At 35.0% G+C, this 72089-nt stretch overlaps 1 protein-coding gene across 1 annotated transcript; it reads right to left on the minus strand.

Moving 5' to 3' along the window:
* Positions 1 to 23187: 23187 nt before the first annotated feature.
* LOC110816297 (aspartyl protease family protein At5g10770-like) lies at positions 23188 to 26912 on the minus strand. Its single transcript, XM_022044433.2, has 3 exons — positions 26685 to 26912; positions 24533 to 24943; positions 23188 to 24130 (listed from the first exon to the last, which is right to left on the minus strand). Exons 1-3 carry the CDS (start codon positions 26896 to 26898, stop codon positions 23307 to 23309), a joined length of 1449 nt encoding a protein of 482 aa, XP_021900125.2. The 5' UTR covers positions 26899 to 26912; the 3' UTR covers positions 23188 to 23306.
* Positions 26913 to 72089: the final 45177 nt, after the last annotated feature.

Raw genomic sequence — 72089 nt, forward strand, 5'->3', positions numbered from 1 at the left:
GTCTACAAAAAAGTTAACACAAGATACTAAATGTTGTTCATTTTTTTTCACAAAGTTATTATGTTATTTAAGACCTTTTAACTTGGAGAGAACTTGGAGTGGGGGAGATTAGAAATGGATATTATCAGCTTAAATGGTCCAAAAAACCAAAAATTTCAACTCAAAAGTATTTTGGAGTTGTGGCTGGTACTGCACCAAGACACAATCAAGAAGAAAAATACTTTGATATTTGGCATTACAGACTCGAATATCCATATCAATCCAAGTCAATTGTTAACTCAAATGTATTGAACTTTAAAAATTATAAACTTTGTTATATTTGTACTTTAAAAAAATGCATAGACTTTGTTTTCCTGATAGTAATAGTAAGGCAAATGGTTATTTTGATTTGGTATAATGTGACATTTAAGGGCCTTATAGTGAAACTTCTTATGATGGATATCGATATTTTTAACTATTTTGATGATTATAGTTGATGCACGTGGCTTTATATGATGAAAAGCAAGGCTGACACTAGCCTACACAAAATAGTTTTATATACTTATTGAAACTCAATTTCACATAAAAGTCAAGATCATTAGAAGTGATAATGGTAAGGAGTTTGAGATGAGGAAAATCTTCGATGGAAAGGGGATTATGCACTATAAAACTTATATAGAGGCTGCTAAAAAAATAGAAGGGTGAAGAAGAAGCACCAACAAATTCTCAATACTGTAAGAGCTTTAGAATTCTATAGCAAATTTGACATCAGGTATTGGAGTGAGTTTGTGCTTACTGCCACTTGTCTTATTAACAAAATCATTCTACAACAATAGGAAATAAAACACCATTTGAGGAATTGTACGGGGAAGAAACTAGAAAACAATCACTTAAAGGTATTCGAATATCTCACATTTGAATCTACATTAATAGGTAATATTCATAAATTTAATGCTAGAGTCAAGATACACATTTTTATAAGATACTCATTTGGGGTCAAAGGGTACAAATTACTTTATGGAGAAACTGGTAAGATCATTACAGCTAGAAATATGATGTTTCATTAAAAAAAAATTCTCTTGTAAGGGCAGAAAATGCAAAAGGAATGTTTCTGTTAATGTCCCATACATTGTCCTACCCATTTAAAACTTCAGAGAATGTGATATTCGAAGAGAGCAGGAATTGAGTTTGAAAGCAGGAGAACCTAGTAAAATAGGAGAAAACAATTTCAAAGGAAGAGGTAAGCCATGAAATACAAGAATTAGATGAAGAGAGATCATGACTGAAGATCCACCTAAAAGAAAATCAACCTGTGTCCAAAAACCACCTAACTACCCAAAAGATTATATTTGTGAATAGACCAAAGATAAAAAAAGTGGAGAGGAAATGTTAAACTCAGAGGCTTGAGGAAATGGAGCCATACTAATCTCAAGAACTGTAGGATATGTAAGACTTAAGGGGGCATACAAGAAATATATGTTGAGTGTAGCATCTTAAACCTAACCCAAAATATACGAAGAAACCAATAGAAACATTAATTAAAGAAATGCTATGAAAAGTGAACTGCATGTGCTTAAAGAGAATAAAATGTGGAAGGTCGTTAATTTACCCAAGCGAAATAAAGCTGTTGGATACAAATGGGTAAATAAAGTAAAATTCAAGACAGATGGATTAGTGGAGAGATACAAGGTCAGGCTTGTAGTAAAGGGCTATATGCAGAGGGAAGGTCTCAACTATCACGAGATATTCTCCCTAATAGCAAAGATAGTTTCAATGCCAATACTTTTAGCCTTAGCTATGATAAAAAGATGACATATCCAACAATTAGATGTCAACAATGTTTTTCTACATGAAGACCTAGATGAAAAAGTTTGCATGGAGTTGCCACCCGGATATCCAAAGAAAAAGGAAGGAAAGGTTTCCATACTTATGAAGACCTTGCGTGGGCTCAAGCAGTCATCTGGATAATGGTATACCAAATTTTTAAAATTTTTCATTATACAAAGATTTAATCAGTACAAACCTGACTATAGTCTCTTCGCAAAGAACAATGATAAGAATTTTATAGCCCTGTTACTTTATGGAGCATCTACTTGCACATTTTTATACTAAAAATACGTAAAATACTTGAAAGCTACATAGGTTAATGAATCCATAATATCCATTTACTTTAATCCTTAGTAGTCGTATTTCAAATCTTTCCTTTTATCTATCACTTTATGTATCCACTCAGATAGAGTCTCCCCCCTTATATTGCTTTAATTTCATTATGGAGCATATAATCTTAATTCTGGTAGAGTTCCGACTTTATTTATAATATTTTCATCTTTTTAACGGTTTATAATGTCATTTTGTTCGTGAGCCTTCTTCCTCTTCTCTTACTCTTTCTTTGCTTTCACAAATTTAGCAGAGTTTTCCTAAAGTTTTTATCTAAAAATCTCATAATACTCGCACAAAAATCACACTTGGTCTCCTTCTTCCCTCACCTATATGTTTCTCACTATTTTTCTCTCATCCACCATGTTTTTTCCTCCATTCTCCCATCTCCTGTTTATAGGGATGGGGAGTCATGAGAGAAAGGTTATCACCATTCTGCTATACCACTTCATTTAAAAATTGTCACCTTTCATCATGTCAGTTCATCTAAAAATTGTCACATTTCATTATGTCACTTCATCTAAAAGGTTACCACTCTTTATATTTTACTTCATATAAAAGTTACCGTTTTTCATTGTACCACTACATCTAAAAGGTTCCCACCTATTTTCATGCCTCTTCATGCTTATTTTAGCTTCTTTATTCTTATGCATCCTTTTTTCGTTTGACTCTAAACTATATTCTTAACTTTATTATATATTTATAAACATATATAAAAGCTAAATTAAATATATTAAAAATAAAAAATTAAGTCGAGGGTATTTTCGAGCTATCACAGTTTGGGTTTGAACCCTGTGATTCACCACTTCGGTCTTACGTGGCTCCCTCTAGTCTATTCCCTTAAAGGTATTATGTTCTGACGTATTTCGCATGCGAGGCCAGATCTAATTATCTCCTTCTTCCATTCTACTAGCTGAAGTGTCAGCTTATTTCTAAATTGTGCTTCCGCAATAAGTATGAACTTGTTCTTTCATTTTAGTTCATCTCTTGTGAATATTTATTCTATTTTGTACCCAATTATCCACAAAATTTGTTCCTTGATTCTCTTACTCTGTGACATGATATATACAAATCAAAACTCTTGATTCATATATATATATATATATATTCAAGACTTTTACGTCCATTTTCCTTGTTTTAGGTTGTAAATATCCTCGGCTGTTACAATCTGAACTTAGTTAAAGGATCTCTCATGAGATCAGTTAAAAGAATTTCATTTGAATCATTTACATACACATCAAAATTATTACTAGTTTCCATAATAAAAATATAATTTTTTAAAAAAATTAAAAGAAATTTTAGAAATTATAGACTGTATGTTGATAGAAAGAAGTACATATAATAATTTTTTTAATATATATACATTTTCTTCATATCATTTTTCAAGAAAACATTCTCTAATAAACATTATTTAAAGCTGATACGAAAAAATATCCTAACTAAAACAACATCTTAATATTGTGGGAAAATAATCTGACTAAAAAGACAACAAAATCTTTAAAAATAAAATTTTAAAATTTATTCAAAATGAATAGAATTCTATTGCACTTATGTCACAATGGATTAACTTTGCAAAATTATAATTAAAATTAAACTTCCAAAAATTTTCATTGATTTGGGTATTAACTTTAACATTTATGTTAAATGTTAGGTGAGATATGTAAAAAGATTTGATGCAAAAGTTATTTTTTATTGAATTCAACACATTTTAAGAAAAAGAAAAAATATCATAAAGTTAGAGGTAAATACCATTTGAAGATGATGCAGTCATAACATGATTGAGAGACCATTTGAAAAAATTCTCTAATTCACTTCATCTTTCTATTTAACTATTATCCACAAGAATTTTGTAACTTTAGTTGATGGAAGACTCCTTGAAATGAGAATTTGTGCTCCTTGTATAGATGAGTTGAGAGGCTAAAATGCATTTAAGATAATTGAATGTATTGATAACTGTTTTCATTATTATAGTTTAATACTTATAAAATACAATAATTCTATAATTTATTTTATGGTTATCCAATCCATTAAGATACATTTTGCTTTATAACGGTTATCTATTATTTTGGGTGTCCTTTAAGTTGGCTTTAACCTTTATGAGTGGATGAGAAAAACTAAAATATTAGTTTAGTGGGTCATCCACTTAATTACTAGAATTAACAAGATATTCATAGAGAACCCCATGCTTCTTCCTTCATCAAGTTTCTATATATAGCCACATCTTTTGGGGTACTCCCCCTGTGGCTTATTAGTTGAATAAAAAAATATACAATTCACTATCATTTTCCAGGCTTTGCTTAATTTTTAACTTAATTAAAAAATAAGCTCACTATAATTAGTTATGTAACAATGTCATTTAAAGGAACCCCTAAAATAATGTTGTTTTGATAAAAAGAATATAGGACGACCACGGTTTAATCCTTAGATCAAACAGTTCTATTTTCTGCTCACCTGTATATAAATATGTATATCCTTTACCAAGCTATGAACTAATGAGAGGGAAACTAATCAGTGAGGAAATAAAGAGGGAGTGGGAAACAATAGAAGAGGCTGCAGTAATGGCGAGCAAGGGGAGCTCCTTTGTTGTTGCCACTGGGAGTTCGTTCCATTCGATTACAAAGGAAAGGGGAGAAATTGCCATGAACAACTCTTCATATCAAGACCCAGGGTAAGAGTAGTTTATACTCTAAATCCTTATATCTAAGCTAATATATTTGATTTAGATTCATTGTTTGCTATAGATTTGTAACAACTATTGATTGTTGTGAATATTGTTGATGGATCATGCGATGAATAAGCAAAACTTGAAAGGGTTGAGTGTTATGTGATGTGATAGCGACTGGAATTAAAAGTGAAATGCAATTAGGGTTTTAAGAGGTTGAAGGTGATGGAAGGGGTTTTTGATGTTGGGTCGGGTCGGGTCTAGTCAGTGTAACCAATTGGGTTTTAGATCCAATTCCATGGTGATCTTACATCAAACTCGAGCCCAATAAACCCTTTGATGGGTCTGTTAATAGAAAAAATATAATATGATAATAATAATAATAAGGAAGACATAATGTGGGCTAATAGAGTTGGGCTTCTGGTCCATATAAAAAAATAAAATACTTGGGTAATCTGTAAAAAAATAATAATAAATTTAAAATAAAATAAATATTATAATAAGTAAATAAAGCAAAATGAAAATTAAAAAAAAAGGACTTGTAAACAGTAACTAAATGTGCTTAGATTTATTGGGCCTCCGATCCACTTGAAATGGGTATCAAAAATTGAAACTATATATATATATTATAAATATATATGTGGGACTAATTAAAACTCTTATTCCTGACACTCCTTATTCCTTCTAAGTAAATTTTTGAGTAAGAATGAGAATGCCTTAAGGAATACAACAAGTCACTAGTGATATAATGATAAACCAAGTATACAATTTCCTTGTATGTAAAAGAAACAAGAAAGATAATGCAATATACCAGAATAGGCCTCCAAAGTGAACATCATCACGATAGCACAACAAAAGTGTGGAGGACCCAAAACTCGCCACACATGAAAGATTTCCCTTTAAACCAACAAGAAGAAGTTAATGATGTGATAAGCACATGACCTATATCTTAAGACCATACTTAAACATGGTCACTTTAAAATTTTAGAAACTCAAGGTGCACCTGCAAGAGTTAGAACCAGGCATAACCACTCAAAAGCAAAGAAAATGGTAAGTGAACCTTTTTCCAAAGGAACTCCTAATGATTGTTGACAATGACTATGGATTTTATAATTCATTACATACATTCTTAATGACTTAAAGAAAAAGGGCATATCAAATATTAAGGTATTTTAGAATTAAAATCATTTAACATTTGATAGATTTAGATGAAATATGATTCAGCTATAAATCATTTACTCACATATTGAATCAACAGAATAAAAGAGAGAAAGGTCTTGAGAACCTTAATATTGTACCAAAGGGACAAATAATATCCGAAAATTTGAAAACTAGTCACACCTACTTAAATTATATACTCACCTACCCTAAGGGGATTTGACCTAAGGTTAAACATCATGTTGATAAATTTTCATATTTAATTACAAATAAACCACACATAGTTTAGAATTTTAATCCTTTAAGGACAATGTGTTTGTTGGTGTATTTAGATAGTACAGAGAGAACATATTCCACTTAATCATGTACAAATTTTAGAAAGTTAGGAAGTAAACAAAAAAACTTTGAGCACATGAATTTTAGGAGACTCTAAATCTATCATGATACCGAGGCTGCATAGATAATTGAATTGCCACGCTAGTTTGAGAATAGAGGGTTTGACATATGTTATTCAAAGATTGGAAACGTATCATAGCATTGAGGTTACTTAGGTAGTTAAGAATTTATTCTTGAGATGAATTTATGATATGCTATATAAGATTCGTGAGAAATTCTTAGGGTGGTGATTAAACTAGAACTAATGTTCTTAATCCATGTCAAATAGAAATAACAATCACACACAATGTAATGGGGATACATTAGGCTTTGATCCATTTTGAGGAAAAAATACTCCTAGATGATAATTAAAGATTTTATTAAAGACCCTAGAAGGTATATTCCAAATAATCACATATTAATTTTCAGAAGTAGAAAAATAATATTTTAAATGAGATATATGAAATTTGGGGGGTTGTAAAAATGTCAAGTCATTGAGATAAAATTAATATGTGATTTATGTTGTTGAGAGATTCTTAGAACAATGGATAAACTAGAAATGATGTTCTCAAATCATATGAGATAGCAATGAAAATTGCATACAATGCAATTGGGAGACATTGGGTTTTAATGGATTTTAATAATCGACATAGTCCAAGATGATAATCCTTTTGTTAGCTCAAATGTTTTTTTCAAAAACCTAAAGTGAGATGCCAACAAATGCTAAGTAGTAAAATATCTGGAATTGAGAGACGTATTCCTAATAATTGCACCTTACTTACAGAAAATTAAAAAGAAATTATTACGAACAAAAGAGATCTCATCAGTGATAATATTGTAACCAAACCATTAGGTTAAAGAGGAAACTTAGAAACAGATAAGTATATTTATGAATCACCTCATCACTGCAAATTTGGAGGACAAAACTTTTATTAAGGGACATAGTTGTAACGACCCAATTTGCGTAAATTAGAATTTGAATGCGAATTCATATTTTAGAGAGCTTATTTATCCATTAAGGGTATTTTCAGAAGTAAACAGGGACCCAAATGGCTAAAATTACAGGATTTAGGACCATTCTATAATTTTTTAAAACTAGCCTATCTACTTCAAAATGTTGTCATTTTGGGAACGGACGCTAGAGATAGAGAAGTTCACAACGATGATGTTTAAAAGAACCCCTAAGACAAAGTCGTTTTCATAAAAAAAAAATCGGACGGCCACAGTTTAATCCCTAGATCCAACGGTTCTCCTTCTGCTCACTTGTATATAAATATGTATATCCTTTACCAAGCCGGAAACTGACGAGAGGCAAACTGATCAGTGAGGAAAGAAAGAGAGAGTGGGAAACAAGAGGAGAGGATGCAATAATGGCGAGCACGGGGAGCTCCTGCGTTGTTGCCACTGAGAGTTCATTCCGTTCGATTATAGAAGAAAAGAAGAAAATTGCCATGAACGACTCTTCATATCAAGAGTCGGGGTAAGAGTAGTTTATACTTTAAATCCCTATATTTAAGCTAATATATTTTATTTAGATTCATTACTTGTTATAAATTTGTAACAACTATTGATTGTTGTGAATATTATTGATGGATTATGCGATGAATGAGAAAAACTTGAAAGGGTTGAGTGTTATGTGATGTAGATGGTGGTTGGGATTAAAAGTGAAGTGCAGTTAGAGTTTTAAGAGGTTGAAGATGATGGAAGGGGTTTTTGATGTTGGGTCGGGTCTGGTTGATGTAACCCATTGGGTTTTAGATCCAATTCAATTGTGATCTTATATTAAATCCGAGCCCAATAAACCATTTGATGGATCTATTAGTAAAAAATATAATATGATAATAATAATAATAATAATAAGAAAAACATAATATGGTCTAAGAGAGTCGGGCTTTGGGTCCACATAAAAAAATAAAATACAATAAAATACTTGGGTTATTTGTAAAAAATACTAATAATAAATTTAAAATAAAATAAATATTATAATAAGTAAATAAAGCGGAATGAAAATTAAAAAAAAAAAAAAAAAAGACTTGTAAATAGTACCTTAAATGTGCTTAGATTTATTGGGCCTCCGATCCACTTGAAATGGGTATCAAAAATTGAAACTATATACATATTACAAGTATATCTGTGGGTCGAGCCCACAAGAAGGGCTGTAAGGGATACTTAAACACTGATTGAGCCTTTTAAAAGGGTTAGAAAGGAATGTTTGGGCCAATTAAAAAAATAAATAGAGATGATGTATAAATTAAAATAAATTAAAACATAAATAAAATAGAAGAATTGAAAATTTGACCAAATGGGCTTCTGGTTCTATTGGAAGGGAGGAATAGTTTATTGGACTTCTAGCCTAGAAACAGATAAAGTAGATTAAAGCTAATAATTATTTAGGTCCAAAGGACATCCGTACAGATCACCTACCCATCTTAGTGAATAAATAATAATGGGCTGTGTAAACAAAACTAATTATCAGGGATCAAAAGTCTTGAGAATTAGTTAAGTTAATTTAAGAAAATGTTTATTAAATTCATGAAAAGGTAAATATATCTATATGGTAACAATTATAGTAACAAAAGTTATGACATTAAAAATATAAAATAATTAAAGTGCATTAAGAATTAGTGATTAAGAAACAAGAATGAAATATTTATGTAGTGATAGAATGGGTATGAATAATTTAAGATTAATAGCAAATATTATCATGAGGAAATATCAAAGTGTTGGGCGAGTATAAATTAGGGAGTGAATGAATGATTTCATGAAGTGAATAATTGGGTGTAATTATGTGATCAAAATTTTTAGGTCTGTTTTTGACAAATTAAATTATCTTGGGAGTTGATGAGTTTGATGATTTGTGAATGAATAAATTAGATATTTGGAAATAAAGAAATAGGATACCCACAAAAATTAAATGAAAAATAGTTATGTAAAAGGTTTAAAATTATAATCTATAATAAAAACCGTGTTAGGGAATACATAAGGTAAATAGTAAGGATTTCTTATCAGAGTAACGTGAGTAAATGTGCATCTCAAGATTGGTATAAAATAATTACAAACTCTATCTCATGGACCATTTTATTGCTTTGTAACTATGACTTGTGTCTTTGGGGGATGATGTGAATTGTAATTATGGTTGTGATCATGACTTGTGTCCTTGGAGGATTATATAAAGGGCAATTATGGCTGTGATCATGACTTTTGTACATGGGAGACGATGTGAATCATATTTATGACATGTGAATTTGTAACTATGACATGGTCCATGTTGATAGTGAGTCATCATTTTCTCCGGTCATTGTGACTAAATGCTATCATATAAAACAATACAGATTTACGCAAGTGTATTGGTTGTGTTTGGCGAATGATGAAAGTTTACTGTTATATGAATATATATTTAAAGAAGCGTATACTATATGTGACTATGTATTTAAAGAAGGGTATTCTGTATGTGAATATAGGTTTAAGAAAGGATATTCTAGGTATGGACACGTGTAATTAATGTAATTATGATATTGTGTTTATGAGATTTGAAAATGAATCAAAAGAAATTGCAAGCCATCCACTTATGGACATCTTTTGAATGAAGTAAGGCATATTAGAAGTGAAAACATGTGACTAGTTACTTGACATAATTGTAGTTCGAGTGTAGAAATTAGATGGATGTGGAGGGTTTGGTAAGTGTGGAGTGAAGATAATGAGTCGAATCAATATATTATCTCCGGTTTTTGGATTTGAGTCTTAAATTGTTCTTACTGAATATGTAGTAGTTCACTCCCTTTTATCATTTATAGGATAAGAAAACCAAGGGCAAGTTCAAGGTCAAATGAAGACTTGGAAGTATCCTTTCTAAGATTTCGGTAAATTGTTTTGTATAATCGATATAATATTTATTGTAGAAATGTTATTAAAAATTTTGTTAGCCTTATGATTTCTAACTCTTTCTTCTTCTTTTTAATTATTAAATAATAATTTATTTATTTAATATCTTCAATAATTATTGATTATAAAATATTAAAACTACCGCAATGAATGATATTATTTGAAGGACCATATAATCTTAAGTATGTATCTTTTTTTTAAAGGTAAGATATTTAGGAAATTGTATTTATTGATTTAATTAATGATTATAAATAATTGCAAAGTTAAGATCCTAAAAATATTTGAGGTACTCTAAATTGACATATTAGATATTCATATGAATGGGCACTCTTGACTCAACTTCATTAAGAGTTGTCACCGTCCACATGAGGCCATGCAAATTGTCCATTTTCTCGTTATATAGATAGACACACACAGACATATACATTACACATGTTAATAGCTCATTTCAATCTTTTCAGTCCTCGAAGATTTTAAAACATGTTAAAAATGTAATGTTAAAAAGTAGAGAACCTATAATTATTAATCTTCACATATAAATACTTAAAAGATAAACTGAGTTATAAGTGGACTCATAATTATGTAAACAAGTGACAATAGGATTTAAGGTAACTTGCTTTCTAATTTAAAAAATGAATGCTACCACACATATATAGAATTTAATAAATAGTGCATTAATATGCAAAAATTATCCAACTCATTGACTTTTTATTAAGGAAGCAGTGGGCATTAATTGCTATTTATGAACTTGTTACAAATTTATTTGGCACCCACAGAATTTCAGCCCTTGATTTGATTGTCTCATTTTTCAACTTTTATTTTTTTAAGAAAAAAAGCTTATAATTTGTAATCTAAAACTCACCCACCAATAATATTCTTTTTTTTTTTTACTGAAAACATAGTCATAAGATTTTACAATTTTACTAACTTTTCACTCAACTATAATTATTTTCTCTTATTCTTGATCTTGGAAACTCCCAATAGAACTTGATTATATCACAAAAAATACGTTTATTTTTCACATTCAAATCTTAAATTCAAAGCCAATTTGATTGAAGATTATCTTCCTCATTAGGTGGAGCACATCATATCCTTTCTCTCCCAACATCGTATATAAAGCCTTTATATGTAATACCCAATTTTAATTTAATGTGAATTAAATTAATTTATGCAATTTTTTAATTTTTTTAATTTTAATTTAGTATTAAAATAAAAGAAATTTAATGGAGGATGAAATTGAAAACGATTTTGAAAAAAATAGGTAAAATTTTGGATTCTAGAGGTATTTTTAAAAGAAAAATTAAAAAACAGAAGTCAAAATACAATTTAGAAATTGTGCCACGTAGGATGCACGGTCAGCAACCCCGGTGAACCGGAACGCGCCGCGTGGCAACGGATGCTGACGTAGTGCCATGCGGGCGATCTGCGTGCCTGCGATCGAACAGCCCAGATCCGTTCTCGCGTGCACGGACGACCTGGATGCGTTCTCTTCCCAAACGCGATCGGACGGTCAGATTTAAACACGATTGGACGGTCTAGATTAGATCGCGATGAACGGTCCAGATTCACTCCCTATTTAATCGTGATCGGATGGTGCAGATCAAACGCGATGGACAATACAGATTAAATGGAGACGAATATAAATAACCCTCTTCACACCAAACCCTAGCCGCTAGACACCATCGCTGGAGAAGAAGACCCAGCCGCCGTACCGAAGCTACTTTTGACCGCCAAAAAATGTAAATTTTTTTTTTGCTCGGAATTCAATTTTAAGTACCCTCATGGCTAAATCGGAATAAAAAGACGGGTTGATTGGCCGAAAATCGCAGGTAAAGTCTAGCAGTGCCGCAGTGGGAAATTTCACAAAACACCTCCGATGAAGACCTTCTCGATTCCCGTTCGACGTAAATTTTCCACCATTGTGATCACCGTTTCCTTCTCTACAAGTTGACCAGAGCAAAACACTCAACTGCAATGTGGACCGGATGAGCCACTGCACCTGATAGTCTCACCGCCGATGAGTTTCAATTTTTTATATTTTTTCGACCAACCGAGAACCCTTAACGTGTTTTTTCGCAGAGGTTGATGCAAAATAAGCCGAATTTGGCCGAAAATGGCCAAAAATAGCCGACCCAATGCAGACTGCTGCCGCCTGTGGAGGCGCCGTCACCAGAGCACAGTAGAGCCGCCATACAAAAATCCTAAAATTGACAAAAATTGGGTTCTGAGACTAATTTTGGGTTTTTTAGGATATTTGTAGGTACTTACAGCGCGTTTTACCTAAGAAAAATTTATAGAACCCAGAGGCCGTCGGTAGACGCATTCAACAGTTTAGCCTTTCAGGTTATTAATGGAGGCAAAACTGAAAATTATTTTCTGTCGATTTATTTTACAGTTTGGATGTATAATAATATATGATTTATCGATTTTATGGTTTGAATGCATGTATTGCTGTCTTACGTGACTACTATTAAATTGAGAAACTGAGATATGAATACATTCCCTGATGCATGTTTGTTTGTTTATGTGATTGCGGTTGAATTAAAAAACGGAGACTAAAGAAAAACAAAAAATTGTGTGATTAAGTAAATGGATAAAACAACAACCTTACTAGATATTTTGGAAGATGGTGGACGGAGCAGGTACAATAAAGAACCTTACCATGAACGTTGTCTCATACCGGACGGGGTATGAGGACGGCCCTTTAATTGAGAATGTTGAAGGAAAGGATTCACGCATAGTGGGGACATCCCTATGAACCCCCATGGATACCAATACGCCAATAAAAGGGAAGGTTGTTATTTGATTTATTGAATATGGATTTATAATGTGTGCCTGTTACCAATTGCATATGGAATCATGATGAGTGCTATGCTATTATCTGTATAGGTTGTTTTTATAACTCTCGATGTGGTAAGTGGATGGTAAATGGTTTTATTATTAATAAATGTATTTGTTTAATTAAGTGCTCTATTAGTTATTTGTTTTTCTACTAACCTTCATTTTTGTGTCGGTGAGTAGCGTGATATTCTTACTAGGCTAGTGTAGCTCATTCCTTATTTAACTATTTCAGATCAAGAGGAATAGGATTCAGAGCCCGATCCACAAGAGGGTTGTGAGTAGGATACAAGTTTTATTTTTATTTTTGTTTATTTCCTTAATTTTGTTGTATTTCTTTCAAAAGATTAATTCCCGTAGTACTATTTGAGACTTTAAGTTTATGTGTAAGGAATATAAACCTTAACTATTTATTTCACTTCCGCACTAAATTCATAATTTATTTCCTTTGAAATTTCTGGCATCATTACATTATATTACTGCATGTTTCCAATATTTCTCATCATATAAATACTTAAATTGGAACAACATAAATGTTAGAAGAAGAAGAAGTAAATTGACAAATCAAATATTTGATCCTTGTAGTTAAGCGAATTTTTTTTTCTTCTTTTTTTCTTTTTTAATGTCGTAATCTTTTCAAATTCTCGATAGATAGACAATATGATCAAAGCAATAAAGAGTAACAAAAGAAATGATCCGCTATTTTAACAACTTATAATTAATAATAACATAGAGTTTAATCAAACAAAATAAAGCCCATATCTTCATCAAATTCCTCAGTTGACTCTTCCTTCTTCCCTTCCTCCTTAGTCCTTGGCAGCAACAACAACAAACTTGTTAGGATCCTTTAGGTGCTCTTTCACATGTTCAGCATGAGGGAAAGAGTAGCCAGCGGCGAAGGAAATAGCCAACACGTTCTTGTAGGCGTTGATAAACTTCTCAACAAGATCATTCTCAGCCAGATTCTTGTCAGCATTGATAAAAGTCTCAACAAGTTCATCTTCAGTCAGATCTAGTGCCTTTGGACAGATTCAAGATTCACATTGCATCCAATCTAAATCGCTTGTAGGGTCGAGTGTGTGCGTAGTGCTGCCACGAGACCTAGAGATTTTCCATTGGACTCGAGCTTCATCCCATTCGAGTATCCTCATCATATTTGGATTATATTCGATATGTGATAAATCTAAAATCGCTGAATCATTTACAGACACGTCAAAATTGTCATTGGTTTCCATAGATTAATATTTAAATTTAAGGAAGAATAAAAGAAATTTGAGAAATTATGGACTAGGTGTTGATAGTGAGAAATATATACAATCGTTTTTCAACATGTACGTATTTTCTTGATATCTTTTTTTTAAAATAGAAAAAAAAATCCCCAATAAACATTATTTAGAGCTCATACGTAAAGGTATACAAAGCAATACAAAATCTTAATATTGTTGGGAAATAATCAAACTTAAAAGGCAACAAAACCTTTAAACATATAATTTTAAGATTTTGTTCATTAAAAATGAGTAGATTTCTTCATGTTTTTTTTTTCTTCTAAAAGAAGAAAATAATCTCTAATAAACATTATTTAGAACTGATATTATTTTCTATTTTTAATTCTCTTATAAATTACAAGTTATCATACTTATCGTCATTTTTATTATATTACATTTTATACATGATTTTATGTCACGAATCACATCCCGTCTTATAGGATAATGACGAGAGCATACTTTCTTAAATCATATAAACTCGAATAAAGTAAGATAACTTAACTTCATTAATAATAAAAAAGTTGCAGAAATATTACATCTCTTAAATATAAAACATAAACATATATACGAGACTCTAAATTTTCTTACTTATCATTACTAAACAAAAATACGAAACAATAACATTAGTATTAGAGCCTTGGCTTCAGAGATTTCCTCCATATCACCACTCACTCTGCAACGGTATCTTCAGTATCTTGAGGGTGATGGAGGTGGTGAAATAAAATATACCAATAAGTAATATTATGAAATCACAACATAATACATGCAATATATAATTTATATATACACAACAGAACATATATTATATAATCTTTCCAACGAATCAAAAGACGAAGGCACAAATCAAAAAATAGATTTATGTTGTATACTTCATCACTATTATAACAAATTCATGTTGTATACTTCGTCATTATTATGGAGGATCAATCAGTTATCATATATTATGCGAAGACACAGATACTTATCACTGGTTCCCCATGTACCCGAACACGGAACGATATATATGAGTACCTTGAAACATTGCTACCCCCCGAACACAGAACAATTAGGGTATGCATATCAGATTGTTTTTTCATACACCCGAACACGGAACGATTATGTACGGCCAAATTGAAGCCTAGCATAATGCAGATGCTTTCAGAATAACTTCTTTTCATAATGAGTGATGCACACATATCAAAATTACATTTCAAAAATAAAAGGCGAAATAACACTTATATCGAAGTAAAACTTTAATAAATACTTATTTAACAAATACGGAAGATAAATTAAATATGTGCACATTTTTATACTGATAATATGTAAAATATCTTAAAACTATGTAGGCTATGAATCCATAATATCCACTTACATTAGGTCTTTAGTAGTTATAATCTTAATTCCGACAGAGTTCTGACTTTATTTATGACTTTTTCTTCTAAAAAATTCAGCAAAGTTTTGGGATGATTTTTGGTCACTTCCTTAACTCAAAAACTAATCCCAAAAATCAAAGAGAAACTGAACTTCAAAACTTAAGAAAAAGCTTACCTTTCTAGCAGTTTATAACTTTCTTTTAATCGTGATCCTTATTCTTCTTCTCTTCCTCTTTCTCTACTCTAATAAATTTACAAGAGTTTCCTCAAAGTTTTTATCTAAAACCTTAAAATATTCTCAAATATCTCCCATTTTGTACTCCCTCTTCTTCCTTCACCTTTATGCTTTTTACTATTTTTCTCTCATTCAAAATATCTCTTCCTCCCTTCTCCTATCCCTTATTTTTAGGAGTGGGGAGCCACGAGAGAAAGGTTGCCACCATTCTGTCATACTATTTCATCTAAAAATTGTCACCTTTTATCATGTCACTTACTTAAAAGGTTAACACTCTTCACATGTTGTTTTATCTAAAAGACTTTTTCACATACCACTTCATCTAAAAGTGGCCACTTTCTGTGATGTCACTTCATTTAAAAGTTACTATTTTTCACATGTCACTTCATCGAAAAGTTGTTATTTTTTATTATATTATTTTATCTAATAGTTACCACTTTTCATTATACTACCTCATTTAAAAGGTTCTCACTTTTTTCTATACTTCTTCATGCTTATTCTAGCTCTTCATCCTTATCCATCATTTTTCTGTTTGACTCTAAACTATGTCATTAACCTTATTATATATTTTTAAACATATTTAAAACTAAATTAAATATATCAAATATAAGAAATTAACTTGGATTTATTTTCAAGCTATCACATTCTCCCCCCTTAAGAAGAAATTTGGTCCTCCAAATTGAACTCAGCAATAGTCATAAACAGATGTGGCTATTAGGCCTTCATTTCCTCTTCTAGCTCTCATGTGGCTTCTTCAGTCGAATAGTGCTGCCATAATACCTTTACTAAGGAGATTACCTTGGACCGTAATATCCTTTCTTTGCAATCCACTATCTGTATAGGAAGCTCAATGTATGATAGGTTATCCTGAAGTACAAGGGGTTCATATCAGATTATGCAATGGATCTGGACATTGACACATGGAAGACATTGTGTATGTTGGCTAACTTAGGTGATAATGTTAAACAGTAGGCGACAGCTCCCACTCTATCCAATATCTCAAAAGGTCCAATAAATTAAGGATTGAGTTTTTCTTTCTTCCCAAATCTCATAATCCCTTTAATTAGTGAGATTTTCAAAAATACATGGTCACCTACTTCAACTTCTAAATTTCTTCTTCAATTTTCAGCATAACTTTTTTGCCTATTTTGAGTTGTCAGAAGATGTTTCTTGATCAATTTCACTTTTTATGTAGTTTCTTCCACTACTTGAGGTCTAACCAGTTTTCGTTCTCCAACTTCTTCCCAACAAATAGGTGATCTGTAGGGTTGTCCATACAAAACCTCATAGGATGCCATTTGAATGCTGGACTGATAATTATTATTATATGTGAACTCAATCAGAGGTAAATGATCGTCCCAATTACCTCGTAACTCAATGACACAGGCTCATAGCATATCTTCTAAAATTTGAATTGTTCATTATAATTGACCATCTATTTAAGGATGGAAAGCCATACTAAAGGATAGTTTGGTCCCCATAGCATTATGTAGACTAGTCCAAAATCTTGAAGTAAAGTAGGGATCTCGATCAGAGACGATTGTGACTGGAATTCCATGTAATCTCATAATCTCCTTGATATAGAGTCTGGCGAACTTGTCTAATGGGTCATTTACTCTGATAGCCAGAAAATGAGTAGACTTGGTTACTTTATCAATGATAATCCAAATAGCATCATGTTGGGATCTTGTTTTAGGTAGACTCACCACGAAATCGATAGTAATATGTTCCCATTTCTACTCTACTACCGACAAGGGTTGAAGTAGTCTTGCTGGTCTATGATGTTCAGCCTTCACTTGTTGGCATATCAAACATTTAGAAACAAACTCTGTTATATCTTTCTTCATCCCATTCCATCGATATTTGGTTATCAAGTTCTAATATATCTTAGTGTTGCTAGGGTGCATAATAAATCTAGAGCAGTACGCTTCTTCTAATATCTCATTTTTTAGACTATTATTATTCGGCACACATGCTCTATTTCCAAACCTCAATACACCATCTTCTGATAGTCTGAATTCTGGCATAAGTCCCTTACTGACATCTTCTATAATCAACTTTAAGATAAGATCAGATTATTGAGCTTCTCTAATTTTCTGCATCAAAATGGGTTGTACTTTTATATTGGCTAGGTATCTTCCTGATCTCTTATGTCAGACATTCAGATTTAATTTTTGGAACTCCTCTACGAGTCTCCACTCTTAGGCCATTATATAGGAAATAGTGCAAGTACTCTTCCTACTAAGTGCATCTGCAACCATATTACTTTTTCCTCGATAGTATAGGATCTTGCAATCATAATCCTTAAGTAATTCCATCAATCTCCTTTGGCGCATATTAAGTTCTTTCTACATGAATAAATACTTCAAACTCTTATAGTCTATGTGAATCTCGAAACTTTCACCATATAGATAATGTCGCCAGATCTTTAAGATAAAAATTATGGCGGCTAGTTCAAAGTCATGAGTAAGATAGTTCTGCTTATGATTCTTTAATTTTCTGAAACCATAAGCTATCATTTTTTGTATTGCATTAGCACGCATCCCAACCCTTACTTTAAAGCATCACTGTAGATAGAGAATCTACCAGTACCATTAGGAATAGCCAATATTGGAGCTGTTGTCAACCGTTTCTTTAGTTCTTGAAAGCTTTGTTCACACATATCATTCCACTCAAACTTTGTATCCTTTTTAGTGAGCTGAGTTAATGGAGTAACAATCTTTGAAAAATTTTCAATAAACTTCCTGTAGTATCTAGTTAGACTGAGAAAACTTCGGACTTTAATTACCGTTGTAGGCCTTTTCCAGTTTACTATTGCTTCTACTTTAACTGAATCTACTGATATCTCGTCCTTTAAAACTATATGTCCAAGGAAGGCAACCTCATTTAACCAAAACTCACACTTTTTAAACTTGGCATACAACTTCTTTTTCCTAAATATGTCAAGCACTATTGTCAAATACTCCGCATGTTCAGCCTCGCTCCATGAATAAATAAATCAGTATACCATCAATGAGAAAGATGACAAATATATCCAAGAATGGCTGGAAGACTCTGTTTATTAAATCCATAAATATTGCAAGAGCATTTGTTAGATTAAACGATATGATTAAGAATTCATAATGGCCATACTTGGTTCTGAAGGCAGTCTTGAGAATATCCTCTTTCCTAATTTTTAGTTGATGGTATCTAGAATATAGATCAATCTTTGAAAATACTTGCGCTCATTGAAGTTGGTCGAATAGATCATTGATATAAGGCAACGAATACTTATTCTTTACGGTAACTTGGTTTAGTTGCCTATAATCGATACAGAGTTGCATGGTACCATCCTTCTTCTTCACAAATAGTAATGGAGCTCCCTATGGTGATACACTTAGTCTTACAAAACCCTTATCCAATAATTCCTGTAATTATTTCTTGAGTTCCTCTAATTCAGCTTTTGCCATTCGATACGAAGCCTTAAAGATAGGACTCGTACAAGGAATTAAGTCAATGAAGAACTCGATCTCACGATCTACAGGTAAACTTTGAAGATCTTTTGAAAAAAACATCAAAAAATTCTTTCACAACTGGTATCTGTTGTAGATTGACTTCTCTACTTTTATTCTCCATTAGGTAAGCCAATGAACATCCATTCTCAAGTAATCGTTGAGCTTGAATGCAAGATACGAGACATGGATGTTGGGGCTCCCTAATCCCTTTGAATTTGAAGGCTTGTCATTGGGAATATTAAAAGTCACTGTCTTTCCATGGCAATCTATATTGGCATGGCATGCTGCCACCTAATCCATTCCTAGTATGACGTTCATATCATGTATGTTTAGGAGTATGAGATCTACTGGTAACTCTTTGTTGGCAATCTCTACAATACATGCTTGGCATACTACACTAGTGGTCAAGTCTTTATTGGCTAGGGTAGAGACTATAATACATATTCTAAAGGTGACTATTCAATGTTCAGATGCTGAGAAAACTCATGTGACGCAACAGAGTGTATAGATCATGGGTCTATTAAAACTTTAGCCAATGTACTAGAGATAGTGAGCATACCTTGGATTACATCCTGAAAGAATTGAGCATCTCGCTCTGTAATGGCATACTCTCTTCCTTGAGTTATTAGTCTGGTATGCTCTTTATTGATGGGACACTCTTTGATATGATGTTGAGTACTACCACATCTGAAACATCCATTTATCAATTTGTAGTAGGGTCTGTTACCATAGTTCTTTCTACAATGGAGGAATATCTGTTCTGGCCCTTGTACTAGGACTAAGAGATCCATTTTCTGCCTTTTATCAGATTATTGTGGCTCATAAACCTTCATCTTATTGTTTGGTATGAATAGTCTATTATGAGACTGGGCTTGTAGCCTCTTCTGCAATCTGTAATTTGGGCTCGTTCTAGTACTTCTTGATAGTCATTAATTTTTAGAACGGAGATTTTATCCCAGATCTCTTTATGCAGACCTCTCTGAAACTTCTTGGCTTGTAGGCTTCCATCTGTTACTAAGTTGGGCGCAAACCGGGCCAGCTCTATAAACTTTTCCGTATATTCTCCCACCCTCATATTCTCTTGCTTTAATTCTAGGAACTCCATTTGCTTCTGTTCCCAAACAAAGTCAGGGAAATATTTCTCATAGAATACTGCTCCAAATGCTTCCTAAAGGATCGGTTTCCTCAGGGATCCCTTCTTCAAGTGCCACTAGTGTTCTGTAGCTCCCTTGAACATGAATGTTGCTAATTGTACCTTTTACTCTGAAGTGGGGTTGAGAATATCAAATATCTTCTCAAACTCCATGATCCACTATTCGGCTAATATCGGGTCGGTTGCTCTAACAAATGATGGTGGGCTTATTCTCTTAAATATTTCAATGAGTTTTCCATTATTTCCCTCCATCGGTTGGGTGTTACTAGTACTAACATTATTATCATTTATAGTACTTTGGCTATGGACCATGTGTTGAGTAAGTATCGTGGCTAAACCTTCGACTATGTGCATGAGTCTATCTAGACTCTCCTCAATTTAGTCTTTCGAAATTTGATGTGCCTACTCTCTCGGTATCCTTGCCATTTCCTGCATTCATGAAATTCAAATTTAGAGACATTTTCTTATGCTTTCCAACTTTATCTAAGTCTTATGTGACCCTAAGCCTCGTATTCAAGGGATGTTCTAAAATTGTGCTCTGATACCACTTGTCACATATCACACCCCGTCTTATAGGGTAATGATTGGAGCATAATTCCTTAAATCATATAAATTCGAGTAAAGTAAAATAACTTAACTTTATTAATAATAAAAGAGTTGTAAAAGTGTTACATTCCTTAAATATAAAACATAAATATATGTATGAGACTCTAAATTTTTACTTACATTACTAAATAAAAGTACAAAATAGTGACCTTAATATCAGAGTCTAAACTCTAGAAATTTTCTCTGTATCACTACTCACTCTGCAACGATATTTTCAGTATTTAGAGGGTGATAGAAATATCTCAATAAGCAATATTATGAAATCACAGCATAGTACATGCAATATATAGTTTCTTTACACACAACAAAACATATATCACATAATTTTTTAAAACAAATACAAATAAGAAGATGAAAGCACAAATCAGAAAATAGATTCATGTTGTATACTTCATCACTATTATGGAGGATCAATAAGTTATCATACATTATGCGTAGGCACAGATACTTATCATTGGTTTTCCATGTACCCAAATACGGAACGACATACATGAGTACCTTAAAACATTGCTACCTCCCGAACACGGAACGGTTAGGGTACGTAGATCAGATTGTTTTTTCATACACCTGAACACGGAATAGTTATGTACGGCCAGATTGAAGTCTAGCATAATGCAAATGCTTTCGAAATAATTTTCTTTCCATAATGAGTGATGCGCACATATCAAAATCACATTTCAAAAATAAAAAGCAAAATAACACTTATATCGAAGTAAAACTTTAACAAATACTTAACAAATATATAAGATAAATTAAACATGTGCACATTTTTATACTGAAAATACATAAAATATCTCAAAACTATGTAGGTTATGAATCCATAATATCCACTTATCTTAGGTCCTTAACAGTCGTAGTTTTAATTCTGGCAGAGTTCCGACTTTATTTATAATTTTTTCTTCTAAAAAATTCGCAGAATTTTAGGATAATTTTTTGTCACTTTCTTGACTAAAAAATATCCAATAAAATACTCAAAAACTAATCTTAAAAATCAAAGAGAAACTGAACTTTAAAACTTGATCCTTATTCTTCTTCTCTTCTTCTTTTTTTGCTCTCACAAATTTAGCAGAGTTTTCTCAAGATTTTTATCTAAAACCTCAAAATACTCTCAAATATTACACACTTCGTACTCCTTCTTTCTTCACCTCTATGTTTTTCATTATTTTTCTCTCACTCAGAATGTCTCTTCCTCCCTTCTCCTATCATTTATTTATAGGAGTGGGGAGCCATGAGGGAAAGGTTGTCACCATTTCATCATACTATTTTATCTAAAAATTGTCACATTTTATCATGTTACTTTACTTAAAAAGTTACAACTTTTTACATGTTGTTTTATCTAAAATGTCTTTTCACATGCCACTTTATCTAAAAGATTATCACTTTTGACATGCCACTTCATTTAAAAGTTGCAACTTTCTGCGATGTTATTTTATGTAAAAGTTACTACTTTTCATATGTCATTTTATCTAAAAGTTATCATTTTTCATTATATTATTTTATCTAATACTTTATGTAAAAGTTACTACTTTTCATATGTCATTTTATCTAAAAGTTATCATTTTTCATTATATTATTTTATCTAATAGTTACTACTTTTCATTATACCACTTCATTTAAAAAGTTCTCACATTTTCCTATATCTCGTCATGCTTATTCTAGTTCATTCATTCTTATTTATCATTTTTTATTTAATTCTAAAATATGTATTTAATCTTATTATATATTTTTAAATATATATAAAATTAAATTAAATATATCGAATATAATAAATTAACTCCAAATTATTTTCAAGTTATTACATTCTTCTTCACTGAACATTCTTATTATGATCATAAATTTTGAAACAATATATAATATCATTCATAAATCATTTAGAGACCACCTTCAAATCGTGGCCTAAGTGTATGAATAAATTTTTATAGTTATTTTTAATATAAATTTAGATGTTGGGAAAAAAAAAATTATGAATTTATATTTCTCCTTTAAAGGCATTAAATTTTGAAAGAATAATAATAAAAGATAAAAAATTGCTAAAAAGTAAAGAAGATTTTTCTTATTCTTGACATTAATTATATTATAAGAAATACACTTGTTTTCTGCTTTCAAATTTTAATTCCAGAGCTAACATGGTTGAAGATTGTCTTCCCCATTTAGCTGCAACCCCCTGGAGCAAACCCTATCCTTCCTTTCCCCACATCATATACCACCTCCAATGTCTGCTGCTGCACATTCCCAAATATTCCCACGCTGCCATCGTCACTATTCCCTGCAAACGCCAGACACACCTGTGACAACCCACTACCGTACAAGATCCCCACCGATCCAATCTCCACCTCGACGCCGCCGCTGAAGAAGAAACTGATCTTTGGCACCGTAATTGTTTTGTATCCACTAAAATCATAGCACGTATCAAGAATTGAAAGCGCTGGCGCTGTTGGGTACGCTTTCATTCTCTGCCTGAACGCATTTCGCAAGGCTGCGTAGGCCGTCGATGGCAGCCGCGTGATCACCGTCCCTGAATCGATAATGGTTCCCCCCGACGAGAAAACTGAAGTTGGGATTGAGAGCTTTTGACCGCCGACGCTGATCGCTGTAAAGTCCAGGCCGTAGAAAGAGGAGCGGGAGAAAGTAGAGATTGGGGTGAATTTCAGAGAGCGGGAGAGGGTAGATCCAGCACCGAATGTGAGGTGGCCAGTTGAGGAAGAAGATGATGGAAGACAGTAAGAAAAGATTTTATTGTATTTAGCTGCAGTTTGTGAAGGTAAGGAAAGAGGATCACGGCCGAGGCCTATGAGACCGGCGGATCCACCGAAGAGACCCTGGTTATTCTGTCCGCAACCAAAGAGGAAGCCATTGAAAACATCTCTGGGTGTTAAGGTTAACTTTTCCTTCCCAAAGAAGCCGACGGAGAAGGAGCTGTCTCCGTATTGAATCCCGTAGATGCAGGTTGAGGAGGAGCAGCCTGGGCTATTTCCTGCATTACATTGTATAAATTAATATTTTCATGGCAGCCATAAACACTGTAAAAAAATGAGGCTGATAGAACCAAACAAAAATCGGATTCCTGGAAAAGAGATTCTATAAGGACTTTTATCGAACATCTTGTATGCAGAAAAAGTGACCTGAAAAGGGAAATTACATCCAACTAAAACCACCCTTAAATAGACAAATTTTCAATTACTAATCATAGAAAATTAATCCACTAACTTAATTAACTAGTTCTAAGACAATAAATTACCCACTAACAATCAATTAATTAACTAGTTCCAAGATAATAAATTATTTTATTAGCAACTAAATACGAGATAATAATTTTCTACATGAACTCTAACAAATACGAGAAACAAAAAAAAAATGAAGAAAGAAAGAAAGATACCAGTTCCGGATGCGAGAGAAGAGCATAAATCGGAAGAACATGAAATGTTGGAATAAGAAGAAGAAAGTGATGGATCAAAAATTGGATCTTTCTGGTTATAGCAAGATCTGATGCAAGGTTTACATTGAGTCCAGGTTAGATCGCTTCCAGTGTCGAAAATGAGGGATAAATATTTAGCCGGAGTTCCAAACCCGACGGAGACTATGTAGTTACCGGAGCCGACGCTGCTACCATCTTTTGCCGGGAGGTTAGCTGAATCTGGTTGGGAATTGATGGATAGCTTAGAGTTAATCCAGTTGACCCGAGCTTCATCTCGACGGAGAACGTCGGATACTGTTGGAGCATCTCCGGGGAGATTAGTGCATGGGCCGTGCCTGTGCACTACTTCCAGCGACGATTCCCTCTTTAAACCTGAATCAAATTTTTTCGTATTTTGGAAATAATCAAATTAATAAATTTAAAATTTTATTTTTACATTTTAATGAAATTTACAAAAATGAAATTTCAGAATTTATATACTGTATAATGAGATAAGAAAATGTAAATTCAATTAAGTAATATACAAATTATAACATAATATAAATAATTTTAAAATGAAATACACGTTAAACACAAAATTTTATATACAGAAAGAACCATACTAATTATTAACTTAAGCAATTGATAAAGGTATTAATATTACAGAATAAATTGAAGCTTAGGCAATACATACTTTAATTTTGGTATTTATAACTTCGAAACTTTCTTTGTGGGTCTACATTAAGAAAGGAATATAATTGAAAAGACTGAAATTACACACACACACACACACATATATATATATATATAAAAGTAAACTTGTATCAACATTAGTCCATCCATATTTAATTAATAAAAATATAAGACTCGATATTCTATATGTATATATTTGGGAAATATACATCTAATAAATAATAATAATGATAAATACTAAGTTTTTTTTAGGAGATAGGGAAATAATTCACATATTTTTTTAATGAAGGAACAATTCATATCGTTTAATGAGAAAAGAAAAATATATTATAATATATTTGAAATGGATTTAGACGACGTTTTCAGTACATATGTACAAAGGTTTAATTTCAATAATATTTACTCCTATGATATATATATATATATATATATATATGGAACATGACAATAATTATGTTCTTAAGCAATTAGTGATGAATCCGGATTTTGTTGAAAAAAAAAAGACATTAAATAATATATACTTTTTTGTTTTTTGGAGTGGCGTCAGAATGATTGGAGATTGAAAAATTGTGGAGATTGATTGACCAAAATTTCATTTTTATATTGTAATTGCCTTCTGCCTGTCACGCACTCACCCACCCACTATTGAATAATATTTTAGTAGCCATCAATACAGACTTTTTGGACTGAACCATAATATTATATATATATATATATATATATATATATAAGAATCCTACCATAAAATAGTAAATTAAATAATCCCAACCCAATAAATATATCATAATTTTATATCCATGTTACTTTCTTTATTTTTAATTATTTTCAGGAGTATAGTTCATAGTATAAATATGATATATAAAATCACAATGATTAATATTGGTCGGAGTTTTGATTTCTTATTTTTTTTTTCTATTATCCTGAGTATAATTGAAACATGATATTAAAATCCCAATAATTGGTAAGGCAATATATATATATATATATATATAAATAATATTCCAGAATTATTATACACAGTTCTAAATTTTACATGAATTTTAAAAGTTATATATAGTTAATTTATTAACTCATGAAAACACGTGCTGTTTTTTATCTAAATGAGTCTAACATTAACGTATGAATTTTGCTATACTGAACACAGAAATTTAGGTATAAGTAGGTGCTTATACCTAAACAAATCTCATACAGTCTATATAGGAAATAACATATAAAAAGTAAAATGTCAAGAGTAATTAATTTTCGTAGTTATTTATAGATAAAAAATGGGTATGAGCATCTGATATGGCAAAACCTAACCTGATGAAGGTAATTAAATTTCGTCTGTATATATATATATATATGGAGATTATAATTGGGAAGCTATCAAGAAATGAAAGAGAGAAATCAATAGTAAAATGGAGAGAGAGTTAAGAAGTGATGATACGTATAAGAAAATGACCTTTGGTAGAATGGGTGCAAACAGGTTTTGAGAAGAGCGAGTCGACCTGAATGGTGTATGCATAGTCGTCGACTTGGAGCGGTGCATGTTGGTCGGCCTGGCAGGCCCGGTTGAGTAGCCAGCAGAAGAAGATGCAGAGCCATACAAAACTCTTCATTATCTCTCTCTCTCTCTCTCTCGCTCTCGCTCTGTCTTTCTTTCTTTCCCACCACATCACTTATAAAATTTAGATTCACACCCTGCTTATATATATATATATATGTTGGGGAAATACGAAATTACAAATACTTAAACGTCACCCATACGCCAGTTTCCGATTGTCATGAGATTTTTTCTGTTTTTTTTTTTTTCTTTTGCTAGCTTAATGCTAATTTTTTAAAATGAAGTAAACGATTTGAAAGACGTCGTCTACATCCATATCCTCCAAAATGATTATAATTAAAATGTGTTTACTTCATTTCTAATTAATTTTTTGTCACATATCTAAACTAGAAATAATAATAGTAATAATAATAATAAATAAACTAGTTAATTAAAAGGCACGAAATTTAGATGAAAAGCAAGTCTATACTAAAACAAATAGAATAAGCTCTCGTTCAATTCGTGCAAATGTTTATACTTTATTTTTTATTTTTTATTTTTGTATAGGTAGAAGGCAGTAAGTGTGTATATATATATATATATATATACATATTGTAACATGCATGATTTATGATAAATTTCGTAAAATTTTAATTAATAAAGAAATTTTTATTTTAGACTAACAAGTAAAGTCATTAAAGACATTGAATTAAAATAATTGGCCAATTATATTGAATTTTATGGAGTAAGAGAATTGGAATTCTGGTCCTACATGCAGTTTGAAGCACCAAACCAATTAGATAAGATCCCACTTGTTTCTGAAACAACCCTTTGAAAAGAAATTTAAATTAAAAATAATAATCTCATTTCGTTTTCAATCAGATCATGTTTACTTGTATAAATTAAGGATTTAGTTTGGAAAATGGTTTAAAAAAATTATTAAAAGGTACCAGAATCAGAATTATGGCTGGTAAAAAAATATTTCAATGAGGATAGAAAAATTAATATACATGTGTGTGTGTGTGTGTGTGTGTGTGAAAGATTAATATTGTATTATTGGGTGCGTTGATGCTCCATCAGCAACAGCGCTTCTAATAATTATAGATAAGAAAGCTCTACTGAACCAAACCCAAATTAAAATTATAATCATCTCACTATAAAAGTTTCTTTTTCTATTTTTTAATTAAAACCATGACATATATCTTTCATTATGAATTAAAAAAATTAGAGACATTTATTTATATTTCATACCATTACGTATAACATAACTACTTTAAAAAAAAAAAAAAAATTATTATGATATTTTCTACTTGTTTTTGAATTATTTATTCATGCTTATAATTTTTCTCATTTCTTCTTTATACCTTTACCTTGGGGCTTTCTCTACAGCATGAACTAAATTTGTAATTTTTTTTTTAATTTTAGAGTTATATGGGTTTTATACTAAATATATATTTGAATATTAAATTTAACATAATTTATATCATCATCATAAATATAATACCTGGACCCAAAAAATTAGCTCGGGATAAATTTTGTTAATTTGGAGATGTATAAAAAAATATATATTTTATAAATTAAATTTAATTTTTATTATATTTGGGAGAAAAATAAATTAGGGATGAGATTGAAAATAATTTTTGTAAAAAATAGTAAAAATTTGGGTTATGAGTGTGTTTTTGAAAGAAAATTTGGAAACAGTGAGTCAAAGTGGAAATAAAAAAAATTTAGCCACGTAGGACCGCCCAGTCAGCAGTCTCGACGAACCGGAGCGGCCCGCTTGGAAAGGTACACTGACTCAGTGCCACGCAGGAGGCCACGCTGGTGATCCGCGTATCCCGCGATCGGATGGCCCAAGAGCGATCTCGCACGCGTGGATGGTGCGAATCTATTTTTTCCTCAAGTGTGATCGAACGGTTGAGATCAAATACAATAAACGACCCATATTCATTTCTTCCATATGTGTAATCGGACGGACGAGATCAATCACGATGGATGGCCCAGATTAATGTCGGATGAGTATAAATATTTCGCATTACACTGAACCCAAACCCTAGCCGACAGCCCTCCTTCGGAGAAGAAGAACCAGACGCCAAAGAAGGGAAGCGACTGCGACCACTGTTGCACCAAAGCCACCTCCGACCGCTAAAATAGGTAAAAAATTTTCTACCCGCTCGGAATTCGATTCTGAGCATGGCTATATCGGAGCAAAACGAATGGCTGATGAGTCAAAAACTATAGGAAAAGCTCAGTGGAGCCACTGCGGACAAAACCTACAACCTCCTCTGATGAATCACTTCTCGTTTCTCGTTTCGTGCGATTTTTTTACCATTGTGTTCACCGTTCTATTTTCTGTAGGTTGACCAAAGAAGGAATCCTAGCCGTGAAGGTAAGCCAGTGGAGCTGCCGCACCTGAAAACTTCACAACCGGTAAGGTTTCTGTTTTCTGATTTTTTCGATCAACTGATGCCCCATAACGTGTTTTTTCGCAATGATACGTATAAAGTCAACCAAAACCGACCAAAACGGGCCAAAAATGGCTAGGCTGAGGCAAACTGCCGCCGTGGATAGTGGTGTCGTTGCTGGAGCACGGCGGTGGTGCTGTCCCCAGAGCACGGTGGTGCCGCCATGCCGGAATTCTAAAATTTGTCGAAAAAGATTTTTAACACCAATTTTAAGTTTTTGAGGTATTTTGAAGTACGTGAAGCGTGTTTAATCTCTATAAAAAAATTTAGAAAATTCGAGGACCGCCAGTATGCATAGTAGAAAGCTCAGTGTTTCAGACACCGATTTGGGTAAAAATCCCTCACCCTATTTTCTGTTATGGAATTAAAGCTTAATAATCAATAAATAGTATTTTGTGAAATTTAAAAAATTTAAGAATAATTACAGTTCACTAATGGAGGCGGAACCAGTTAGTTATTTATTTATTATGTTTAAACTGATTATTTAATTTTACAACTTCAAATACATGATAATATATTAGAATGGTTAAATGATTCAGTTGTGTTTTCTTAAATGCATGTATCACTTGTCTTGCGTGATTTACGGTTGATTTGTGTAATATAAAATTAATATACAAATGAGAAATTGTTTGATTATGTGAATTAATAAGTGATTGTCTTACTGGATATCCTGAGAGATGGTGGACGGACCGATTACATAGGAAACCCTACCGTGAATGTTACCTCATATCAGATGGGGTATCAATGGATGGTACTTTTGGCGCTCATACCAGACGGGGTATGGGGACAGTCCGATTCACCCTCATGTCGGATGAGTTATCGAAGGATGATATTTTTAACGCTCATACCAGATAGGGTATGGGGACGACTGGTTAGTTGACAAGTTTAAATATTGGGTTCACGCGTAGTGGAACATTCCTATAGACCCCTAGAGACACCAATAAGCAGATAAAAAGGAAAATTTTTGTTTTTACTCACTTGTTTGTGAAATCATAATGTTATTTGAGTTATTATCTTTATAGATCGATTTTAGAAATTTTGTAATGGTAAGTATGTAATAAATGATTTTTCTTATAATAAATGAACTTACTTAAAAGAGCTCCATTAATCATTTTATGTTTTATGATTTTTACCAACCTTCAGTTTTCGTATCGTTGAATAGTGTGATATTCTTATTGGACTAGTGTACCTCATCCCCTCCCCTATTAACCATTTCAGATCAAGAAGATCAAGATCCAGATCAGCAGGAGGACTGTGAGTAGGTGTCCCCTTGGATCCTATCAACAGCTAGTGGAGATTAATCTCCCTATAACATTTATTTACTATTTTAATATGTTTATTACATTTTTTTTATGAACTGCTATGAAAGAAACATTTTCATAGCCCTATTAGACATGTTAAATTACGTATAAGGAATGTAACCCTAACGTTATTATACGCTTCCACATTTAAATTATAAATTTATGTTACCCAAGGTTCTGGGTTGCTACAGTTGGTATCAGAGCTGCATTCCTCATAATCATTCCATACACAAAGACTTAAAAACGCTCAATATAAACTATCTCTTAACCTTCTGTTGTGAAAAATAAGTACAAATATATGAGAAGAGGAGGACCCTTACTGAATAGGGCAGCCCGGGATGGGTCGCTTTGAGAGAATGTCAATCAGCTCTTCGAGATATTGGAAAGACTCATCTCTGCCCAATAGGCTAGGGAAGAGAGAAGGGAGTTGTATGACTCTCCACCACTGTCACAGTGTGAGCCACCCCTCCAACGAGAGGATTCAGTGCCATCTCAATACAACATTATCCCACCACCGTATCATCCGACACTATCACAGTATAATTCAGTGCCTCCACCGTATCATCTGGTATCGCCACTGTATAATCTGGTGCCTCCACCACATAATCCGGCACCACCATAGTACAATCTGGTGCCTCTACTGTATCATCCAGCACCATTACAGGGTCACCCGGTCCCTCCCTAACATAATCCTATTCCTCTTTAATAGGACTTGCAAGCACTGTGACAAGCATCATGGGGACCGACCCTACTATCACCTCAACAACACCAGCTGCATTTGCGGAAGTGCCTAACATTACGCGCGAGAGTGTCTGCGGAATCAAAAATCAGGCCAGACCTCCAATCTATGGCATAGTTTATACCCTCACCCAACAGGATACTGAAGCCAACCTGGACGTTATATAAGGAAAGTGTAAGAAAGCAATTTGCATTCAAGAGATTTCTATGGGTCGAGATTCTCCGAACGTGTTCCCTGATGAAATATCAGGACTGCCAGTGAATAGGGAGGTTAAATTTACCATAGATCTTCAACCCAACACCCAGCCAATCTTAGTTGCCCCTTGAGTTGGGTTGAGATGGAAGAACTGAGAAAACAGATCAATGAATTGCAAAATAGTAGATTCATCCGATATAGTGTGTCCCCTAGGGTGTTGAAGTCGCATTTGTAAGGAAAAGGGATGGGACGTTACGATTGTGTATTAACTACAGAGGATTAAGTAGAGTCACGATCAAGAACAAGTACTCCCTCCCTAGAATTGATGATATTTTTGATCAGTTGCAGGGTACCCAGATCTTCTCCAAAATAGATTTGCGTTCAGATTACCACAAGGTAAAGATCAGGGTAAAGGACATTTCCAAGATAGCTTTCAAAACCAGGTACGGACATTATGAGTTCCTAGTCATGCCCTTTAGAGTAACCAATGCACCAGCCATTTTTATGGACTTGATGAACATAGTTTTTAGATAATTTCTGAATCAATTCATCATTGTGTTTATTGATGATATCCTGATCTATTCAAAGAGCAGAGAGGAACACATTTACTATCTGACTCAGGTTTTGCAAGTTCTTAAGAAGAAGAAATTGTATGCCAAATTGAGCAAGTGTGGTTTCTGAATCGAGTAGACTACCTTTTTAGGACACATCATATTAAGGGATGGAGTATCAGTTAGCCCCAAAAAAGTTGAGGCAGTGCTTAGATAGGAGAAATTGACCTCAGTTAAGTAGATTTATAGCTTTTTGGGAATGACAGACTACTACCGTAGGTTTATAGAAGGATTTTTCAGTTTAGTCACTCATTTGACCCGACTCACAAAGAAGAACGTTAAGTTTGAATGGAACGTGGACTGTGAAAGGAGCTTTACAGAACTCAAGAAGCAGTTGACTACTGCACCCATGTTGGTCTTATCAAGTGGGACAGAGGGATATACAGTGTATAGTGAGGCCTCCTACCTGGGGTTGAGTTGTGTCCTGATGCAGCATGACAATGTCATAACCTATGAATCTAGGCAACTGAAGAGTCATAAGAAAAATCACCCCACCCATGATATGGAACTTACTACTATTATCTATTCCTTGAAGACCTGACGTCACTACTTGTATGGGAAGACTTTTTAGATTTTTACGGACCATAAAAGCTGGAAGCACATATTTACTCAGAAGGATCTGAACATACATCAGAGACGTTGGATAGAGCTCCTCAAATATTATGATTGTAATATCTTGTATTACTTAGGCAAGGGTAACGTAGTAGCTGACGCGCTCAATAAAAAAAAATACAGGTATGTTAGCTCACCTCATGGTTTCTGAATGCAGGATAATAGGGGCTGTACAACAGATACGACTTAAGGACTTAAAGAGAGTTGCATGCTTGGCCCATCTGACTATCCAACCCGAAGTGATATAGAGAATAAGAAAAGCCCAATTAATCGATTCCACCATAGTCGCCCTCAAGAAAGATGCAGAACATGGAGTACATCCAAAATTTTGAGTCTTTACTAATGGATTGCTCAAGTTTCAGGACAGTGTGTGTGTTCCAAATGACAGTAAATTAAAAAAGGACATCATGACAGAGGCTCATAGCTCCAAGTTTGCCATACATCCCGGAAGTACTGAAATGTATCAAAGTATGTGACCCCAATTTTGGTGGAGTGGAATGAAAAGGGAGGTAGCCGACTTTGTTTCCAAGTATCTAGTATGCCAACAAGTAAAGTAGAGCATCAGTGCTCAGGCGAGCTACTTCAACCATTACCGATCCTAAAGTAGAAGTGGGAACATATCACAATAGATTTCATAATAGTATTTCCTAAGACACGCTCAGAACATAATTCCATTTGGGTAATCGTCGACCAGCTCACTAAGTCTTCTTATTTCTTAGCTATCAAGATGATTGACCCCTTAGATAAGCTAGCAAAAATGTATATCCGAGAAATAGTCAGGTTACATGGAGTTCTAGTGTCAGTGGTATCCGACAGAGACCTCAGGTTCACTTCTCGATTTTGATCTAATTTTCAATAAGCTATGAGAACGAGATTGTCCCTTAGCACCATATTCCACCCTCAAACCGATAGACATTAGAGAGAACGATTCGCACACTGGAAGATATGGTCCGAACATGTGTTCTAGACTTCGGGGGCCATTGGGATGATTACCTATCCCTGATAGAGTTCGTCTATAATAACAACTACCAGAAAAGTATCAGTATGGCTCCATACGAGACATTGTATGACCGTCTATGCAGATTGTCGATCGGTTAGGAAGATGTGGGTGATAGAAAACTATTCAACTTAGATCTTGTGGAGGAGATTACAACCAAGATAGTTAAGATTAAGAAGAACATCCAGTCAGCTCAGAGTAGACAGAAAAGTTATGTGGACTCCTAGAAGAGGGATTTGGAATTTAAGAAAGGTGATCTAGTGTTTCTTAAGGTCACTCCTTTTAAAAGAATCAGTAGATTTGATAAGTGGAAAAAATTAAATTCTCGGTTCATTAGACCATGTGAGATCTTATACTGGATTAGTACGACCGCCTACAAATTGGCACTACCTCCGGAGTTATCTAGGGTTCATAATGTGTTCCACGTATCTATGCTACGCAAGTACAACCCGGACCTCTCACACATCCTGTCCCATGAGCCCCTTTTGCTCCAGGAAGATCTATCTTATAAGAAGGTACCAGTAGGCATTGTAGACCGAAAAAGTAGAGTACTTCGTAATCGCGAAATTTCATTCATCAAGATCTTATGGCAGAACCATACGCAGAAAAAGGCCACTTGGGAATTGGAATCAAGCTTCAGGGCCCAATATCCCCCAACTGTTCGACTAAGTGAGAGAGTGACAAATTTGAGGGACCAAATTTGTTTTAAGGATGAGAGAGTTGTAATACCCGGACTCGAAAAATTGGCCCAGGATAAATTAAATATAATTTTATAAATTAAATATAATTTTTTATTATATTTGGGAGAAAAATAAATTAGGGATGAGATTGAAAATAATTTTAATAAAAAGGGGTAAACATTTCAGTTATGGGGATATTTTTGAAAAAAATTTAGAAACAAAGGGTCAAGTGCAAATAAAGAAAATTTAGCCATGTAGGACCGCCCAATCAGTAGTCTCGACGAACTGGAGCGTGCCGAGTGGCAAGACACGCTGACTTGGTGCCACATGGGAGGCCACACTAGCGATCTGCGTGCACCCTGATCGGATAACCCAGGAGCAATCTTACGCGTGTGGATGGTTTGGATCTATTTCCCACTTAGACGCAATCGAATGATCGAGATCAAATGTGATGAACAGTCCAGATTCATTTATTCCTTAGGCACAATCAACAGACGAGACCAATCGCGATGAACGGTTCAGATTAATGCGGGATGGGTATAAATATTTCACATCACATTGAACCCAAACCTTAGCTGACAACCCCCTGCTGGAGAAGAAGGACCAAATGTCGGAGAAGGGAGTTGACTGCAGACCGCCACCATACCAGAGCCACCTCCGACAGCCAAAACAGGTAAAAAAATTTCTAATTGTTGGGAATTCAATTCCGAGCACCCCTGTGGTCATATCGGAGCAAAAAAAACGATAATTGAGCTGGAAACTACGGACAAAACTTGGTGGAGCCACCGCGGACAAAGCTTGCAACCTCCTCCGATGAGCCCCTTCCCGTTTTCTATTTCGTACGATTTTTCCATCATTCTATTTTTTACAGGTTGACCAAAGAAAGAATTCTAGCTGCGAAGGTGAGCCGGCAGAGCCACCGCACCCGGAAACCCCACCACTGGTAAGGTTTCTATTTTCTGATTTTTTCAATCAATCGAGACTCCCTAACATATTTTTTCGCAGCGATACATGTAAAGTCGACTGAAACTGGCCAAAATTGGCTGAAAATGGCTAGGTTGAGGCAAACTGCCACCACGGGCAATGGTGTCGTCGCCGAAGCACAGTGGTGTCGCCATGTCGGAATCCTAAAATTTACCGAAAAGGATTTTTAACACCGCTTTTGAACTTTTAGAGTATTTTAAGGTACATGAAGCGTGTTTAATCTCTGCAGAAAAATTTAAAAAATCTGATGACCGTCAGTATGCGTAGTAGAAAACTTGGTATTTCGGACACCGATTCGAGTAAGAATCCATCACCCTATTCCCTGTTATGGAATTGAAGCTTAATAATCAATAAATGGTATTTTGTGAAATTAGAAAACTTGAGAATAATTACAGGTCACTAATGGAGCCGAAACCAATTACTTATTTATTTATCTTGTTTAAACTGATTATTTAATTTTACAACTTCAAATACATGATAATATATTGGAATGGTTAAATGATTCAACTGTGTTTCCTTGAATACATGTATCGCTTGTCTTGCGTGATTTACAGTTGATTTGTGTAATATGAAATTAATATACAAATAAAAAATTATTTAATTATGTGAATTAATAAGTGATTGTTTACTGGATATCTTGGGAGATGGTGGACGGACCGAGTACATAAAGAACCCTACCGTGAACGTTACCTCATACTGGATAAGGTATCAAGTGATAGTACTTTTGGCGCTCATACTGGACGGGGTATGAGGACGACTCGATTCATCCTCATACTGGACGGGGTATCGAGGGATGATATTTTTGGTGCTCATACCAGATAGAGTATGGGGACGACCAGTTAGTTGATAAGTTTAGATATTTAGTTCACGCGTTGTGGAACATTCCTATGGACCCCCAGAGGTACTAGTAAGCAGATAAAAAGAAAAGTTGTTGTTGTTGCTCACTTGTTTGTGAAATCATAATGTTATTTGAGTTATTATCTTTATAGATTGATTTTAGAAATCTCGCAACGGTAAGTATGCAATAAATAATTTTTATTATGATAAATGAACTTATTTAAAAGAGCTCAATTAGTCATTTTATGTTTTATGATTTTTACTAACTTTCAGTTTTCGTATCGGTAAGTAGTGTGATATTCTTATTGGGTTAGTGTAGCTCACTTCCTCCCTTATTAACCATTTCAGATCAAGAAAATCAAGATTCAGATCAACAAAAGGGTCGTGAGTAGGTGTCTCCTCAGATCCTATCAAAAGTTAGTGGATGTTAACCTCCCTACAATATTTATTTACTATTTTTATATGTTTATTACATTATTTTTATGAACCGCTGTGAAAGAAATATTTTTGTAACCCTACTGAGTATGCTAAATTACGTGTAAGGAATGTAACCCTAACGTTATTATATGCTTCCGCATTTAAATTATAAATTTATGTTATCCAAAATTTTGGGCCGCTATAATAAATATATTGAGAATAACTAAAAATAAATGATATTATAAAGATGGAAATGTAAATCACTATTAGTATGTCTACGCCAATTGAAAAGCAATTACATGGGTCTAAGCCTCAACAATTGAAAATATTCTGGTGGCTGTGCATAAATTAGATGGAATCTAAGAAAAAATGTGTGTGATGATTGGAATCTTTGTTGGGTGTATTTAATTTAATGGGTAGTGGACGAAAGTGCTCGTCTCCATAGAGAGAGATTGATGGGCCAACCATTTCTTATCATTAAATATATATATATATTTATTTAAATTACTCATTGTATATAATATTTTTTTTTATATTTCAATACATTACTCCATTGCAGTGATGAATTTTTTATAAGTATTATAGGATTATGTTTAGGATAAACATATAAATATTTTGTAATACGTACTTAAGAGTATATGTAAACTTTAGAAATTAACTCAATAGTTTATTATAGAATTAAAACTATACTATAAAGCCACACTATTTTAGCTTTATATAGAATTAGATTTTTATCTCATGTTAGTATGAAATGTAATAAAGATAGTGCATGTAATATTTATTGTTACTATTTTTTTTATATATAATAGATAATAGATTTAATATGAATTTAATTTTTGTTTCATAGTTGAAGTAAGGTTTTATTAAATTCTTAAATATTATCTAAATTAAATATTTTATATAATTATAAAAATATTTATAATTGTCATTGTAGTAAGGAAAAAAATATTGCCTATCTTTATCCTTTTCCTTTTTAAAAAAGAAATATCGGGTCCATTTAGTTATTATATAATATATTATGGAGTGACCCATTTTGTTTTCTTCATATGAGGCTGGATTGAGTGTAAACAAGAAAAAGAAAAGCAAGAAGAAATTTGGTAGGATGTTGATATCATGAAAAGCATATACAAAATCAAATAATTTTTCTGTACAAATTAAATAATTGCAATGACTTTGTTCATGTCATGTTCAATACATGTTATTACCCACACAATTGTTGATTTCATTTTGGCTTCTTGTTTTTAATTATTTGAGTTTTAATAACTCATTTTACCATTTTCATATTATATATATATATGTAGGAGAGGAGATAAAAAAAAAATAATATAAGAGAGGAGAAAAAAGATTTTGCTCAAAAATGAAGAACACTATACAAAAAGCAGAGACCATGACAATTTGAAATTATTTAATTTTTGTTATAACTAAATATGCTTATTTATAGGCTTAAAATCATATGTAAATAAAGATACAAAAATCTAATGGAATAAAATCAAAATCTATTAAAGAATAAATCCAATAATATAATTATATGAGCATGGATGACTTAAATATTCAAACAACCAAGAAAGTTAATGAAAGGATATACTAATAAAGAATCCAAAATTTCAAGAAAACCCAAGAGTAACACAAGGAAAAATCTCCCCCACCCGTAAGAGATTTTTCCCACTTGAAAGATATTTATCTCTTAAAAATTTTATTTTCTTTTCTATATCTTTCTCAAATGATTAAAAGGGAAATCAAAATCAAAAAATTTAAGAAATCATTAAGGGAGAATCAGGATCATATCTTTCCAATTTTTACTACCAAAATCATATCTTTACAAATAAGGAAACCAATATTAGAACTATTTATCACAAGATCATGAATGGACTCATTTTTTTTTTAAGGAATCAAGAGATTTTTTTTAAAAAAAAGAAATTAAAAGATCTTCAAGAGATCTTATTTAAATTAAGATATCTTCAAAAAATCTTTCTTGAATTAAGAAATCTTCAAAATATTATCTTTGATTTAAGAGATCTTCATCATTTAAGAGGTTTTCTTCAAAAGGAAGACATATCTACACTATTATGGTTTTAATTTTCCTAAATGTAAGTTTTATAATTTTCTATGTAAGTTTTATAATTAATTTAGGAGATCTATTTCTTTGTGTTTCACTTGACCTACAGCTATAAATGAATTTTTAATTCATGGTTGTAAGCTATCAAGTTTGTGAATAATAAAATTACGAAATTTTAGTTTTAAACTTTCTTGTTGAGTGGAGAATTATTGTTTACTTATCAACATAACTTATTATATTTCATCAATCTCTTTTCTTAAATTGATTTTAATTTATCAAGGTTTTTCTTGTAGTGTTCTAATCAATTCATTTATCCCTATGAATTTAATTTCAATCACACATTAATTATGGGTTGAGTAGGAAAAGTTTATCTAAGGATTAGGTTTTTAGTGTTAAGTAAAATTATGTCAGTTTAAATCATATTATTGATCTTGGGTTCCGTATCAAATAGTGAAAAAAGGTACAGTCAACCTAAATATGATAACAACAAATCTCATCTAAATAGGATGAGAATAAATTTAATTTGAAATTTGTCTTCAACACTGCCCATTGATTAAAAAATGCATACACGAAGTTGTGTTTTATAGAAAACATATTTCTGACATGGATGAGCTTTATAAGTAAAGTATGTTGGCAAGTGTTCATTGGTGTTGCAAAATTTTTGAAATAATGACATCACTCACCACCGATTTTCGAAAGCAAATATCAATCTGCTTAGTTCTCACATAGAAAAACTAGATGTTTGGTTGTTGCAACTGATGCTTTAATGTCACAAAAGATAATTGTTGCCTCTACTTGCTCTTGATGAAGATTTGTAAGGAGTATTTTTAACCAAATAACTTGACATGTTAAAGAGGTGGCAATGGCAAATTCTACCTCTAAAGAAGACAGCTTTTGTAGCTTGCTCTTGACACAAAACTAAAGTACTTCTAAAAGTTCTCTTTTGATCATTTAGGAAACTTGTTCAATCATTGTCATTAAAGGTAAATAACTTAATTTTCAAACATGAATTTACCATATTCCAGAATACAACATTAAGACAAAATAACACAAGATCTCTTTTTGCAGCTCTATATTGGTGTTTTACAGGAAAATTCATAATCGTGAGACTACATTAATAGGAGATGAAATATCTAACTAATGTGAGCCAAATAAATCAAACATCCAAATAAACTCCTAAAACTTCTTACTTTCACCTTTTTAATGTTTCAAGTTATAACTTTTTATTCACATTCATGTATAGCTGTTGTGACACCCCATATCTTTGTGCTTCAAGTGGTATTAAGAGTCTATTTTATTCGGGCCTTTGGCCATTAAATTTCTGTGAAGTAATATTTTTCGTTTTATTTTATTTTGAATTTCAATCGTTTTTTCTTAGATTATCAAAATTTATTTTAATTTTTATTATGTTATTTTATTTTTCCTTGTTTTTTTTCTTAAATTTTGAAGGTTTTAAATTAAAAGACAAAAGAAGAGGAAAATTGGAAAACTTGGGAAAACCCCGCAGCTCGCGCGGGCTTGTTCGCACGCATGCAAGACCGGCAAGACATGCTTGTGAGGAGCACGACCCATTCACCTGAGCATGCGTGCAAGGCGCTCGACCCATCTGCCTGGGCGTCGTACGCACGCAGACACGCTTGTCAGGCGTGTAGCTCCGTGTGCGCGAATCCTGAGCATATAGCTGTCGCGTTGGGGCCACGGGCGCCTGTGCAATGCAAAATGTGCGGGATGCCAGCATGTGTGTAGGCCTAGCCCTGTGCGTGAGTCAGCACACCATCCAGGAGCATAGGCTAGTTACGTGTGATAGACTTGGATCGCGAATGACCCATTAAGCCCCGTGTTGCCGCCCTATCGTCGCCTTACCGTTACCCTACATTGCCCTATTGCTGCAATCGCAGCGAAGCGCGCTGTCGCCATGATTGCCTTGGGAGCCATGCCTCCCCTTGACTGAGTGAAACTGATGACATCATGATGATGTCATCATTTTATTTCTCCTCACGGATTCACGACACTTGTAGCTAATCTAACGATTCTATTTCTTTATAAATAGGGACTTTCTCCCCACTCTTCCTCGCCGATTTTCACCCTTAAAGACTGAAATTTTGGAGAAAAAAGTTAGAGAGAGAATGAAAGTTTGAAGAAAAAGGGGACTAGCTTACAAAGAGTCATTGGTATTGGTAAGGGATTCAATATTTTTTTGCACATTCTAAGATACATCTTAGAAAAATAAAGAAATGAATATTGATTTTATTGCATGATTGTAGCATGATTTTTAAAGAAAAGAATGTTGATTTTATTGCATGATTGTAGCATGATTTTGAGGATGTGATGAGTTATTAATTATGACGATTGTTTTAATTATATATGCATCATATAAAGGCTTAATTGTTATTTCATGAACGAAGTTGAGTTAAAATTGATTCGAGAAGAAATTACATGAAAGTGTTGACATGGCATGAAAAATATGAATGGATACATAAAATATGAATTAATCCGTTAGACTATTTTATCTATTTATGTTATCCCCACCTTGTTTGAAAAGATGTAAAATGACCACTCTCTGTGGATGACGGCGTGAAAGCGCATAGGATATCCTAGGACCACTATGGCAAAGTATGGTCGTGACTATAGTTTTTAGGACCACAGTGGTTGGCACGACTGTGGTCATAGATCATACTATAATGTGGCGAGCTGCAAATCAATTATGGTGTAGCGAGCTGCAAATCTCTTGTGGTTGCGCAAGCCGTAAGTTGTCATTAGTGTCACCACAGTGGCAGTTGGGAGTACGTATTAGCCAGTGGATAAAAAGTCATAATGAGCTTTCTACGAAGTATGGTAAAAGAATTAATAATAGTTATTGTATGATTTGTTTAATTTTCTCACTTGATAAATTATCTTTATGTTATTTGATGGTCTTGATATTAAATATTTTCTTACATCAATAGATCGTTGAAAAATGGTAAGGAAAAAAAGGTAGCCACCCCCTTGACATCAATGCTCCACCGTTGCCTTGGGTGGTGCGCCACCAGTGCCGGTGGAGGAAAATTTTGTCACTCATCTTTCGTGCCAATAATCTTTTTCTCATCTCTCTTCCACGAATTTTGCCACTTGGTGCGAATCCAATGGTTCTAAAATTCTATAAATTACCCTCCCCTTTCCCTTCCTCTCTACACTCCCATTTCCTCCATTTTTCAAAGGTTTAGAGAGAGAGATAATAAATTAGTGAGAGAAGAAGAGAAAGACAGGAAAAATGGTGAAGAAGAAAACATTGAAGTTTCGATAACGAATCTAGCATTACTTTCGACATCTTAAGGAGTATTTTTAGATAAGAAAATTTAATATGATAGTTATTTTACCTGTTTTGCATGTCCCTGTATTCAAATAAGTCGAATGGTTCTGATTTTCAAGCATGCTGTGTGATTTACTGACACTTGATGAATTTGCATGTAATAAATATGATATGTAATCGGTAACAGTAAAAAGTATAAAAAAGAGAAAAAAAAAGAGAAAAGTGGAATAAAGCCTATATGATCTGAAGTGTATCTCTATTAACATGCATATTGCATTAAGTGTTTCGTTAGGCTTTTTATCTCTGAGGGGTATCTATTCCCCTTACCCTTCGGAGTATCTGTTCCCCTCCCCTATCTGGTCTGGAAAGACGTAAGAGGACCGCTCCTAGTGAATGACAGCATGCCCTCTAACGAGAGTGGTATTGCACTATCTGTAGGGATCACTCGTGGCTAAGTAATGTCATGACTATAGAATAGATATGGAGTTATAGATCATACCATGGTTTGGCCAGCCGGAAGTGAGTTTGAGCAAATTGTCAGATTTGTATCTGATTAAGTCATTTCACTTAGGCAGCTGAAAATCTGTATCTATATCTGCCCTCAAAGATGAAAGTTTGTAACGAATTCGTGAAACATGACACGAAAAATCTAAACATTTCATGATTTATTTAATTTTCTCTATTATTTTGCATGTATATGTATATTTGATTTTCTATGCTAATGTACTATTTTGATATTCAAATAAATATTTTTTCTAATGATGAGTTAGGTAAACGAGGAAGCTAAACGGTAAGATAAAATAATAAACTTTTAAAATCTTACGATATTAATTTAATACTATTTTCCTTACTGAGCATATGGAATTCACACTTTTCATTCTCTCCCCCCAGATGAGGAAGAAAATGAGGAATTGTAGACAGACCTACCCTTGGAAGTCTATGAGGATCCCGTGGATCCACAAGTCTGAGTGCATGTCTGTTCCCGCACTCTGATAAATTCTAGTAGCATAGTGAAAGAAGTGACCCTTATGTTTTGTATTTTGTAGCCACTTCTAGCCTTAGTGATGTATGTATTTAGAATATTTTATATATATGTCTGTAAGAGATTTGTTAAGGTTTGATTCCGCTATATAAATATTATCATGCACTCGTTATTCTGAATCTGTATCTAGAACCCAATTGTCTTAATTGACACCTGAGATGTCACATAGGTAGCAAGTATGACCTTATGTTCGGGAACTACCCCAAGAGTTGCGAAATCCTTCTCTATCTCTACTAACTAGTATTCTGCCTCTTTGAAAGTGGATGCCCTTGCAAATGTAGATGGGTTAAGTCTCTTGGACCTTTCAATGTAGCCTGGGTCCATCACAGACAGAACTGGGTCCTGTTGAAGAGGAACTAGATTATGTTGGAGAGGGGCCAGGTGGCCTTGTGGCAGCACTTGGTTGTACGGTGGAGGCACTAGATTATACTGTAGCGGTGCCAAATGATACGGTGGAGGAGCAGGATTGTATTGTGGTGATATTAGATCTTCTCGTTGCTTGGGTGGCTCATACTGTGGTAGTGGTGGAGGGTCAGGAAGCTCCCTCCTCTCTTTCCGGGCCTGCTGGGCAGAGATAAGTCTTTCTAGCATCTCAAAGAGTCGATCAATATCCTCTCAAAGCGACCCATCTCAAGCTGTTCTGTTTAGTGGGGACCTTCCTCTCTTCATATATTTGTACCTGCATTTCACAAAAAATGGTTGAATGTCAGATTATATTTGAACGATTCAAATTTTTGTGTAAGGAATGGTTCTAAGGAATGTGGCTCTGATACCCATTGTAAAAGCCCAAAGCTTAAAAGAAATAAATATATATTGCAAAGGTGGAAGCAATTAAGAGTTTAGGGTTTATATTCCTTACACAATGAATCAAGATGCCCAATAGGGATACGAGAATGTCCCTTTAAGGAAGTTTTCAATAACGGAATAAATAAATAAAAGATAACACAACTAAAGATCCTATGGACTTAACCTCCGCTGGGCAACTCTGATGGGATGCGAGAGCCAGCTTTATTCGCAACCTTCTTGTTGTTGTTCAAGATTTGGATCTTAGTCTTCTTGATATGAAAATAGTTAAATAGGAGGATGAGCTATACTAGTCCAATAAGAATATCACGCTTAGCACTGATATAAAAAAATCAAAGGTTGGTAAAAATTGTAAATAACCAATAGAGCCATTATCTTTTTTTAAATAAATTCATTTAACATAAAAATCGTTATTTTCATATTTACCCTTACGAGTTTCCAAAACTGACCTATGAAGACAATAACTAGGATAACATTTTATTTTACATTTAAATGAACAATAACAATAAACTTACATTCTTACTCGTTTACCAGTACCTCTAAGGGTCCATAGGGACCCCCTTATACGTGGACCCAATATCCAATTTATCATTTAACCGACCGTCCCCATATCCTATCCGGTAATGGGCACCAAACATATCACTACCTCAATACCCCGTCTTGTATGAGGGTGAACTATACATTTCAACCCCTTTTGGTATGGGACTTATCTGCCCCGTTCGACTGAAGTAATGTTCACAGTAGGATTTTTCCTATGCACCGAGTTCGTACACCCTTCCCTAGGGTACCCGATAAACCTTTCATGCATATATCTACATTATCAACTAATCACCAATTATATACCAACATTTTATATTTATATATCAATAGTAAGTCATGCAAATAGACAATACGAATATTGTATATCTTACTGAGTTTCATGGAACTCACCATTTCTGTGCTGGATCCTCTCAGATGACGTCGAAAAGGATGTTTGCGATGAGTTGTCCGAGTTATGCCTTGAAGCTTGTCTGGATCCCGTGGATCCATGATCATTGACGAGTGCATGTCTTGTTTTGCACTTTGATGAGTCCATTTACATAATGATATAAGTGGGTATCTTTTGTATTTTGTTATTTTGTATTTTGTCACCACTTATAGACTCAGTTTTAAATGTAACTAATTCATATATTTTGTAAGGAATTTAGTTGTGAAAATTTTTTGCTGCATATATTCTATTTAAATGCACTCGTATTCTGTATTAGTATCTAGCACCCTTATGCTATAATTAATATTTGGTATGTCACAAGTGGTATCGAAGCATAATGCACGAAAACATTCCTTACACTAAGGCTGATCTAGAGTGTATAGGAAACTTCTTCTAGAAACCTTATTTAGAAACTTTTTTGAAATCCTATTGATTGTCTCCTTTTTCATTTTATAAGAAATGACATAGGGGAGACCATTGGTAGACAGAACCAAGGCCCAGGACACACTGACTATGGCTGAGTTTAACGAGTTGTTTTGAGCCATTTAGGGATTGATAGTAGCTTCCATTCATAATCAGACCAATAATTGTCAACATCCTCCACGTCCTGAGTGTTGTCTTCTTGACCATCCTATCTCCCAACACATCATGAAATTTAAAAGACTAAACCTTCCTCACTTTGACGATGGTCTCGATCCCATGGTTACCGAAGCCTGGACCCAAGAAATGGAGAAGCTCTTTATAGTGTTGGATGTGATAGAAAAGCAGAAGGTTTTCTTGGCTGCTTTCATGTTTACTGGTGAAGCGACTCATTGGTGGCGAGTAAAGAAGGATTTACTACCAACTCCCACCACCTGGGCAATATTTATGGACACCTTCTATGAGAACTTCTTCCCAACTTATGTACAACATAAGAAGGAAGAGGAGTTTATAGAACTCCACAAGGAAATCTAATGGTTAGCCAGTATGCGGTCAAGTTTATTCAATTGTCTATATTTGCTCCACTGTTGGTGTCCACCGAAGGTTTAAGGCCCGGAAGTTCTTGAAGGGTCTTCGCCCAAATAATTTTGATCGACTCACCATGTTTGAGCCCAATTCCTATGATGAGGTGCTGAAAAATAACCAGTTTGCCAAAGACCTTATCTCAGCCCGTAACCAGCACATCACCCATTTCTGTAGTCAATAACAACAACAACAACAAAGGAAATTTTCTGACTCTGGCTCTGACCATTCAAATAAGAGACCCTATGTTATTCTAGCCTCTACTACTTTGTCACCTCCTGATAGAGACCTTATTCAAACTTCTCCCCCTTTTCGGTATTGTGTTCACTACCATGGTGACCAGTCCTGTCGATGCTTGAACCACTCCTGTTATAAGTGCAGGAGTACACAAAATTTGATGAAGGATTGCCCTCAGAGGCCCAAGGACCTCGCCAGACTTGTTACCTAGGGACATATCTACCACCTCGATGAGCCTGATGTTCCCATTACACTCGCTATCATTCAGGGTATGCTTTCTGTTCATAATACTACCGCATGTGCTTTGATTGATACAGGTGCCTCTCATTCCTTCATATCTTATAAATTTGCTTGTAAATTAGACCTTAGGCCACTCTTTTAAAAAAATTTTATGGCTTTGCTCTTCTTGTGTTGGACAGGAACATGGATTTCGACCCAAAAATTTCTTTGATTCCCATTATATGTAATTTCCCGAACGTTTTTCTGGAGAAGTTACCAGGTCTACCTCTCAAATGGGAGATAGAGTTTTTAATAAACCTGATTTCAGGTACCCAACCAATTTCGAAAATCCCTTATCGCATGAGTCGTGCAGAACTTGTAGAATTTGAGCACCAACTTTTTAAACTGCAAGGACTAAGATTCATCCGCCCCAGTCATTCCCCTTAGGGTGTGCTTATCTTGTTTGCTAAGAAGAATGACCGATCCCTCAGCATGTGTATCGACTATCATGAACTCAATCAGGTGTACATAAAGAGTAAGTATCCTCTGGCCTACATAGATGATTTATTTGACTAGTTGCAGGGTGCTTGTGTGTTTTCGAAGATAGATCTCTAATCTTGTTACCATTAGTTACGAGTGAAGGAAGTGGACATTCTTAAGATGCCCTTTCATTGTAGATATGACTAATTTGAGTTTGGAGTTATGCCATTTGGACTGACCAATGCCCTCACAGCCTTTATGGGCTCAATGAACAGAGTTTTTTGCCATGCACTGGATCAATACATTATCATCTTCATCCATGATATCCTAGTGTACTCAAAAAGCCCAAAGAGGCATGCCGATCACCTGACCCATGTCATGATCACCCTTTGTGAGCACTATCTCCACGCTAAGTTTAGTAAGTGTTCCTTTTGGTTGAACTAGGTGTCTTTTCTTGGCCATGAAATTTCCAGTGCTGGAGTTTCTGTTGACCCCTCTAAACTCAAGGCAGTTGTGACTTAGAACCCGCCAACCAATTTCGTCGAGATTTATAGCTTTTTGGGATTAGTTGGCTATTACCAACACTTTATCAAAGGTTTTTTTAAGATTGTAGCCCCTTTGACTCGTCTCACTAAGAAGGGAGTAGTCTTCCATTGGGATGAAGAATGTGAAGAGTCTTTTATGGAATTGAAGTGCAAACTTTGTATTACTTCAGTGTTGATCCTCCTTGACAACACATGAAGGTTTCAGGTATTCAGTGATTCCTCTCATATTAGTTTGGGTTGTGTTCTTATGTAGCATGGACGGGTAGTCGCATATGGTTCTAGACAGCTCAAAATCCACGAGCGCAACTACTCTAATCATGATCTTGAGTTAGCGGCCATTATGCATGCTTTAAAGATTTGGTGTCATTACCTATATGGCCAAACTTTCGAGATCTACACTAACCACAAGAGTCTGAAGTATTTGTTCTCACAAAGAGAATTAAACATGAGGCCTTAAAGATTTGGCATCATTACCTCTATGGCCAAACTTTCGAGATCTACACTAGCCCCAAGAGTCTGAAGTATCTGTTCTCACAAAGAGAATTAAACATGAGGCAAAAGCATTGGATTGATTTGTTAAAGGACTACGACTGCAAGATCCTTTATAACCTGATAAGGGTAATGTTGTCCCTGATGCCTTGAGTCGAAAAGAATCAACCATGTTAGCCTAGATTATAATATCCAGTTGCAAGTTAATAGACTCAATGCAGTCTATCTGTCTAAACTACTATGGAAATGGTGTTTACCTTACTGAGATTCGAGCCTTACTAGATCTTTTTATAAAGATTTGAGAAGCCTAGTCTACTGATCCCGAGCCGTGTAACACCACAACAAGTTTACCCGGGATGATTTTTCTTATTACAAGATGTCTGATGATGGCCTGTACCAGTTCCAAAATTGTATTTGGGTTCGTTCTACTGTCAAGGATGATGTTCTTCAGGCAGCCCATGTATCTAAGTTGTCCATCAATCTAGGAAGTACCAAGATATACTGTGATTTGAAGCATTAGTACTGGTAGCTAGGAATAAAAAGGGACATTCTAAATTACGTCTCTCAGTGCCTCACATGTCAGAGGGTTAAGGCTAACCATCAGAGACTCGGTGGGTTGTTGCACAACATTCCCATTCCATAATGAAAGTGAGAACACATGACCATGGATTTCATCACTGGTCAACTAAGAACCACTAATGGTTGCGATGCAATTTGGATCATTATCGATAGATTAACTAAGACAACCCCTTTTTCTTGCCATCAAAACCACTAATCCTATAAGTAAGTTAGTCTATTTGTATGTTGACCAAATTGTTCGATTTCATAGTGTATCCTCCTCTATTGTGTCAGATAGAGATCTGTGATTTACTTTCCACTTTTGGGATAGTTTTTAAGAGGTCCTAGGCACTAACTTGCATTTCAGTATTATCTATCAACCCAGACCGATAGGCAATTATAACGCATCATCAGACACTAGAAGATATGTTGCGTGCCTGTATTCTGGATTTTGAAAGTAATTGGAGTAAGCACCTCCCCCTTTACGAGTTTCCCTACAACAACAGTTACTATTCCAGCATCTGTATGGCTCCATTTGGAGCTCTTTATGGTAGGCCATGCCGATACCCTACCTGTTGGAAAGAAATTGGGAACCAATAGTACATAGGGACGAACTTCATCTAAGAGACTATTAACAAAGTGGATCTTATTCGAAAGAACCTCCTTACTGCCCAAAGTCGCCATAAGAGTTATGCTGACAACTGTAGGACATCTTTGGAGTTCATTGTTGGCAACCAGGTATTCGTTAAGATCTTTTCCTTTAAAGGAGCGATGAGGTTTGGTAAGAAAAGGAATCTGAGCCCTTAATATGTTGGCCCTATGGAGATTTTGGAACGTATTGGCCCTGTTGTATATTGCGTCGCTTTGCCCCAAGAGTTCGCCGGTGTGCATGACGTCTTCCGTGTCTGCATGTTAAGAAAATACCACCCAAACCCTTATCAAATTATTTCATTTCAGGAAATTCCTGTTAGCTCTAACCTGGCATACGTAGAGTACCCGACAGAGATACTAGGATGGACTGACAAGGTGCTACATAGAAGAGGATCCCGATGGTGAAGGTTCAGTGGCAGTATCACATCCTAGAGGAGGCTACGTGGGAATTGAAAGATGAAATGAGGAAGAAATTTTCGCACTTATTCATAACAATTTTAGAGGACCAAAATTTTTAAAGGTAGGGGGAAAGTGACACTCCGCACCTTTATGCTTCATGTGGTTTTAAGACTCCATTTTATTCGAACATTTGGCCATTAAATTTCTACAATGTAATATTTTTTATTTTAACTTATTTTGAATTTCTGCCGTTTTTTCTTAAATTTTCAAAATTTATTTTAATTTTATTATGTTATTTTATTTTATTTTACCTTGTTTTTTTAAACTTTGAAAGTTTCAAATTAAAAGAAAAAAGAAGAGGAAAACTGGAAAAATTTTCACGAGAAAACCCCCAGTTCGCACGTATGTGCACAAGGTCGGCTGGGCGTACGCGCGAGGCGCACACCACCACGCCCTACCGCCGCCCTACTGTCACCCTACGTTGCCCTATCGCCGCCCTACCGCTGTCGATGCTACAACCTCGCCCCGCCCTCATCATCGCCATGGGAGCAATACCTCCCCTTGACTGATTGACACTAATGATGTCATCATTTTCTCTCTCCTCACAAATTCACTACACTTGTTGCAAATCTGACAGTTATCTTTCTTTATAAATAAAGACTTCTTCCCCACTCTTTCTCATCCATTTTCACCCTCAAAGACCAAAATTCTAGAGAGAGAAGGAAAGTTTAAAGAAAAAAAGAGTAGTCGGTATTGGTAAGGGGTTTAATATTTTCTTGCACATTCTAAGATGCATTTTAGAAAAATAAAGAAATGAATGTTGATTTTATTGCATGATTGTGACGTGATTTTTAAAGAAAAGAATGTTGATTTTATTACATGATTGTAGCATGATTTTGAGGATGTGATGAGTTATTAATTATGATGATTGTTTTAATTGTGCATGCATCGTGTAAAGGCTTAATTGTTATTTCATGAATGAAGTTGAGATGAAATTGATACGAGAAGAAATTACATAAAATTGTTGACATGGCATGAAAAATTCGAATAGATACATAAAACATGAATTAATCCGTTAGACTATTTTATCTAATTCCATTGTCCCTACCTTGTCTGAAAAGACGTAGGATGACCACTCTCTGTGGATGATGCAAAAACACGTAGGATATCCTAGAACCACTAATATATTTTGTAAGGAATTTTTTGTTTGAAAAATTTCCGCTGTATAAATTCTATTTAAACGTAATAATATTCTGTATTGATATCTGACATCCTTATGTTATAATTAGTATTGAGGATTTCACAATTGTAATCTTACAGCTAAGCATGTTAAATTTTTTAAAAAGGTCAATTACATATTTCTTTTTTAAAATAAACACTTCATCTGCTCATTGTTCACCTCAATTCGAAAAAAATAATGTAGCAAACCTAAATAGGATATTTCATATCTTCCCATCACATTAGACTCGAATTCAATTACAGAGAGTGAGATGAACCCATATAGATAATATCATCAACATACCTGCAAATAATAAAAATACCATTGTTACATTGCTTTTTTAAGTAAAGTGTGGGTTCACTTTCACTTTTTTAGGTCAATTTTATTGTACCATGCTCGTGGAGCTTATTTCAATCCATAGAGTGTTTTCTTAATTTGTACACCTTTGTTTTCTTTACCACTAACCACAAAACATTGAGGTTATGTAACATAAACTTATTCTTCTAGTTCACCATTTAAAAGGGTCGAATTGTCGTCAAATTGATAAACAAGTCATTGTAATTGTGCAACTAAGAATAAAAAAATTTTCATTGTTTCAAAACGAACAACGAGAGAAAATGTTTCTTCAAAATTAATAACTTGATGTGGTGAGTTCCTTTTTGCAACCAACCAAGCCTCTTGCTTTTGTATGCCCCTATTTGCATGAAATTTTGTTTTAAACATCCACTTTAAGCAAATAACATTTTTACAATCAGGTAAATTTATCGCTCCCAAGTCTTATCTTTTTAATTGCTATGAGTTCCTCCTTTATTGCAAATTTTCACTCTTTTTTTTTAGCAACTTATTTATAAGTTGATTAATTTGAACTAGTAAAATAGTCACCAAATTTATACAACTCTTTTAAAGATCCTGTATCACCCCACCCATCGTTGTGCTTAATTGATTTAGAAAATCCTATTTATTCGGGCCTTTGGCTACATTGAACTTATTTAATTTTCTCTGCATGATATTTATTGTAATTCGTAAAAACTTGTTATTTTTAATTATTTTGTTTTTATTTAATTTTATTTAATTTTTATATTTAACTTATTTAAATTAATTTTAAAAAATTGAGAAAAATAAAAAAAATAGCGAAACGGGAAGAAATCCTATGGGAAAAATCATGCGGGGAAGAAGAATTGCCCGTGTGGATACTAGGCACTGTGCACGCGCACAGCAGCCGTGGGACGTGCGCACAACATGTACATCATATCCGCATGCACGCACGCACGCACAGGACATGCACACAGCATGCACAAGACATGCACACAGCACGCACAGGCGGGGACAGGCCGTCCGTGTGTCACCTTACACACAGACAGACGCCCTACACTGTGCGCGCGTCGTCCGTGCAGCAGGTTGCTTGGATAGGCCTTGCGCACCTAGGGCCTGTGTGTTGGTTAGCCCCTGCGCGCGCGACAAGAGGCATGTGTGCTTGTAGCACGCTAGCTAGGGAACTGTTGCTTTGGGTTGTGCACCGCCGTCGTGTCAGGCGGCACGCTGCCGTCGCCAGTGGAGGAGGCCCTCCTCCCTAATTTTTCATGCCGAGTATCTTTTTCTCCTCTTTCTTCATTGGATTTTGTCACTTGGCACGAATATGACGGTTCTAAAATTACACAAATTGATATTTCCCCTTCCATTCCTCCCCACAACTTTCATTCTTCCATTTTTCAAGATTTAGAGAGAGAGAGAAATAACAGTCTAGTGAGAGAAGGAGGGAAAGAAAAGAGAATAGTGAAGAAGAAAACATCAAGGTTTTAGTAAGGAATCTAGTATTTCTTTCAACGTTTTAAGGTGTATTTTTTATATAAGCTATTATTATTAAATATGATGATTGTGATTTTGTCTGTTTTGTATGTTTGTGTATTCATAGTTCAGATAAGTTGAATTATTCTTATTTTCAAGTATGCTATGTGAATTATAAACACTTGATGAATTACATGTAATAAATATAATATATAATCAGTAAAAAAAATAAAGAGTACAAAAAGAAAAAGAAAAGAGAAATGTGGAATGAAGCATGATTAGTTCGAAGTATATCTGTATTGACATGTATATTGTATTAAGTATCTCGTTAGACTTTTTATCTATGAGAAGTATCTGTTTCCCTTAACCTTCGGGGTATCTATTTCCCCCTCCCCTATCTGGTCTAGAAAGACGTAAGAAAATCGCTTCCAGTGGATGACGGTGTACCTTCTAACGAGAGTGGTAATGCGAATATCTGTAGGAGTCACCTGTGGCTAAGTAATATCGAGACTATAGATTTTTGTTAGGGCCACTATGGTTGATATGGCCGTGGTCGTAGATCGTATCATGGTTTGGCCGGCTGGAAATGAGCTTGAGCAAATTGCCGTATCTGTATCTGATTTGGTCTTTCCACTTGGGTAGTTGGAAATCTGTATCTGCCTTTAGAGATGGAAGTTGTAATGACTTTGTGAAGTATGATGCGAAAATCTGAGCATTTCATGAATTATTTGATTTTCTCTATTATCTGACATGATGTATGTTTAATTTGTTCATATTAATGTACCGTGTTCTTAATAAATGAATTATTTTCATGATATAAGATCGGTCTACGAGGTAGCCAAATTATAAGTTTGTAAGTTCAAATAATTCACATTTAAAACCTTACAATGTTAATTTAATACTGTTTTCCTTACTGAGCATATGGAACTCACTTTTTTCACCCCTCCCCCCAGATGAGGAAGAAAATGAGGAATCGCAGGCTGACCTACCCTTGGAAATCTATGAGGATCCCGTAGATCCATAAACTTTGAGTGCATGATTGTTCCCTCACTTTGATGAGTCCAATAGCATAGTGCAAGAAGTGGTCTTCTTTTGCGTTTTGTTTCTTTTGTAGCCACTTCAGGCCTCAGTTATATGTATGTAATCGGAACTCATATATATATATATTTGTAAGGGATTTGTAATAAGTTTGTTCCGCTGCATAAATTTTATCATGCACTCGTTATTTTAAATTTGTATCTAACACCTATTTGCTTAATTAGTATATGGGATGTCACATATCTAAACTTTCTTAGAGCTGTCTCATATGAGGATAAGGTGACACTACTTAGAGTTATAACAGTGAAATTAGGTGAATTTATGGGGCTACTACTACTTAAGGTTGAAGGAGTGGAAGTTGGTGAGTTTTTTTGGTGGTTGATGTTTATGTAGAATCTTTGATCTCACATCTTGAAATTTCAATTTGAGGCCTTCAATTGTTGCTACTCTAATTCCAATTTCATTCTTTAATAAAATCCACATTTATGCTAATAATGAGATTGCCACTAAGAGAGTTATATGAGTAATATGTTTTGAAGTGAGGACAATAACCAATGAAAATGCAATTTTTTTATCAAGTTTATTATGTTTTTTTTTATTTACAAAAACATACACAACCAAAAATTCTTAAGTGACTTACCGACGACTTGACCATCCAAGCTTCATACAGTGTTTGATTTAAAACTGCTCATATAAAAGAAATATTCAAAAGAGATACACCAAAGTTCCAACTACTTCTACCATTAATAATTTTGAATATTTTTGGCTTTCAATAAGCTTTTTATCATTTTAACAATTATATGTATCTCCGTTTAGCTACACTATTTTATTCTATTATGTATGGTGTTGTCAACTCCTTGCGAATGTCATTTTTTTCATAAAACAATTAAATTTGTTTGATAAAAATTTGCAACCTTTATCATAGTAGAGAACTTTTATGCAAGACCCAATTTGCTTCTCAACTAAGACCTTAAATTTTTTAGAATGTTCAAAAGTTTTTAATTTTTTATAAAATACACCTAACTTATGCAATTAAAGTAGCAAATTATAAGTAAAAAATAATGATTTCTACCAAATGACTCAATATTCATTACCCAACAAAATTCACATAAATTAATTCAAGCCATTTAAAAGCTCTCTAAAATTTTCAATTGGAAATGACTTCATTGTTTGTTGTCATATATACATCATTTATATAAGTAGAAAATAATTAATTTTCTTTAAACCAAGAATTATACCTTTTTGACTCAATAACTTTAGTCCCTCGACTTTGAGATTCCTATACCACAAATGTCATAATTTATCTTTTTTTTTCACTAGCTACAAGACCAAAGTTTTTCACCTTTCAGACATCAAATGGAAATATTTCATTCCTTATAATGTGGACATTAACTATTGCCTACCTTGACTATTTATCTTTAATAACACATTCTTCATCATCAAATAAAATTAAATATTTACAAGTCATTAGTTGTCTAACATTTAATAGATTGAAGCTTGGAACATATCAAATATTTTAGAGGATTTTTATGTTACTATGACTAGTCTTGAGTGCAACAGTTCCTTTTTTTTCGACATATATTTATTTGTTATGACTAAGTTTGTAACGATCCCGGAATGTCCAAAGAAATAAATTATAACTTAAGTGTGGAAGCGAAATAAATGGTTAAAGTTTACATTCCTTACACATAAACTTAAAGTCCCAAATAGTGCTACAGGAATTAACCTTTTGAAAGAAATACTAAAAAAAAAATAAGGAAATAAACAAAAAATAAATAAAACTGGTATCCTACTCGCAACCCTCTTGTAGATCGGGCTTTGGATCCTGATCCTCTTGATCTGAAATACTTAAATAAGGAATGAGCTACACTAGCCCAGTAAGAATATCACACTACTCAACGACACAGAAATAAAGGTTGGTAGAAAATCAAAACAACTAATAGAACACTTAATTAAACAAATACATTTATTAATAATAAAATCATTTACCATCCATTTACTGCAGCGAGATTTATAAAAGTAACCTATAGAGACAATAACATAGTACTTATCATGATTCTATATGTAATTGGTAACAGAGACACATTAAAAATCTATATTCAATAAATCAAACAACATTTCCTTTTATTGGCCTACTGGTATCCATGGGGGTTCATAGGGATGTCCCCGCTACGCGTGAACCCTTTCCTTCAACATTCTCAATTAAAGGGCCATCCCCATACCCTGTCCGGTATGAGCGCCAAACCACTAAACCTCAATACCCCGTCAAGTATGAGGGTGAAACGGGCCGTCCCCATACCCCGTCCGGTATGAACACCAAATTACCAAGTCTCGATACCCTGTCTGGTATGAGACAACGTTCACGGTAGGGTTCCCTATTATACTCGGTCCGTCCACTATCTCCCAGGATATCCAATAAACCTGTCGTTTCATCCATTCACTTAATCACACAATTTTTCCATTTTCCTTTAATCTCCATTTTTCAAATCAACCGTAATCACATAAGCAAACAAACATGCATCAGGGAATACAATCATATCTCAGTTTTTTAATTTAACAATAGTCACATAAGGCAGTAATAGATGCATTCAAACCATAAAATCGATAAATTAAATATTATTATGCATTTAAACTATAAAATAAATCAACAGAAATCAACAGAGAATAGTTTCCAATTCTGACTCCATTAGTAACCCGTAATTAATTAGAGATATTTTTTAAGTTTCACGAAATAGCATATTATTTAAAATTAAACTTCAATCCCATAACAAAGGATAGGGTGAGGGATTCTTACTCAATTTAATGTCCGAAAAGCTAAACTGTTGACTGCGCCTACCGGTGGTCTCCGTGTTCCCTGAATTTTTCTTTAGGAATTAAAACGCACTATAAATACCTACAAATGTCCCAAAAAAAAATTCAAAATCAGGCTTAAGAACCAATTTTGGCAAATTTTGGGGTTTCGACATGGCGGCTCCGCCATGCTCTAGCGACAGCACCGGCAGCGGTGGTCCTCCTCGGATCAGCTGTTTTTGACTGGATTCAGCCAATTTTGCATCAACCCCTATGAAAAAACATGTTAATGGGCCTCGGTTGGCCGAAAAAACATAAAAAACAAAACTCACCGGCAGCGGGGCTCTTCAGTGCAGTGACTCCTCCGGCTCACGTTGCGGTTGGGTATTTTGCCCGATCAACCTGTAGAGAAGGAAACAATGATTACAACGGTGAAAAAATTACGCAAAACAGAAATCGGAAAGGGCCTCATCGGATGTGTTTTGTGAAATTCCCTGTGGTGGCGTTGCCGGGCTTTACCCACATTTTTTGGCCAATCGACCATTTCTTTTGCTCCGATTTGGCTATGGAGGTGTTTAAAATTTAATTCTGAGCACATGAGAAAATTTTTATCTTTTTTGGCAGTCGAAAATAGCTCCGGTGCAGCGACGGGTGGTGGCGGCTCTCCTTCCTGGTAGCTGGGTCTTCTTCTCCGACGAGGGTGGCTGGTAACTAGAGTCAGGGTTTGGTGTGAAGGGGGTTATTTATATCTGTTCCATTTAATGTAGGTCGTCCATCGTATTTGATCTGGACCGTTAATCGCTATCTAATGTTGGCCATTCATCATGATCTAATCTAAACTGTCTGATCGCATTTAAATCTGGCCGTCCGATCGCGTTTGGGGAGGGAACACATCCAGGCCTTCTGTGTGCGCAGGAATGGATCTGAGCCGTTCAATTGTGGGCACGTGGATCGCCGCATGGGACCGCGTCAACGTTCGTTGCCACGTTGTGCGTCCTAGTTCGTTAGGGCTGTTGACCGGGCATCTTATATGGTAAAATTTTTCTAAATTGTATTTTGACTCCAGTTTCTAATTTTTCTTTCAAAAATACTCCAAGAACCCAAATTTCCACCCTTTTTTCTCAAAATTATTTTCAATTTCATCGTCCATCATATTTCCTTCATTTTTACACTAAATTAAAATTAAAAAATTAAAAAATTATATTTATAATTAATTTAATTTACAATTAAATTAATTTGGGCATTACAATTCTCCCCCCTTTAAAAGAGCCCTTAAATTTGTCTCTCTCACTCTCAATCAAATAGCTGGATATATTGGGCTCTAAAGTCTGATTCTAACTCCCCTGTGGCCTCGCTCGGTGTGTGATTCTGCCACATGAGCTTAGCAAAGGGAATTTTTCAGTTGCAGAGTAATATGCTCTTTCGGTCCACAATTCCGATCGGTACTTCCTCGTATGACAGATCCTCTTGGAGTGAAAGAGGCTTGTGGGCCAAGACGTGAGAGGGGTCCGGGTTGTACTTGCATAACATGAATACATGAAATACATTATGGACCTTGGAAAGTTCTAGAGGCAGTGCCAGTCTGTAGGTGGCGGTACTAATTCTGTCAAAGATCTCGAATGACCCGATAAACTAGGGGCTTAGTTTCCCCCTCTTGCTAAATCTATTGATTCCCTTGAAATGAGTGACCTTAAAGAATACCCGATCACCTTTCATAAATTCCAAATCCCTTCTCCAGGTGTCCGCATAAATTTTCTGTCTGCTCTGAGCCATTTGAATGTTCTTTATGATCTTAACTATTTTAGCTGTAGTCTCCTCTACGAGATCTGGGCCGAACAGTTTCCTATCACCCACTTCTTCCCAACAGATCGACAATCTGCATGGGCGGTCATACAATACCTCATACGGAGCCGTGCCAATACTTGCTTGGTACCTATTGTTGTAAGCGAACCTATCAGGGGTAGATGGTTATTCCAATGGCCCCCAAAGTCAAGAACACAAGCTCGAAACATATCCTCAAGTGTGTGGATCGTCCTTTCTGACTGTCCATCGGTCTAAGGGTGGAATGTAGTACTAAGGGATAATTTCGTTCCCATGGCTTACTGAAAGCTAGACCAGAATCGAGAAGTGAACCTAGGGTCCCTCCCGGACACTCTTTCACTGATACTCCATGTAATCTGACTATTGCCTGAATGTACATTCTTGCCAACTTGTCCAAGGAATTGGTTATCCTGATGGCCAAGAAGTAGGAAGACTTGGTAAGCTGGTCAACAATTACCCAGATGGTATTATGTCCTGAGTGTGCCTTAGGAAATCCTGTCATAAAATCCATGGTGATATGTTCCCACTTCCACTCTGAAATTAGTAATGACTGAAATAGTCCACCTGGGCGTTGATGCTCTGCCTTGACCTGCTGACATACCAAACACTTAAAAACAAAGTCAGCTATATCTCTTTTCATCCCGTTCCACCAAAATTGGGGTCGTATACTTTGATACATCTTAGTACTTCCGGGATGCATGGTAAAATTTGAGCTATGGGCCTCTGTCATGATGTCCCTTTTCAACTCATTATCACCTGGAACACACACTCTGTCATGAAATTTGAGCAACCTATCGGTAGAAACTCAGAATTCTAAGTTAACTCCCTATTATGCATCTTTCTTGAGGGCTGCTAAGGTGGAATCGGCGAACTGAGCTTCTTTTATTCTCTAGATTAACTCCAGCTGAACAGTCAGGTGGCCCAAACATGTGACTCTCTTCAGGTCCTAAAACCGTACCTGTTGTGCGGTCCCTATCTACCTGCATTCTGAAACCATCAAATGAGTTAGTGTACCTGCGCTTTTCCTGTTGAGTGCATCGACTACCATATTACCTTTACCAGGTGATAGATGATATCACAATCATAGTCTTTGAGGAGTTCTATCCACCTTCTCTGATGCATGTTGAGATATTTTTGAGTGAATATTTATTTCAAGCTCTTATGATTCATATAGATCTAAAAGGTCTCCCTATACAAATAATGGCACCAAGTCTTCAAGGCGTGAATAATTGCGGCAACTTCTAAGTCATGGGTGGGGTAGTTTTTCTCATGATTCTTCAACTACCTGGACTCATAGGCTATGACCTTTTCATGCTGTATCAGAACACAACCAAACCCTAGGTAAGAGGCATCACTATAAACTGTATATCCACCCGCTCTGCTCGGCAAGGCCAACACAGGTGTAGTAGTCAACCGCTTCTTTAGTTCTAAAAAACTTCTTTCACAGTCCTTGTTCCACTCAAACTTAACATTCTTCTTTGTGAGCCGAGTCAGTGGAGCAGTTAGACTAGAAAACCCTTCTACAAACTTGCAGTAATACCCTGCCATGCCTAGAAAGCTACGGATCTCCTTAACCGAGGTTAATTATTTCCATCTGAGACTGCTTCAACTTTTTTGGGGTTCATTGACACTTCATCATTTGATATGATATGTCCTAAGAAGGTAGTCTTCTTAAGGCAGAACCCACACTTACTCAACTTTGTATACAACTTCTTCTCCCTAAGAACCTACAAAACCTGAGTCAGATGGTGAGCGTGTTCTCTCTATTCTTTGAATAGACCAAGATATCATCGATGAACATAATGACAAACTGATCCAGGAATTGTCTAAAAACCTTGTTCCTCAAGTCCATGAAGATGGCTGGGGCGTTCGTTAATGCAAATAGCATGACCAGGAACTCATAGTGTCTGTACCTGGTTTGAAAGGTTGTTTTGGGAATGTCTTCTACCCTGATTTTTACCTGATGGTAACCTAAACGCAGGTCTATCTTGGAGAAGACCTGGGCACCCTGCAACTGATCAAAGAGGTCATCGATCTTGGGGAGGGGATACTTGTTCTTGATCGTGACCCTATTCAGACCTCTGTAATCAATACATAACCTCAACATTTCATCTCCCTTTCTTGCAAATGTGACTCCAGCACCCCAATGGGACACACTATGTCGGATGAATCAAATGTCCTACAATTTCGTGATTTATTTCCTCAGTTCCTCCATCTCAACGCGGTTCATGTGGTAAGGAGCAACTGAAATAAGCTGGGTGTTTGGCTAAAAGTCAATGGTGAATTCGACTTCTCTGTCCACTAGTAGTCTAGGTAGTTCATCCAGAAACACATCTGAAAAGTCTCGGACTACTAGAATCTCTTAAATACAAATTTCTTTTTTGGGTTTGCCTAGTTAGAGAAAACAGCTTGGTTAAAGTACTTGATAATAAGAAAATTTATCATGAGGGAATAAATGTTAAACAATTTTATTAATTTGTAAATCACTCATCACTAGGAGAGTTGAATACAACATTCTTGCTGAAACAATCTACAGTGGCGTGATACGCCGCTAGCTAGTTCATTCCTAAAATTATATTAAAGTTCCCTGTGTCAATTTTTATTAGATCCACACTCAATTTTCTATTTGTTATATCTATGACACAAGCCCTGTATACAACCTCCCCTAGTAGTTTCCTACTCCCAAGAGTAGACACAAACAACACATAATCAAGTTTTTTAGGTAATACATCCAATTTCGATGCAAAAACATGTGAAACAAATGAATGTGATGCACTAGTATCAATCGAGACATGAGCAAGATGGTTATAGGATAGTGTGCATACCCTGTACCACGTCCGGGTTGGCTTCTGCATCCTACTGAGTGAGATTGTAAGCCCTGCCCTAGATAGGAGGTTTAGTTTGGTTCTGGTTCCTCGGGTACTCCCTTGCATAATGTTGGGCACTACCACATATGCGATAGGTGTTGTTGTGGCGATAGCAGGATCAGTCCCCATGATCTTTGCCACAATACTAACAGATCTTGCAATGTCCTGCTGGTGGAACCTGAGGGGGAGCTTGAGTCATCGACATGGGTCTCTTATTCTGTTGAACAAGTGCAGTAGGTGCTGGTCTGTGGTATGGGGCTGAGGACCTGAGGTTCCCTACTATTTGAGGGAAGGTGCAAAGGCTCCTCTCCACTAACTGTGCCTTTGCCAGAACAGCCGAATAAGGACTAAGCTCGAGCACAAACAACTGCTGTCTGCTCTCAGGACAAAGACCCTACTCGAACCTTCTAGTCTTCTTGTCTTCATCCATCATGCTCTTAGGAGAATATCGACCCAACTCTAGGAACTTGCGAGCATATTCTGATACGGTCATGTCCCCCTGGACCAAGTGTGCAAACTCTATTTCTTTCAGATGTCGGAGATGCTTTAGGAAGTACTCTGCATGAAAGGCCATCAGGAATTGTTTCTAAGTGATTGAAAAGGGCAGGGTGGTTTGCTTGAGTTGCCACTAGCAGTCTGCTTCTCCCACTAGCATGTAGGCAGCAAGGATGACCTTCTGTTCGAGGATCACCCCGAGGGTCTTGAAGGCCTTCTCTGTCTCAGATAACCAGAACTCGATCTCTTCAAAGGAGGATCCCCCCTGCAAAAGTAGAAGGATTTAGTATTTTATACCTTTTTATGTATCCTGGTCCATCATGAGAGGAGCTGGGTCTCGTGGATGAGGGACTTGGCTGGGCTGAGGATGGACTAGATGATCCTGCAGTGGTACTTGATGATACGATGGAGGCACTGGATTGTACTGTGGTGGTGTCGGGTGATGCAGTGGCTGGAGAACCGGATCATACTGTAGTGGCACCGAGTGGTACTGTGGAGGAACATGGTCATATTGGGGTGGGTCAAGATCCTTCCGTTGCAGGGGTGGCTCAACCTGTGGCAGCATGGGAGGGTCAGGTAGCTCCCCCTCCTCCTAGGCCTGTTGGGCAGCAATGAGTCTCTCCACCATCTCAAATAACTGATTAACATCCTCTCTAAGTGAACCCTCCTGGGTTGCTCGGTTTAGTGGGGGTCTTCCTCTCCTCATCTATATGTATCTGCATTTCACAAGGAATGGTTGAGTGACAATTCATTATTTTGGGTGTTTCCTGAGGGTTTTGTATAAGGAATGGGTCTGAGGAACGCAGCTCTGATACCAACTGTACCTCCGGAATGTCCAAAGAAATAAATTATAACTTAAGTACGGAAGTGAAATAAATAGTTAAGGTTTACATTCCTTACACATAAACTTAAAGTCCCAAATAGTATTATGAGAATTAACTTTTTGAAGGAAATACTAAAAAAAGGAAATAAACGAAAAATAAATAAAACTGGTATCCTACTCGCAACCCTCTTGTGCATCGGGCTCTGGATCCTGGTCCTCTTGATATGAAATACTTAAATAAGGAATGAGCTACACTAACCCAGTAAGAATATCACACTACTCAACGATACAGAAATAAAGGTTGGTAGAAAATCAAAACAAATAATGGAGCACTTAATTAAACAAATACATTTATTAATAATAAAATCATTTACCATCCACTTACCGTAACGAGATTTATAAAAGCAAACTATAAAGACAATAACATAACACCTATAATGATCCCATATGCAATTGGTAACAGGCACACATTAAAAATCCATATTTAATAAATCAAACGACAACCTTTTCTTTTATCGGCCTACTGGTATCCATAGGGGTTCATAAGGATGTCCTTACTACGCGTGAACCATTTTCTTCAACATTCTCAATTAAAGGGTCGTCTCATACCCCATCCAGTATGAGCACCAAACCATTAAACCTCAATACCCCGTCTGGTATGAGGGTGAAACGGGTCGTTCGCATACTCTGTCCGGTATGAGCACCAAATTACCAAGTCCCGATACTCTGTCCGGTATGAGCACTAAATTACCAAGTCTCGATACTTCGTCTGGTATGAGACAACGTTCACGGTAGGGTTATATATTGATTTCTGTTAATTTATTTCGTCTTCCTTTCGTCTCTATTTTTCAAATCACATAAACAAACAAACATGCATCAGGGAATGCAATCATGTCTCGATTTTTCAATTTAACAGTAGGCACGTAAGGAAGCAATAGATGCATTCAAACCTTAAAATTGATAAATCAGATATTATTATGCATTCAAACTGTAAAATAAATTAACAAAAATCAACAGAGAATAGTTTTCAGTTCTGACTCCATTAGTAACTCATAATTAATTATAGATATTTTCTAATTTTCACGAAATAATATATTATTTAAAATTAAACTTCAATCCCATAACAGAGGATAGGGTGAGGGATTCTTACTCAATTTGATGTTTGAAAAGCTAAACTATTAACTGCGTCTACCAGCAGTCTTTGGGTTCCCTGAATTTTTCTTCAGGAATTAAAACGCACTATAAGTACCTACAAATGTCCTAAAAAATCCAAAATCAGTCTCAGGACCCAATTTTGACAAATTTTAGGATTTCGGCACGGCGGCTCCGCCGTGCTCCAGCGACGTCGGCGGTCCCCCTCGGGTCGGCCTTTTTCGGCTGGATTCGACCGGTCTTGCATCAACCTCTGCGAGAAAATACGTTAAGGGCACTCGGTTGGTCGAAAAAACACAAAAAACTAAAACTCACCGGCGATGGGGCTCTCCGGTGCGGCTGCTCCTCCGGCTCACATTGCGGTTGGGTGTTTTGCTCCAATCAACCTGTAGAGAAGGAAATGATGATCATAATGGTGGAAAATCTACGCAGAACGATAATTGGGAAGGGCCTCATCGGAGGCATTTTATGAAATTCCCCACGGTGGTGCTGCCGGGCTTTGCTTGCAGTTTTCGGCCAATCAACCATTTTTTTTGCTCTGATTTGGCCATGGGGGTTTTTAAAATTGAATTCCGAGCAAAAGGGAAAATTTTACCTTTTTTGACAGTCAGAAGTAGCTCCAGCGCGACGGCCGGTGGCGGAGAGTCCTTGGTGGTTGGGTCTTCTTCTTTGGCGAGGGTGGCTGGCGGCTAGGGTTAGGGTTTGGTGTGAAAGGGGTTATTTATATCCGTTCCCATTTAATCTAGGTCGTCCATTGCGTTTGATCTAGACCGTCCGATCACGATTAAATGGGGAGTGAATCTGGGCCATTCATTGCAATATAATCTTGGCCGTTCATCGGGATCTAATCTGGACCGTCTGATCGTATTTAAATCTTTTCGTCCGGTCGCATTTGGGGAGGAAATGCATCCAGGTTGTCCGTGCGCGCGGGAACGGATTTGGACCGTTCGATCGCAGGCACGTGGATCGCCCGCATGGCATCGCGTCAGTGTCTGTTGCCGCGTGGCGTGTCCTGTTTCGTCGGGGCTGCTAACCGGGCATCCTACGTGGTAAAATTTTTTTAAATTATATTTTGACCATCAGTTTTCGATTTTTCTTTCAAAAATACCTTCAGAACCTAAATTTACACTCTTTTTTTTCAAAATTATTTTCAATTTCATCCTCCATCTCATTTCCTTCATTTTTACACTAAATTAAAATTAAAAAATTAAAAAATTAAAAAATTATATTTATAATTAATTTAATTTACAATTAAATTAATTTGAGTATTACAAAGTTTGTCTTTAATTTTTTGAGTTTGATCAAATTTTCTAGAATGTTTCTTTTTTGTCATACATAAATCGAGCAACCATTGTGTATAAACTATATATCACTTGAAACATTAGTAGAATCTAAAAGCTTTATAGATAACCTAATTTCATCTTTTTTTTTCTTTACATAGTTTACTTGTTTTTCCTTGAACCAATAATATGCTTTTATATCCCATACTTCTTGCGATGATGCAACTGAATGCCACTTTTGTGATTCTTTTGTTCATTAAAAGAGTTCCTTTACTCATCTCCTCAGTTTCTGCCTTTTTCGCGTCCTCTGCCATAAGTTACTCCTCTACCCCATACTCTTGCTCTTGTCTTTTCATATTCTCTTGTATTGGATGCTTCCTTCCTCACCTAAAAAACTTTTTGTTAATGTTTTTCAAGAGATTTGTTTAGCCTTTTCTCATGAGCTTGCAAAGGAACCATTAGTTCATTAAATGAAAAACCAAATAAGTCTTTAGACTCTTAAGTTGTAGCTATTATATGAATAAATTTAAAAATTAAAGCCTTCAAGACTTCTATGATATAAAAATATCTGAAAAACCAGATAATAAATTTAACAGAGAAGTGAAGAATACTCAGGAAAGAACAGAGAACTTATAATGTAAAAATTTCTGATTTTCGTCATAATTAAATGTGCCTATTTATAAGTTTACACAGATAACAATAAAAAATTTAATTAAATAAAATCAAATTCGAAGTAGGATACAATGAAAGTATAAATCTAATAGGATAACAATAAAGAACATATTTAATCTAGATAAGATGCAACAAATCTCATCTAAATAAGATAAGAACATATCTAATTTTGAATTAGTCTTTAAAATTATATGCTTGTGTATATATAGAGTTGGCCATTATGCTTTATAAGGCATTGGCATCCTATTTCAGTATCAATATCTAATTTTTTGTAATGATAATTTTCTTTAAACTCAAAGGTGGAATCTTCTAAAAGTCTTTAAAATTGTAGAAAATATTTATTCAAATTTACATATACAAAATTTTAAATTCGACAATTGAGAATGAATATAAGTTGTATTTGGACTCAAAAATACACACACATATATACATGTGTATATATAAATCTTGTTATTTCTAGTTGCATAGAATTGGCTTTATGGACTAAATTTGTTTTTTAGGGAGTGAGTGATAGATTTATAAGCTTTTACCTATTGTTATTTCTACTCTTTTTCACAGTTGAGTCAAGTTTGACTTTTATCATTGTCTAAGATCTATATATTACATCTTTTTTAAAGAGTGAGTGAAATTGAGAGGTAAGCCTAAAAAGTTTTTGCTTAAGTCATCAAAACTCTGTTTAATTCATGTGATAGATCCAAGACAAGACTAGATTCAATTGGGCTCAGATAAGGTAGACTTGAGAACAGTATAAATTCGTATTTACCTCAAGGACAACACTAAAATTATAGAATATTTTTGATAGCAAAACTCAATCTCCCTAAAAATAATATGGGATATATAGATATTTGATAAGCCCATAAATGTGCAACCCAGAAGCTCCAACAGAAAGCCCATCCCAAACTCGAAATACCTATACTAAAGAAAAGAAGAGAAACAGAAAAAAATAAGTACATAAGAAGTGGTCAGCACCTCCAAACGTGCTAATACCAGAACGAGTCAATCATCTTCAATTTTTATTCTCCATTATCTCGTCCATTATCTTGTAGTTGTTAGCTTTTAGTTTTTAATCTTATTTCCATTCATAAAAGTAAGGAAGATGGTTAATTTATATGTGTATTTAAGGACTTATCCTTGACGCATAAAATCAGGGTATTTTGGCAGTAAATTTTTTTGGTTTATAATTCTCATAAGTAGGATTATTCACCTCTCTGACTGGAACTAATATTGGTACCAGAGCAAGATGGCATTGAATAAAGAGCAAATTAAGAGCCTCGAGTATGGTATGGGCAGATTACAGGTGATAATGCATAAAAATGATATTATTATCACCCACTTCTGGGTTATTAAACTTTATGCTATCTAATATGAGCTATTTTTTATGTTTTGCTGTAGGACAAGATATAAGGATGAAACGAGGAAAAACAACATGAAAAGAGGAAGAGTTCGTGAAAAGATTCATCAGCCATAAACAAGCCTTGGGCAAGGGTAAGGGTCGCGCACAGCTGCTAGTTTAAATGAAAATGCACGTTTTTTTTAAATCCAAAGAGATCTTGTGTCGGCCGAGATTTAAGGATAGAAAATCAAGGGAAATCATTTTGAAAAGCTAGGTTTGACATTCCAAATACTAATTAAGGAATAAAAGTGTCAGATACAGAAATAGATTACGAGTGCATAGTAGTTAAATGTATGCAGCGGAGCAATTTATTATAAATCTCTTACAAAATAAATGAGTTCCGAATTACATATATATCTGAGGATAGAAATGGCAACAAAATATCAAAATACAAAAAGGGCCACTTCTATCATTATGTAAAAGGACTTATAAGAGTATGGGACAACTCATGCACTCAAAAAAGTCTATGGATACACGAGATCCTCAAAGACTTCAAGGGGTAGGTCAACGATTGGTTTCTCACTATCTTCCTCATCTAGAGGGGGTATGAAAATGGTGAGTTCCATATACTCAGTAAGGAAAATAATATTTCAATAACATCATAAGATTTCAAAAGTGATTAATTATATCATCAATACTTACCATCAAGAGTCATGTCAGGGTCCTTTATTAAAGTATGAAAATAAGTTATTTATTAAAGAAAACATTAAATCCATCATGCCATAGTCATATCAATCAAATCAATGATGCTGATAATAGAGAAATTAAACAAATCACGATATGCACAGTTTTTTGTATCATTTTTCACTAAGTCATTCTAACTTTCACCTAATGAAGGGAGTACGGATTTTTAGCTACCCATGTGGAATGATCAATTTATTTATAATAGCAATTTGTTGTTTACCAACCAACAACCTATTTACAGCTTACCAAACCATGACAAGATCGATGACCACGACCGTGTCAACTATAGTGGCCCTATATGCTAACTATGGCCACGACCGTACTTCACCAATAGTGACACCTACAGTCATATCGTGTCACTGCTCTCATCAGAGGGTACGTCATCATCTACAGGGAGTGGTCCTCTTATGTCTTTTCAGAACATATGAGGGAGAAACAAAAATTCCTCAGAGATAAAAAGTCTAATGGAACACTTTATGAATTATGCATGTCAATACCGATAGATGTTTCTCACGTCTATATACCATTTCATGCTTAATCACTTTTTCATTGTCAATTGCATCACATATCAATATTAATTTCAAGCATTAAATCATTTAAATCACATGCAAATTAACAAATTCATATATGATCATAAAACATGAATTATCACGTAAAATTTACTTCGTTTAAACTTAAAATTTAACCATGCAATCATAAATTCAAACTTCATTAATTTTATTCTAGAAATACTCCTTAAGATATTTAAAAGTAAATACTAAATTCCTTACTGACACCTCGAAGTTTCCTACACCTTTTCTTCTTCTTTTCTTCCTCCTCTCTCTTTAGATCACTCCCTCTATCTCTAAGCTCTTAGAGGATGAAAGAATGAAATGGAAGTGATGAGAAAATGGTGAACGGAGGGACCCTATTTATAGAAAATAGGGACCGTTGGATTTGCACCAAGTGAAAAAATTTAGTGAGGAGAGAGAAAGTTAATGAAAAACGAAGTGATGTGACGACTGACAGATGTGACCAACTAATGGATGACGTGACGTGATAGTGATGCAAAAAATAGAGGCACATCACCCAATCAACAGTGACATGTCGCCCAAGCAACGGCGGCACGCTGCCCAATCGATGTTGTGTGTCGCCTCTAAGGGGTAGCGCACTCTGCCCTAGGCAGTTGCTTGCAGCCAAAATCGGTCATGCGCTGCCGGCCTAGCCTTTTCTGGAGTGTGGTGTTGCCACTACACCTTCACCATGGGGATTCTCTTGTTGTGCAAAACCTTGTCGATCCACCCAAGAATTTTTGCAAGAAGCTCTTCGTACGTCATATCAACTTGAACCTACATCTCCGGGTGAGGAATAATATGAGAAGGGTGAGGGTGGTACTTTCTGAGCATAGAGATATAGAAAACATCATATAGACCCATAAACTCTCGAAGTAGAGCAAGACGGTATGCTATGGGTCCAACATGTTCCATGATCCGAAAAGGTCCCACATAACGGGGACTCAACTTTTCCTTCTTATCGAGCTGTATTTTTTCCTTGTAAAGAAAAATCTTGAGGAAGACGTGGTCTCTAAAGACAAATTCCAAGGGTTTTCTATGGTTATCGACGTAGCTTTTCTGGCGACTCTGGGCAGTAACCAAGTTCCTTCAAATGATAGCAAGTTTTTCAATATTCTCTTGGATGAAATCAGGTCCCAAACAATGTTTGTTTCTAACTTTGCTCCAGTAAGTGGTAGAACGATAAGGCCTACTGTACAGGGCCTCAAACGGAGCCATGTCAATGCTAAAATGATAACTACTATTATAAGTAAATTTACATAGTGAAAAATATTCATACCAGCTATTGCCAAAGTCAAGAACACAAGCGCACAACATATCTTCCAATGTATGGATAGTGCTTTCAGACTAACCATCAGTCTGGGGTAGTATTCAAGTACAATCTAAAACCAAATACTTCTTGGAAACTATCCCAAAAGTGGAAAATGAATCGAGGATCTTGGTCAGACACAATGAATGAGGGGATTCCATGGAGTTGAACAATTTTATTGACGTATAAACGGGCTAATATACTAGTGGAATCAGTAGTTCTGATGGGTAAGGAGTGAGCGGTCTTGGTTAATCTATCAACAATGACCTATGAGTATTATGATTGGAACAGGTCCTGGACAGGCTGGTGACAAAGTATATGGTTACATGCTCCGATTTCCATTCTGAAATAGGGAGGCCTTACAACAAATCGTCAAGTCTCTGGTTTTCTACCTTAACTCGTTGGCAAGTAAGGCATCAAGAGATATAGTCAACAATGTCCTTCTTCATTCCAGGCCACCAACATTGACGCTTGAGGTCCTGGTACATTTTGGTACTCCTGAGGTGGATGAACAGTTTGGAGGAATGGGTAGCCTTGAAAACATCCATCCTGATAGTGACAGGGATCCAAATACGATCTCAAAATCTGCACAACCCATCATTAGTCAACCTGAAATCAGGAAACTCGTTAGAAGTAAACTTACTCAATTTTTTGGTGATTTCTCAGTCCATGGATTGAGTTTTCCAAATCTTCATAAAAAGATTGGACAAAGCTCGAATCTGAGCGAGATATGCACCGTTGCCATACTAGTTGATTCGGAGTGCCTGGATAGCATCAACTAATTTCTAGCTAAAGGCCATGGTTTGGGTCAACACAGCGGACTCCTTTTGGCTCAGCGCATCTGTGACTGCATTACCTCTACCGGTGTGGTAGATGATCTTACAATCATAATCCTTCAAGAGGTCCATCTAATATTTTTATCTCATGTTCAATTCCCTCTGCCAGAATATATACTTCAAACTTTTGTGGTCAATATAGATTTCAAACTTTTGACCGTATAAATAATGCACCATATCTTCAAAAAAAATTATGGCTGCCAATTCTAGGTCGTGAGTAGGGTAGTTCCGCTCATTGGGCTTTAATTATCTGTATCCGTAAGCAACCACCCTACCGTGCTGCATCAAAACGAATCCCAATCTATGTGAGATGCATCACAGTAAACCTAAAATCTTCTAGTATTGTCGGAGAGGATCAACACCGGAGCAAAGGTGAGACGATACTTCAATTTTATAAAACTTTCGCCACATTCATAGTTCTAAATAAAAGATACACTTTTCCTAGTAAGAAGGGTCAAAAGAGTAGCAATCTTTGAGAATCCATCAATGAATTATCGGTAATAACTTGTTAAACCAAGGAAACTACGTACCTCAGCTATGTTAGTTGGTGAATTCCAATTGATCACTATTTCAACTTTGGATGGATCCACAGAAACTCCTTCGCTTAAAATTACATGGCCAAGGAAAGAGACTCGATCCAACTAAAAAGAGCATTTATTGAACTTAACATATAGCTTGTTCCGATGAAGGGTCCCCATTACCTGAGATAAATGGACTGCATGTTCTTCTGGGCTTTTAGAATACATTAAAATGTTATCAATGAATACGATGACATATCGACACCGGAAGGTGATCTTCATAAATATTTTCTTCCTTGACTCGCAATTGGTACTATCCTAATCTGAGGTCGATCTTGGAGAAAATCGTAGCTCATTACAACTAATCAGAAAGGACATCAATACGAGGTAGAGGATATTTGCTCTTTACCGTTACCCAGTAGAGTTCTCTGTAATCTATGCATAATCTGAGAGAGCCGTCCTTTTTCTTCACGAATAATAGCGAGGCACCTCAAGGGGAATGACTAGGGTGGATGAATTTTTGACCAAGAAGTTTGAAAAGCTGGTTTTCTAATTCTGCAAGCTTAGTTCGACTCATGCAATAGGCAAGTTCTGAGATTGGTTATGTTTTAGGAAGTAGGTCGCTAGAAAACTCTATCTCCTGTGGGGGAGGTAAACCAAGTAGTTCTTCTGAAAAGACTTCCAAAAAGTAAAAAACATTCGAAATGGAGAACACAACAGGGTCAACATCCATATTCCTATTTATTCAATGATTATAAAATAACAAAAGTAGATTTTTACTTCATTTTTGGGGATCGCAAGGTTATAAATTTACTCTCACAGTTAATAATTGCCCTATATTTCTCTAACCAATCCATTTCTAAAATAACGTCAAATCCTGAAAAATATAAAAGTGTTAGATCTACTAATGATTTTACTTTTGAAGTTTTTATTTTACAAATTTTATATATACAGTGAGCTTCTAGTAAACTCGTAGAGGGAGTTTCTACTGCTAATACTTTACTTAGAGGTTCAATCCTAATATCTAATTTACAAGCAAATATGCAAGAAATAAAAGAGTGGGTAGCACCTGTATCAATAAGAGCTTTAGCAGAAATATCATGGATAGAAAGCATACTCTAAATGAGAACAGGAGTGGGGAGGGTATCGAGTTCATCAAGATGATACACATGACCCTAGGCTACAGGTCTGGCCATGTCCTTCAGTTGCTGAAGGCAGTCCTTCATAAGGTGCTGAGTGCTTCCGCACTTATAGTAGGCGTTGTTCAAATGCCGATGAGGCTAATCACCATGAAAGCGACCACAATGCTGGCATGGTTGGGAAGGTGGGGTAAGTTATCAAATAGGTGGAGATAGAGCAAGGAGAGGGGCAACTCGGGGTCGTTTATCAGGGTGGCTATTTACTGGCTTAGGCAGTCTTCTTTTGGGTTGTTGGGATTGATTTCATTGTTGTTGGGTACGGACTCGGATAATGTGTTGGTGTCTAGCAAAGATAAGGCCTTCAGCCAACTGGGCA

The sequence above is a fragment of the Carica papaya genome, chromosome 7 (genome assembly GCF_054855325.1).
Source record: "Carica papaya isolate Zhongbai chromosome 7, ASM5485532v1, whole genome shotgun sequence".
Lineage (NCBI taxonomy): Eukaryota > Viridiplantae > Streptophyta > Magnoliopsida > Brassicales > Caricaceae > Carica > Carica papaya.

Bases quoted from the DNA above. Each gene is read 5' to 3' on its own strand.
- LOC110816297 (XM_022044433.2), bottom strand. From the start codon at position 26,898: ATGTGGTGGGAAAGAAAGAAAGACAGAGCGAGAGCGAGAGAGAGAGAG. The intron at 24,944-26,684 runs GTCATTTTCTTA...AATTTGATTCAG, and splicing joins TTGCACCCATTCTACCAAAG to GTTTAAAGAGGGAATCGTCG. The intron at 24,131-24,532 runs GTATCTTTCTTT...AATGTAATGCAG, and splicing joins TTCTCTCGCATCCGGAACTG to GAAATAGCCCAGGCTGCTCC.